At 40.4% G+C, this 71,433-nt stretch overlaps 5 protein-coding genes across 9 annotated transcripts in view; 2 read left to right on the top strand and 3 right to left on the bottom strand.

Annotated features, from left to right (window-relative positions):
• The window catches only part of rhoub (ras homolog family member Ub), a 6,235-nt gene extending 6,066 nt beyond the window's left edge, over nucleotides 1–169 (bottom strand). The window contains exon 1 of the mRNA XM_075473415.1: nucleotides 1–169. This exon is cut by the window's left edge and continues 282 nt beyond it. The gene's annotated coding sequence lies outside the window, so the exon portion shown is untranslated.
• A 3,290-nt stretch (nucleotides 170–3,459) lies between these two features.
• Nucleotides 3,460–19,082, bottom strand: rtn2a (reticulon 2a). 4 transcript variants are annotated; one of them, XM_075473410.1, is made up of 10 exons: nucleotides 19,003–19,082; nucleotides 18,119–18,172; nucleotides 17,156–17,731; nucleotides 16,065–16,268; nucleotides 10,361–10,568; nucleotides 9,235–9,373; nucleotides 7,071–7,140; nucleotides 6,925–6,971; nucleotides 6,778–6,836; nucleotides 3,460–4,242 (listed from the first exon to the last, which is right to left on the bottom strand). In XM_075473410.1, exons 1-10 carry the CDS (start codon nucleotides 19,031–19,033, stop codon nucleotides 4,167–4,169), a joined length of 1,464 nt encoding a protein of 487 aa, XP_075329525.1. In that variant the 5' UTR covers nucleotides 19,034–19,082; the 3' UTR covers nucleotides 3,460–4,166. The 4 variants fall into 4 exon arrangements, with proteins under 4 accessions (XP_075329525.1, XP_075329526.1, XP_075329528.1 ...); XM_075473411.1 differs by having other exon boundaries at nucleotides 16,065–16,265; XM_075473413.1 differs by lacking the exon at nucleotides 16,065–16,268 and having other exon boundaries at nucleotides 19,003–19,079.
• Nucleotides 19,083–21,650: 2,568 nt separating this feature from the next.
• Nucleotides 21,651–26,921, top strand: ppm1na (protein phosphatase, Mg2+/Mn2+ dependent, 1Na (putative)). 2 transcript variants are annotated; one of them, XM_075474396.1, is made up of 7 exons: nucleotides 21,651–21,772; nucleotides 21,886–22,401; nucleotides 23,137–23,708; nucleotides 25,708–25,825; nucleotides 25,933–26,047; nucleotides 26,144–26,207; nucleotides 26,753–26,921. In XM_075474396.1, exons 2-7 carry the CDS (start codon nucleotides 21,996–21,998, stop codon nucleotides 26,783–26,785), a joined length of 1,308 nt encoding a protein of 435 aa, XP_075330511.1. In that variant the 5' UTR covers nucleotides 21,651–21,772; nucleotides 21,886–21,995; the 3' UTR covers nucleotides 26,786–26,921. The 2 variants fall into 2 exon arrangements, with proteins under 2 accessions (XP_075330511.1, XP_075330510.1); XM_075474395.1 differs by having other exon boundaries at nucleotides 21,651–22,401.
• A 5,457-nt stretch (nucleotides 26,922–32,378) lies between these two features.
• LOC142388832 (amino acid transporter heavy chain SLC3A2) lies at nucleotides 32,379–35,913 on the top strand. The gene is made up of 9 exons (XM_075474394.1): nucleotides 32,379–32,754; nucleotides 33,659–33,823; nucleotides 33,896–33,996; nucleotides 34,075–34,152; nucleotides 34,246–34,298; nucleotides 34,392–34,587; nucleotides 35,099–35,206; nucleotides 35,286–35,348; nucleotides 35,498–35,913. The coding sequence occupies exons 1-9, from the start codon at nucleotides 32,379–32,381 to the stop codon at nucleotides 35,873–35,875; spliced, it is 1,518 nt and encodes a 505-aa protein (XP_075330509.1). The 3' UTR covers nucleotides 35,876–35,913.
• A 1,204-nt stretch (nucleotides 35,914–37,117) lies between these two features.
• Nucleotides 37,118–65,295, bottom strand: ptgir (prostaglandin I2 receptor). The gene is made up of 3 exons (XM_075473409.1): nucleotides 64,753–65,295; nucleotides 63,532–64,579; nucleotides 37,118–40,113 (listed from the first exon to the last, which is right to left on the bottom strand). The coding sequence occupies exons 2-3, from the start codon at nucleotides 64,363–64,365 to the stop codon at nucleotides 39,874–39,876; spliced, it is 1,074 nt and encodes a 357-aa protein (XP_075329524.1). The 5' UTR covers nucleotides 64,366–64,579; nucleotides 64,753–65,295; the 3' UTR covers nucleotides 37,118–39,873.
• Nucleotides 65,296–71,433: the final 6,138 nt, after the last annotated feature.

Raw genomic sequence — 71,433 nt, 5'->3', positions numbered from 1 at the left:
ATGTCTGTCTATATGACAAGTTTGCCAAACGCTTGTGATCGCTAGTGCGTAAAACCTCTCCTATCTTCCAGCGCGCTGTCAAATCCAATGCTGCAGATTACCATCCCCGGAGCAGTTTGAAACAGCAGTTTTTCAACGCGAGGGCGGGTCAAAGGCGCTTTATGTTCCGATTCATTTGACTAATCCCACCCACTACACCCACCGGCAGCGGAGGGCTGAACAGGCAGGGTGAAGTCTATCAGTCTGAATCAAAACTACTCCTTAATATCTACAACCTATCACATAGTTGATACAGTTGAACAGTTGATAGCAACAGTTTTCTTAATCTTCCTCATCAATTTATTCCATTCATCTCTATCTTTTATTCTAACCTGTTAAAATGACTACACAATGACCGCATGTCTGTCAGGTCTGTAGCCTATGTTTGTTCTGGTGCAGACAAGTCTAGACGTGTTCTCACCGCTATGAGGAAGACAACCTTGATGTCCATTTTCAACATGACTTGTAAAGTTCTGAAATTTCATACTCACTCAGACCTCCTGACCCAATTTAAACTGCTGCAGCAGAATTGAGCTGGGAAGGAACAGCGAAGGGCCGCAAACTGTGGTTGGAGGAGAATGCACAGCACAAGACCAGAGGATTGGCCCTTCAAAGAATAATGACTTATCACAGATAGATGAAGAAAAAATGACTGCCCCTCTAGGTGGATGAATTTGTGCAGTAGCTCAGGTCATCACCTGTCTATGCTTTAATCTTTCAGACAGACGGGACATTTGGAGGCAATAAACGAATGTCTTTACTTTTGTCGCCACCTTGTGGCTGCAAAAGCTCAAAGAAACCGACACGCATGGAGACTCAGGGTCATAAACTTGACATGCAAATACATCTTCTGGATCATCTTCAAATCACGTGCCATGTGTTTAAGATAAAAGCACTTAACATGCAGGCTCTGGCAGCAATTTTGGTTTTAGGCAATTACATTTGTCTGACTGTTGTTTGAATGTTGCGATTAATTACAAAAGCACAAGATAAAATAAATTGTGTAAGAAGCCAGCTCCATAGCTTTTTCCTTGGAAAAAGTAGTCCAGTTGCCCTTATTCAAGCTCTTATGACTGTTACATTTACCTCAGTAAAAGGTCTGAGTACTTCTTTCAGCACAGCGTAAAAGCCATTAGTTCAGGCTTGCCTACCTTTTCCTACCTTTGCTGACTCCTCTGCGACCCATCTTCACTTCAGCTTCATGAATTTGTCCTGGCAGTCTAGTCTCACGTTGAAATCTGTATATCTGAAAAAGTCACACCTTAAGCTTGTCTCATTGTTTCACCATGTTTATTTTCCAAGGATAAAACCCTACTTGTTTGAAAGAATACAAAATAATTAGTGCACAACTATAAGTCATATCACCACTGATTTCAAATAAACTAAAAGTCACTGTCATGTTTGGATTTAAAACCCTGTTTCCAACGAGTTTGGACGCTATGTAGAATCGAAATAAAAACAGAATAAATTATTTACAGATGATCTAAATGCTATATTTAAATAACAGAAAGACTGGAGATGAAATATTGAAACAGAAATAAAATGACTGCTGCTCAGAAAAATAAATGCTGAATGCTTGAATTTGATACCAGCAACACATCTTTTTGTATAAAATTGCAGGAAGCCTGAAAATCACTGTGAGTGAATATAGATCATTGTTACATCTATAAATTGTGAGTTACAAGTTAAAAAAAAAGATCCCTAAATGTTGCTGCCTTCATATGAACTGAGCTCAGTTGAGAGGCACTGAAGAAAAGTGTAAAACCTCCTGATGTTTGAAAAATCTCTATACCACACTAAAGAGAAGATGGACCATCTGACTTGTTATCATGATTCAGCTCAAAAGATTGCATGAGGGAGCAGTGGCACACATGGCAGGACACCTAAACATCCCGTCGTCTAGACTGAGTCAGACGGCTGTAAAGGCATCAGTGGTAAAAATAAATGCAGGTTTTGGAGCAACATGTGCGGCAACTCAGACAACATTTTCAATAGGACACTGCCAAACAACATTCTAGACGGATTACGACAGCATGGATCCATTCTAAGTTATTTCAGGAGTTCAACTGGCTCCAAGCCTGTCACCAGTTAAACGATGTTGGCCTAATCTGTGACATGAAACACACAACAAAGAAGGGCCCGGAACCTAAAACACTAGAATTTCTCATGTTCAACATGTCATGTGTTGCCTTTCAAATATTTCCAATTAAATGTAGGTTTTAAATTATTTGCAAATCACCTTGTTCTGATTTCATTGACATTTTACATAGCGTTCAAACTATTTTCAAGATAGGGTTGTACTTTGTCCCCACAGAAAATATGAATACCCCAAAATCCGGTAGTCTAGACTGAGTGACACAGTTTGAGTAATCGGCATCAGTTTAGTTTAAATAGAACTTGACAAGATAGATGCAAGGTAATATAGGCTAGTCCACGTTGATGCATAAGCTCACTGTTGTCTAAATGCTCTGAAGTTCATAAAATGGAAGATATTCAACGTGTCTATTTGGGGTTAGTACTGAACATGTTTATTTGTGTTAGTGCTGAAAACAAATACAGGAAGGCAGAGGGAGGTGTGTGTGTGTGTGTGTGTGTGTGTGTGTGTGTGTGTGTGTGTGTGTGTGTGTGTGTGTGTGTGCAACTATTCAAGGTCCATCACTAAAAGGCAGCACATGATGTCTGACTCTAACATGCCATCATGTCTGGGATTCATGGATCATATCCTTTAACACATCAATGCTTCTTTGCTCGACAAGTTGTGCAACAATAAGGCAAAGGAACAAATTCTTGGTGCAACCTTTAAAGCATCAGCGAAAAGGGAAATGTGGATTTAAACTGCTGTGTATCCTGAATAATTCTGTTATTCCTAAAACTGATCTACTTACAATTCTGTTTAAGATACCTTGTACATATGTATTTGACACAAGCACTGTACACATACAAAACCCCATTCTCCAGAAGGTGATGGTCAAGTAAACATGGGAAGTAGTTTGTTCAAGGATGAAGAGCTGCTTTGCGTGGTTATAAGTATAAGATTTAGATCATGCACTAGAACCTGCAGTTAGAAAGGCACCTGCTGAATCTCGCTTCCACTTTGCTTCGCACATTTCTGCCTAGACTGAAGACAAGAAAAGTTCAAGCGCAGGGACGATCTATTAGCTCTTTTTCATCTATCTCCCCAACCTCTGTCAATGATGAACTTCTGGTCACGTGATTTCTTTCCACCTATATTACACTGCAGTGACTGAACTTATTGCAGAGCTCATTTATATTTCTAACTATGTCTTTACTCCATTTCTGCCTGAAAATGATGGGAAGCAGCACTCATGGGCAGAAACGTGAAGAAACGTGAAGTGAAGAAACAAAACTTAAATGAGTGATATTGTGAATGGGGTGAAAAGAAACAGAACGTTTGGAAAATAAAGAAAAAATGTGACTTTAATTGTTTGTGGGCAACATTTCAGCAAGCTCTATATCAGGGAATACGCACACACACACACACAAACACACACACACACACACACACACACACGCGCACACACACTTGCTTGCACACAATGAAACAGACATGAGAATGAATATGCATTCAGAAATGTACATGTGCTCACACATGCATTTGTAATTGCCAGTTTTATGCTGCCATGATTAATATAGACCCCTTTTTCTCTCCTCACATAGAAATCACCCTCACGTCTGACTTCACTTTTTTCAGATGGGTCACTGTCAGTGAGAGAATTTCCCACTTATGTCTTGGTACCTCATTTGGACTACAGCTCCAACTAAGACACATCATGAGTCTTTTTTTTACATATTAAAAACATTATTTCCAAAGATGATGTCTCTCTCTGACATCAGCGGTAAGAGTTTCAACCTGGATTCATACATGTTGATTTCATCTTGAAGAATTATCTCAACCCCATCCTCTAACCCCAATAACTTAGATATAGTTAGAGTAAACAGTACCACACGTAGTCCTCATCATCACTCTTCTAAAGTAGCCTCCCTTCCCTTTCCCCAGTCTTTGGAGCTCTGTCCTCTAGAGCTCTGAGCACAGACTGCTGAGTAAGACATCTGAGTGACAGTCTGTAACTCCGCTAGCTTCTTTTAAAGTCAGTGTCCAAAAGTGATTACTGGGTTTTTGGTTTGGCACCACCAGGAGTTGGATCGGGAGGAGGGCCGCCACCCTGGGGGAGTCTTCGCAGACTACAGGAGAAAAAACAGAGGTGCGGTAAGTAAATCTGCAGGCCAACAACTTAACAATACTAAAGGTCGGCACCGGCACCAACATCTCAGTGCTGATCTCTCATGAACATGTATGTGATACCCTGTAGTAAAAACAAGTATATCATCTGTCTGAAACATGCAGGACAAATGTTCTGTATCTATGTCGTAGCTGCAGAAAAGGTAGGGTGGGAAATCTTAATGGAGAGTTCCCACATAACTCCAAGAGTTCTAGTCCAGTTAATAACATGTAATAACACTATTTCAACTAATTAAATAACCTAATTTACTGTGTCCTTAGAGTGATTTATTAGGGAGTTAAACTAGACACAAACACCCTAAGCCCATAACCCTAACCCTATTGCAGGGGTTTTCAAATCTGAACAGGTAAACCTACTCTCAGATTAAGTTTGTTCAAAAGACACCACACTCACTCCATCTTTTCACTTAGTTTTGCTAAATTCTTGGACGCCTTTATATACAGAAGCCAAGATCAGCCTTGCCTGAAATGATGTATTTTTAATGCCGTTATCCAAGATCATAAATAGATTATTCTGTTATCTTGAGATAACAAAGCTGGTTTTTAAGTGATAATTCATATTGTCTTGGTAAATGCACACAGAAAGTGGCGTCTGTGACATAAGTAACAGTTTGACTTGTTGTTTCTGCTTCAGCTGAAATAAATAACTCACGATCTCAAGAAATGAAAAAGAATATGATCATGTTCTTTAATCCCACACATACACACTAAGCAAGTAAGCCAGGATGAACCACTTTTTGCCGTTTGAATGATCCAGAATAGACCAAAAGATAAATGGTCCGACCTGAGCTATTCATCATTTATTGACTTTGTAAAACACAGTCAAATTACCCCAGAACTCATGTACCTGAGCTCTTCAACCAAAGCACAAACATTCAAGTTATTCTTTCGAAAGCTATTGTACTATTACCTCAACTCAAATCACTGAGCTGCTTCTGAAACTGTCTGTTTAGGCAGGCCCGCCTCACACTCACAAAACCTCTATTCAGTTGCTACTTTTTAATTCGCTGATTTTATTGGATTACTTTGGATACTGTATCTTTTATCTGGTTCTTGCCACACCCTTTCAGGAAATTGAGAGATTTTGTGACTGTCCATACCATATTGGTGAGATTGGATGGTAGTTGCAAAGTGGATTAACTACTTTGGGTAACACTTGTATCAACTTATTTTAGCAACCTGGAAGGTTGTTCCTAATTATTTGTTCATTAATGTGCAAAATAGTCAAATAATTCTAACAAAAAAAGAGCTCAGAAATATCTGGTTGTTGAATATGTAAAAGGTTTACGGGGCAAGTTTGTCTACATAAACAAAATAAAAAATCTAGTGTTTAATGATCCTTTTCTACTTAATTTCATCAAAAGACATGAAACTGCTGAGTTCAGATTTCTGTTACATTCACCTCCAACAGCACCTCTCAGGGCAAATGGCAATAATTCTGGGCTTTCAGGGCATCAAGAAGATATCCTGATAGTAGATATCCGCACCAGGACTTCCTGCTCTGTGTGCCAGCCATTATTTGAAATCAGATGAGTTCAATAAGTCAATAAAAGCTGAACTGTTTTCAGAGTACAAACAGTGGTTTTGAAATGATATTTAGGCCAATGATGAGAATTTGCCCTGATGAGAATTATTTGATTACCCATTAAAACATTTCTCATCTCTGAACACTTTGTCAGACATGAATCAGTCAACATCATGTTGTGCTTCAGCGTGACTCACTTTGGAATTGCTGCCAATGATTCCAGTTTGTACAGTGATTCTATGAATGAAAGAACTGACGCAATGACTTGCCACTTTTAAATGATGGAAGTAATTGCTTCATGTTATTGCATCTCTCTACCTCTGAATGGTATTCTTGTAATTCAATTACTTTTGTGAAACGGTATGGTTGATTGTATGTATCGATTCATTTTGTGGAAATTCCATAAACACAACAAGCACCTGAGCCTGAATGAGATGTTATACTTGTTCATCAAGTCCTTCTGAGCTTTGAAAAATGCACATCAGTCTTAAACAGGAACTTGGACATTGTGGCAACTACACATGTAGCACACAACTGGGCATGTCATACAAATGTGAGCAGACCTTCAGAGCCAATCACAATTCATTAAACACTGACTTTGGCAGATGAGTGCCTTAGACTAGATAGTGGCCCTTGAGAACGAAGCCTCAAAGGACAGTGTCATGAAATATTTACCTAAAAATGAACTACCACTTTATTTGAAGTCAGCATCTGAAGATCCTCTATTTGGAAGGGTAGATGATCACTTCACCTTGATACCTGATGGTTAGCGAGACAACCTGCCCTTCCCCGTTGCACACAAACGTACGGGTAGGACCAAGTGGTGGGGCAAAGGGAGGAATATAGTGGTGGGCTTTGGTGTCTTGCATGAACCGTCTCAATAAAAAAAAAAAAACAGCAGCGTTTGCTGTGCACAAGGCAGCACTCTGCCAGAAGATGGCGCCATACTCACATTTCTTTGACATTGTCGATATTGGCCTGGATTTTTGCAAAGACGCTGTCAACCTCTTCCTGTAATATCAGAGTTTTGACAAAAAAAATAAGTCTGTGGTTGTGAAAATCAACGACTAGTTAATGTGCATATGTAAAGATTTCTTACCTGACGTCGCTGATAGAAAAGTGGCACAGAAAAGACAGCAATCACACCTGGAGAGGACAAAAGATGGAGAGAACGAGGAGTTGATGGGCGAAACAAAATGCATATTAATCAATTCCATATTTCCAGTAATGGTGTCTGTTTCTTACTAATGATGATCAGAGTAAGGCCATTGCACAGTTCTCCCAGGTAAGTCACAAGGTACATCAGAAACAGGAACTAAGACCAAGAAAAACAGAAACAGATGCAGTGAGTTGAATCAACTTCCATCAAAGATGTGTGTATATATCAAGAAAACCCTCCAGGAACGCTCCATGCAAGTGTTTTAAATTGAATTCTTTTTGAAATGAAGGTTTTCCTCATTTGTGTGATGTTCTGTATCTAGTGGATAACTTGATATGATCCACATTGACATAATTTCCTCTGGTTGAAGAGCAGAAGCTACAAATACAAAACTCCCAATATGGATCAGGGTGTTTCAGCTTCTCAGTGTCTCAGTCACTGGAAATGGGATCCAGTTGCCCTGTTATGGGACACCCCTGATCGCATGGAAAGAAACTTCAGCTTATCCCAGAGGTCTCTGCACATGGATTCCTGTGAGTCATTTCACATACCGGCCAGGTCAGAGCTGAGACCAGGAGGTCACGTGATTAGGGGGCTCAGTCAGCTCACACCCATTTACACTGACTGTAAATGTGCTAATTCTGTTCGCTGTTAATTACTGAAGTGCTAGATTTATAAGAAGAAAGAGATGAATAAAACGATGATACTGATATGAATACACACGCAAAGATGCTTCCATGTTTCTGAGGTCTAGTTATTGCATCGTTAAAGGCACATATCGGCGGCTGTAGCTCCGGAGGAAGAGCAGTCGTCTGCTTATTAGAAAGTTGATAGCTCTACTCCCTGCTCCCCTGGACCACATGTCACTGTGTCCTCGGGCAAGACACTGAATCCCACGTTGTCTCAGATTGGTCCATCGGTGTGTGAATGTGTATGATAGAGGGAAAAAAGCCCTGTGTGGCCTGTAACGTTGTATAGACTAAGACCTGTTGTATGAGTGTGTATGTGAATGTGAATGAATGTGGCTTGTAGTGTGCTTTGAGTGGTCAACTAGACTAGAAAAGCACTATATGTGTACAGTCTATTTATCATTTAGCATATCCTAATTTAGAGCCAAACAGGAAGTCCAAGTCTCCAAGCACAATTACTTCAACTTTACATTTAAATTAATTTCGGATATAGTATTTGGTCAATATTTTTTATTCATTTTGGTGTGCCTATTGATGTTTTCTGATGAAACTTAAAGTAACACTAGAGAATTTTACAGTACCCATCTACAGTAGCAGGATGTTTCACCACTGTCATCAAAACAAATCTTCACGTGAGCTCCGCATATTTACAGCCATACTGATGAATTTGTTGTCATGACGAAGAGGCAAAAAATAGGCCAACAAAAGGCCATCAACATGTCAAGCAATCATAAAGCAAAACAGGTTGTAGTGGGGCCTGGAAACCAAAGTTATGAACTGTGGTATCTCAGCATCCGGAGGTTCTAAGGCAGTTTAAAGACAGCACCATTCAAAATGTTGTACTCCACATAAACTGAGAAAACAATGACTGTAACAACATCCTGAGAGAACCATTAAGGTAGTGAATATACAAATACCTAATCATGATTAGACCTTTCAATAAAATCAATTGCCCTGCTATGAAACACTGGTCAAGGATCTTGCTTTGTCATTGTGTCATGATAGGTTAATAAAAAGAGGAAAGACAATAAAGTTTGATCCAGAAACCAGGAAACACTGCTGGCAGAGCAAGGTGTGCATATTTCATCAGTAATTATGTGATGCTGGAAGATTTATCTAATGTTTTGACGGCACTTGCATATGCAGGGAGTGAAAGAATAAAAAAGATAAGGAGAGCACATCCTTTTTATCTTGTAAGTATCAATTCAGTTCAATTTGAAAGAAAAAGATTGCTTTCCAAATGATTAACAAACATAGGCCATTGGGACTGACGGCTGCTGTCTTTGTTATTGCGTGAGCTGGCATGATGAAAGTTGGGGTTGGCACGGCAATGCTGTCATCTCCAATGAGGGATGATGGAGCAAAATGAAAAAAAAATGCAGATATGGACTGATGTCTATGTTAATGAGGGGAAAAGGTTCTGGAAAAGGCAACGCAAATCTCTGCAGACAGGTCATTAAGATAGTTACTAAGAGACTGAATAGCCTGCACAAACACACACACACACACACACACACACACAAGTCAAGTAGGACTAACTACATTTGCAAGCTTAGCTCACCTTGAGTGATTCAAAAAGGCTTCCAACAAAAAAGAGCCTCTTCAGAGTGTCAACAGCAGATAGAGTCATAACAATGGCTTTCTGCATGTAGATGTCAGCCTGTTCTCCACTGAAACTGATATCAAGGTCCATGTACCACCTGAAGAGAAAGGAACAATCAAAAAGAGGGCAAAACATGCTGAAAAGGTAACAACTGACCAAAACGGGTCTAACTTATATTTCTCTGTATTCTTGCCTTGGTTATATCTCCTCACGTGTTAAATCCCATCAAATACTGCTTCATACCAAATAAGGATTTACATTCTTTGAATGCAATCCTTCAAGCCTGAATATGAAACTCCTCTAACATCACCTGAGAATTATGGAGGACTGACACTCATAATCTGAGATCAATATAAAAATATATGATAGACTTAATAGATAAATCAATATGCCAATACATGATACTAAAATAAACCCAAAAAATAATGTATGCAGTGATTCCTGTACAGAATGTGAAATACACTGATATTTCGGGTTTAAATTTCAACTATATTCAGTGATAAATATAGAGATAAAAGGATATAAAGGCAACAAAAAATAAATGGCAAAGTAAATAAATAGGGGTATTAATGCAAAAAATTTAATAAATGTAGTTGTAAATTCAAGCAGATTTACTTTCCACTTCATACATTGTTTGCATATATTTTTGCTTTATTTAGTTAAGATTTATTGGAATGTTTTTTTAGAAAGTCATTTATATATTCTAGTGCTTATTTAAGATTGAAGATAGCAGTTTCAGTCCTTCAAAGTGAGTGTCCAGTGTTCATTAAGCTCCACCTTTTTGATTAACTGGAGTAATCACCAGGCTTTTCTAACTGATTAAAAAGTTAACATTTTGTTAATTGAGTACTCAAATTTCCTATTTATCAAAGATATGAGATGAACAAAAGTGAATAATTTACATTAAAAGTTTATTCCTAAAGACAGAAATCTGCCTCAACAAAAAGAAAACGGGGATGAAAATGCTTTTGCTCTCAAAAGTTTGTGCTTGACCACAATTCAAACTTATTTCAGAAAAACTCAAACCAGGAAGAAAAAACAAGGAGCAGTGTCATGTTTTCTTTCATAAAATGCAGCCTCTTACTTGAAGGGATGTTTTCCATCACCCCAGTTGAGGATGTAGAGGAACTGATAATAGATGCGCACTGAGATGGTGAAGCACATAACAGCCAGGGAGACTGTGGACACCACAGCGATGACGCTGAGCTGGAACAGGGAGAGTAATCCCACCACCAAACCTGTGAGCACCATGCCGGTTCGCTCCATGTCCTTCCAGTAGATCAGATCCATCACTGAAAAACAAGGCAAGCGGGTAAAGGAGTCAGGGGTAAAAGAAAAGAAAGAATGAACAGAATGAACAGAACAGGGAGAGATGTGTGGCTGCTGACAGTAAAGCTGATCAGACATTTCATTGTAGATAACTGAAATTTAGTGTGAAATGATAATAATCATTTACAGTCTTACACCTATTCAGAAGCTTTCAACCAAGCGGGAGATAGATTGTATACTGACTAGGCCATTTATATACTGCAGTTACAGAGTCTGTCGCCAGATTTTCCAAGCCCAATACCGATGTAAGATTCAGGATTGTGAATTACTGCAGCAACATCACATAAACTCCTCAGCTACTTTATTGTGAGAGTGGCAGGAAGATACAGCGGCTGTGACACTGGGACAGGATGGAGAAGATAGAACAGGGAGCTGGAACTTTTGAGGCTAAAAGGAATTTCCAGCCTCAAGCATGAGAGAACACACGGTGGCGACGGTGCAGAGACACGTCAGGCTCCGGCCTCAGCTAAATTTAGCCCTCAGATGAGAGTGGGAAGCAAGCAGTCGAGGAGAATTTAAATGCAGCCTTTTTACAGCACCTGCTGTCAGACGTCAGGCCGTCCGCAGCCATTTCTCCACACCCTGTTGGTTTCCTTCACTGTCACCCGGCAACAGCTGCCGTGGAGACTGAGACCTAGAATCCAATTTATTAAAGGTGGACAGCGTTGACATATGCCTTAACTCTTTGTACAGTGTATAAACATGAATGAGTGCGTTGGATTTAAACGAGTGCTGAATTAAAACTGAAGCACATAACTCAACATAAAAACAATGTTGCATTGTGTTGCATCGTTTTGCATCGTGTTGCACGGAGTGTGCTGTATTAGGACTGCACCGTCAGACAGACGTGGCTCTTTGCGCTTGTCGTTCAGTGAAATGCTAAGCCTCAGCATAAGAATACAAGGAAGCCTCTTTGAACAGAGTGTACTGACAGCAGGTGGGTTATTTATAAACATCACGGCACACAATTAATACCCATGATATCCCTGGAACACACCTGTCCGGTACATTTGTTGTGGGTGTGCGAGCATTCTGAGACAGCCTTACTCGGCACGTGGACACTCAGTAGGTGACTTGAGATAGAAATGCAAGAGCAGCAGTAATTGTAGTGCATGAAGCGCTTCATCTGGGGATGATACCGCTCACTTATATACAGTACAGCTACAGAGCCTGAAAGCAGGAGGCAGCAGTTGTGCAGAAATCAGTACCTTTTAACCCATTTAGGTCTGATGGAACGCGTGCAAGTTTTCTGAGCATAATGCAACGGGATTGTTGTAAAATTCTTGAGACACGCAAGCAGTTTAAAAAAAAAAAAAAAAAGATTAAGTGTAATGTCACTGATTCATAATAAAAGATGATGGTTTAACCTCTCAAATGTTTTTTTTTTTTTTTTATGTTTCCAGTTTCTTCAGAAGCTGATAAGTTTTATTGGACAGTGTGCGATTTTCCAGAAAACCATACTACAGCTACAGGAGGCATTTTTTTTAAACAAAGCCTTGTGTATGAATGGCAAGATTCATTGGTCAGCATATCTTTTCTAGGTCGTTTAAGTGCTCTCTCCTGGGTGCAGTGACTTCTGAAGGAATTGTACATTGGTATTTGTACAAATTTGGGGGCGTCGCTTTTTAGGTTTTTACTTTTCCCTTTGTTCTGTGTTTTTTTGTATGTACAATGTCTGTAAGGTTAGAAAGCCCAAAGTTCATGGTAAACTGAGTTCTTTGATGAAAAGAAGACACTGTTCTGAACTGCCTCTAACACCTCGTTTGTAGCCAGAGTTTTTCATTACTTAACCTGTCAACATCTTCATGTAGACGTTCATGTGATACCTGCCAGTTGGCTAGTTTTCTGAGCGGCTGCCTCAATACTGACTTTCTCAGTATGGCCGATCAGTTGACGAATCAGAAAGGACTGAGTCTTTTGGGACTGGGGCCTTAAAGAGACAGGAGCAAAAACTAAGCTTTTTATACACAAGCCCTTTAAACTTGCGAAAAATGTAACATTAATGGCTTCAAAAATGTGTTTCAGTGACTCATCACTTTGTCTGTCATTGTTCCTGAACCTTGACTCAGACATGCCAGTAAAAGAGGCACGGTGCTCATGGGATATTTGTGATTCAAGCGAGATTCAACAGTTCATCCTTCACAGTTTTCTGACAAAAACATAATAACGATAACGAATAACATAATAACATAATAACGAAACATCATAACGATTCATACCTGTGTGCTAGGCCCACAGTGGTTGTGTGAAACAGCGGTGGTAGATGGAAACGGCTGAAAATGTCAGTTATCTAAATACTTAAGCTTGTTTAACAGTCGGTGTTAAACTCATCATTACAAAAAACTGTAAGTTCTTCAGTGGTTACAGTTTCCCCATAAAAGCATGTTGTTTTGCCATAAAAATGCATGTCAAGCTGTAAAATATGAAGCACCGCATTAAACAGAACAGCACTGGATGAGAGCAGTTGAAAACGTTCCTATCTGGTCAGATAGAGAGCAGAAGCTGCAGCTACAGTTAAAACTGTTTTCTCTTGTTCATTTTATCTCAGATGCTGAGAAAAGACTGTAGTTACTGTAGATACAATCACGGCAAAGAAAGAGTTTGAACAGTGCTGTTATTTACCCATCTAATATTGAGAGCTGTCGGATTCCCTCTAAACAGTCGATCAAATGTCGGATTAACCCACCGCTGCTCTGTGTGTCCGTTAATGTGTCTGCAGCAGTTCACACTTGTGCTATGTTGAAAGTAAGAATATGTTGCAAGGTCTAAAGTAATCTCAGTATGCTGCAAAAAAGCAGCATCATTCATTCATGACGACGACATGTCTCAGCTGCCACAAGATTAATGGAAAAGCAGTGCATGAGTAAAAGGGTCCTAAAATTAGAATTATAAACTTGTCCATGAGCATATTATTAGCTCTTTAAAACAAACAGAATAGCAAGTTTTTCAGGGAGCTACAGAGGTGGTTTGTACCAGGCCCGCTATTTCCTCCTGTTTCCAGTATGCCTTCTAAACTATGAAGATAAATTAAACTTATGAGGACTGGTATTGATCCCTGGATCTTACCCTCAGTAAAAAAATACATCTAATCCTACTTTTTTCTTCTTTCCAGCCTTACATGAGCTGTCACACACTGTATGGATCATAAACTGGTATTCTATGGTAACAAGCTGCACTTTCAATTAATTTCAATAACACTTCTTTGTTGCTGTTGCATCTATCCAAGCGAGCAGTAATTTGGATCTAATGACTACTTATATGCATTTGAAGTTCGCTGCAAATGAACTGCTGGGGTGAGGCAGTGTAAAGATCAAAGAGGCAGGATTTCAGTGTACTAATCCTTTTTCTTTTATGATCAAGCAATTGACTAAGAATCCACTCTGTGAACCAATAAGAACATGAACAATGTGGCTGATTTCAGCTTTACGTCAGCCCACATTAAACCAGTTAATTCTAAGCTAAACACAGATTTCACTTCACTCAGGCGACGTCAGCTCGATCACAAAGAAACCCAAGATACTTGTACAGCCTGAAACGTCTCTGCGCGTAGCAGCTGTTCAGCCTAAAGCGGAAATACTTCAATCTAAGAGAACCCAGCTGGCAAATTATTACACACCATAGCTACCATCTGCCAACAGCAAAGTTTAGACTCATTTGAATGGCAGGTGCTCATTCTAATGAAGGCTACTGATAGAGGGACTACCCAGTCACTTCTGAGCAGCTTATCAGTCTGAAGTCAAACAAACCTGCAGCTGGTCAAAGCTGCCATTTCCAGAGACTCGGCTTGTATATTGATCAGAGAAAGGCAAGAGAAAAGACTGCTCGGTCCCCCCCCCCCCACAGTCCCCTGACACACTGGCCTTTACTCCACTAAACCAAAGTGACTAAACGTAAGAGTTTGCTACTTAAGATGACAACAAATCACGATCAGGTCAAACTCAAATCTCCTGCTTTGCTCTTTTTGTTTTGAATTGAATTGAACACAACTATCACTTAAACATGGTGAGTCAGCACCTGCACTTCTACTACATTGGAGCATTATTATCCAGTTTTAGGTTGAATCCAAAAGGTCTCACCTTTATTGGTCATTTCAGTCGACGCTCCAGTGTCTCCCCTCACACCCTCGGTACCTCTCTGCGTCCCTGCTGTGCTCCCTTAGCCCCTCTGAGCTGTTTTTGGCCACCCACTGCTTGCTCAGCAGTCCAAAAGCCTGACAGCCCAAAATAATCTTGTTTACAGCACCGCCCACCACTCTTAAAGATTGTCTGAGCCTCAAACATGAAGAGAAGATTTACAAATATGCCACTTTATTTTCAAACTCGATTATCATTTCACGTAAGTTAAAAAATCACATCAGAATTTTCCATTAGGATCAGATCAGGATTTGTGTTCATATTCAAGAGTCATTCAACCCTTGAAACAGAAGAGCCAGACTTGATTTTCTATCACGTCACAAAGCAAAATCCCAGTCAGTCTATACATGTTTTCATAGTACTTGAAAATTCTGCTGACCAAAAAGCTTAATTCTGACTTCCAAAATGCTTTTGATTGCACTGTTCATGCATTTGAGCTGTGCAAAAATCGGAGGTAGTGGCAGTGATTCAGGGTTCTGAAAGCAGCTTAATAAAGGATTGTCACCAGAGTGACTTAATCTGTCAGTTGAGAAGAAATACTGTGCAGTTAAGTGCAAAAACACATGTATTTTGGTTACAAAAATGATCAACTTAATGGAACTAAAAGGAGTTTTTTTTCTAATATAATCCACCTGCCAAAATATGTGTTCTTGTTTATAGGCTGTGTAGGGAAAAAAAGGAATTTTTTTTTCCAACCACAGAAAAATATGTGAGTTATTTATTCAGGACACCCTAAACTCTGTCATCAGCCTGACCACACATTCATCAACAGGGGTTTACAGCCCTCCTTCATCCACTAAAATAAGACCCAGCTCCATTCTGACTTTTGCAACCCGTCCACTTAAAGTGCCATCACGCTGGAAGACAGAATCTTATCTTTCGTGCTGCCTTTATTTCTTCCTCCCTCACTCTTACAGTGCCAACAAACAGAAACTTCCCCCACACACACACATCTCTCTTTCTGTGTGTTTCAAACAGGGGTACACACGACTATCAGCTCTGATGTTGTCTAAAAAGTCTGCCAAAGCCAGGAATGTTTTCTCCCAAATTAGCCGATCTTTTCATAAATCCCAACACAGAGAGAGAGTTACTATGGAGACATAATGAGCAACGAGGACGTCTGGTCGTCTATCTTTGTCTGCCTGCTCTTGAAGGTACACGTTGAGCGTGAAATCTGATATTATCTTTGATTGGAGTATTGATTTGTGAGCTGAGTGAAAGGATCTCTCTGAGCAAGAAGACAAAGACGAAGAGATAGTGGGAGGAAAATGGACAATAGCCAAAGAAATAAACTAATTTAAAGATAAAGAGGTAATAATCTTGTACCTGCTATGTAGGTGCATACTGTTGGGTCCTCTGTTAGGTTAAGTGCTGAAAACCAGTGATCGCTGACCCGCTGTTCCTGAGAGTTAAGGCCAATGACAGCGGGTGACGAGCACGGTGGGCCTCTGGGTGATGTGAGCAGCTTGACTGAAATGGTTTCCCTGGTGATGGGAGACTCAGGCTCAGGGGTTGGTGAAGCAGCTGCTGCTGGTAACCAGAAGATGATGTCACTATAGTGATGACGTCCCTATTAAATCACATCTACAAGACTGCAAACTAAATAAAAAAGGTGCATTACTTTTAAAAATACTGCTCTCTGTAAATGTTGATTTGGTCCCAGGGATTACTTCAAGCCAGAAGTACAGAATCATGTAGCATGTTTTAGATTTATGGTCTGTTTAGCCAGGTGTGACATCAGCTACATTATCAAGAATATATGACCATTTTGGTAAAAATATAGAATACAATTCTTCTCGGCCCTTTTTCAAATAATTCCCCGACTTTTGCATTCACGCATCACTAAAGTCATTATTTGTGCTTCTGTGCCAATTTGAACAACATACGGCTTAGGAAAAACATCATTATATGGCAGGCTTTATGATTAGCTCTTGGCCTTAAAGGTTTGATAAAATGATTGCAGTGCCTGAAATGGAGGGCTAAAGGATTCCTGTCAGACCTGAGGTAAACTACTCGTTATGCTCATTTAGAGACACTCCTCATCAGTGCAACAACCAATTAAACTGCATAAAACTCGAACTTTGTCAAATTAAGACAATCCAGCTATGCAATTTCATCAGTACATTTTAGAGAATTTTGGAAAGAAAACCATGTTTTAGTAGGTTGATTGCCAAAATTGATGACAGCCATGTTAGCAGAATGATTTAGTAAATTGAATGTCTGATGTTGAATTAAGGAAATAATTGTAAATTACCCACTGTAAATAAAATTGAAAGTAATTTTCAAGTGGTGTAAAACTTAATATGGTTGAGAATCTATCAAAAGTGAACAAAGTAAATCATCATTTTTTCCCAGACACTAGTTCTTTTAGTCTTTCAATATGTTACATCACTGTGTGTATATCTCCTATTTCTCACCCTGAATCATCTGTGAAGGGCTCTGTTGCTGGGCTGTCTGGGTTGGAGAAGGAGGTTGGACAGTGTGGCTCGTGCTCTCCCCTCTTTGGACTCCTGTGTCTCCCCCTCGACTTCCTGGGTCCAGGTTTTGGGTAGAGGGCTGAATTGTGATAGTCTGAGTTTGCTCCCCGACCCTTCGTCCAACAGGGCTCGCTGTCCTCGCTTCGACCCTCTCCTGCTCTCTCCTCTCTAATGCTTCCTCTTCTTCCTCTTGATTGAGGAAAGCTTGCGGGTCCCAGTCAACATCAGGGGAGTCCAACAGTGTTTCCAGGGTGTCTGTTCGGATCAAGGGAGTGCGACTTCCCCGAGGGCCCCTGCGTCGCTCACGATGGTGCCTTGAAGCTCCAACCGCCTCGGCCTCTGCGATTGCGATATAAGAGAAAGTCAGCTCAAAGGAGTTCTGACGGGGGGTCCCCCAGATGGAGGGGGATGAAGCCAGTCCCTCATCATCATCCGGATCTCCATCTCCCGCCTCCTCATCGTCAGACCACTCTCTGGCCGTTTGAAGGTCATACATCTCTGACTCTTCATTACCGCCTGGATAGAGATAGAGACAAAACAATACAGGCAGTCACCACAATACAAAGAGAAAAAGAAAAAAATTAAGACAAAAAAAAGGCCAGGAGCAATTCACAACATTTAGCAGTTCAGTGCTGCACAGAGAGCAAGTTTGCGTTTGATAAATAGATGAACAGATGAAAGCATCCAGGTTTTCTCACTGAGAGAAAAGTGTGCTGAAAAAGGTGAAGATGGAAGAAAAAAAAAAGGAAAAGCCGCTCTACTTCCAAAAATATAAAGGCACCTCTATTCTTACTTACGTGGACCTTCGTCCCTAGTTTTACAGCAGCCACATGACAGCTGTGTTTAGCTGAACTCACTAAATATCTTAGTGGATGGATGGAAAGAGTGTTGAATGCTTCTTACCATCGGTGCACGGAGGCGTTGAGTCTGGAGTGGATGCCACAGAGCCATATTCCTCTGTAAGAAAACAGTTTTACATAAATCTACATGAAAACATTAAAAGATTAATCACATTATTCGAAAGAGTCTTCCCCATAAACATTCAGTACAGGTGTACAATTGATAAGCAACAACGCTCCAGTCCTGATAAACACTGTTCATGTTGAGATCTATGAATTCACTGTATTTCACATCAAATATACTGATAAGACCAAGAAATATTAATGTCTGTACATTCTAACATGACAGTGAACATGCTGTAAAACTATGTGTTCGTCACTTTTAGGCTGCACACTGTAGGTCATTCCATTGTGAGTCGTTTTTGGCAGCAGTAATCAGCCTTATCTACATTAGATAGCCAACATGACATTAGCTTAAAAATCAACCAGGTAGTGCATATTCTGTTCTGCACAAGTGTGAATGCGAGCAAACACTCAACCCTTGCCTATCTGTAGATTAGATTAACTGAACAGTGACAAAAAGATCAAATAAAACACAAATATGACAGCACAATAGAAGCTTTCAGGGAAAAACAACTTGCAATCCTGACTTGCCTGCCTGCAAAGGCTCCGAGTACGCAGCCAAACACACTGTTGCCAGTCAAAGCAATATAACAACAATGGGGAAAGCCTGCTACTGTGCTGCAGCCCTCCATCCATCCAGCCATGTGTTTAATAAAGGTAGGAGCAGGAGAGAGGAAGAGGGGGAGAGCTAACACACACGATGCTCACAGCAGTTAGCAAGAAAAGATGCTGAGCTGGAATATATATTACAACGGCACAGTGAGATAAACACATGCAGACCTGCAGGCTACAAGCACAGATGGAAACAAAACACAAAAAACTCACGGCAGTGGGAGAATCCTAAAACCTGGCCCATAATCCATCAAGGCATTGCTGGGCCCATCCAGTCTGGAAGCCCCCCCCACCCCTCCCTCCTCAGCTGCCGGCACTCACGTCCTGTGTATTCACTCTTCCTCCTCTTCCTCCTCCTCCTCCCTGTTTTTTTGGTTGTCTGTTGAGCGGCTTCCTCCTTCTCCTGCCTCTGTCACTCAGCAGCCCCGCCCTGCCTCACTCCACCATCGTCCCCTCTGCTCCCTCCCCCCGTCATCTCCTCTTGCATCGCTGCAGCGGTAGGAGCGTGCACTACAGCAAAGGGAGAGATGCACAAGTGTCTGTGTGAGCCTGTTCTCATCCTCCATTCAAAGCCAATCACGTGGCCTCAACTCAGGGTCTTATAGGAGCAGGATGGAAGATGGGAGTGATAATGTAAATCATGAGAATCTACAGTTTAAAAGGAACTGGCAGAAATGTCAGTTAAATATAAAACAAAACAGAAAGCATGGTTTTGTTCACAGTGTAAGTTATTCCTTCTCCAGTCTCTCATACATTACTATTGATATAGTCTATACACAAAAAACGCAGCCAAAATGAACTACAAACGCTGCATTAATATAAAGGGTCTGACTGTCTAACAGTCACAAGTAGGGGGCAGCGGCGTGTAGTTATAAAGCGGATCCTGCAAGTGTCAAAAACTAAAGAAAAAACATGTGTTTGGCCTCTTCTGTCTCACTCCACATTGCCAAATTCACCAAAGTGCATCAGATGATGTTTGTACGCTCATACTCATATCTACATCCATCTTGTAAAATGTTTTAAAAACTGATGAAAATCACAGCACGTTGTATTTTTAGTGCCTGGATGACAGAAAATGAACTCTGACAATTCATTCACAATGAGGCCCATGTACTGATTTGAATCACTTGCTAATTTATGTTACTTCTATGGTGAAAACATCATTTCAAACAGCACGTGTTGCATCTGACAGAATGTATGTGAGTCTGCATACCATAACAATATACAGGCAACTAATCAATTTGATAAAATACACAATCTTAAATCATAGATCCACTCTTGCTTTAATGAGCTTATCGATCAATGCATTCAGACAGACAGCACAGGTGATGAACAATGATGGCTGCTGTTCTAAAGCTTCGACAGAAGCGATCAATAATGCACATTAATCCATTACATGGTGTCATTTTTTGGACACAACTCCTCATTGTGCATGTCCCTGCTGCGAGACAGTTGCTACCAATCAGCTGGATCGATTCAGCAATTCTATACTGACGTTAAAAAAACCCCTATATATTGAATCATGTTTCAACAACAGAGTCACATGACGGTCACCGCCTGTGTGACCTGTTCGCTATGTGCATGCGCAGTCAAAGTAAACAAACACAAGTACCATGGTGGACTGTCGGCAGAGACCAGCAAGAGTTGATTATAGGTTTAGTCCTATTTACAGCTGGATAAGAACAGTGTCACATATAGTCCTTAACACCATTCAATCAGGTCAGTAACTACAAATACACAAAAGTTAATAAGATTCAGACTCAAAACTGGCATGCTTTGATGACATGGGGTCAGCAGTCGCGCATAGAACAGGTTAGTGGCGATATACATTACACAAATGCAGTTTTCAATCTGAACGTGCAGGGCACCAAATGGCTTTTTCATTCTATAATCGTCGAACAAAATTTAGATTTATAATTTTGCTTTTTTGAAGTATTATTAGAAAATCGATATCCAGGTTTACAAAATCAACTGTCTCCAACCTGTGACAAAACATCCTCACTTCAAGGTCAACCTAGGTGGGGCCAAATGGTTTAAGTGAGGCACGAGACACATGTCCTACTTTGCAACCCTTTGTCTTTATATATATTTTTTTCTATAAGCCTATAAGTAAGTTTTTGGGCTGGAAGATTTATGCCACTGAAACCCGTCAAAAGTATTTTCTAACACTATTAATTGAAATGTGCATATTTCATACTCCCCTTGTTCACTTATGACAATAGTACCTTCTTCAAGTCAAGATCAGTAATATGTAATATGAAGTATGATATGTAGTAGCCACAGATACCAATGGCTATGTAGACATGATGATCAAATGTTCATTTTTTTGTGGGACTCCTTTTAAAGGCTGTGTTTAAAAGTTTATTCTTAACTTTTAAAACACTTCCTGAAAATGAGCACATGCTCAAGTGTCAGAGCAGTAATCCAACTTTGTGAAGAGGTTGTAGGTTTAACATGGTTGGAAAACTCAGGGTCCATTGTATCAAACATATTGCATAGATAACTATGTTTCAAAGTCCTATTCTTGTTCCAGAGAAGCAAAGGCAGTGTTGCAGTAGCAACTTGATGACTGCGATTATACACTAAATATAGCAAAATGCTGAATCAATTAATAAAAAATATATAATGAATCGTGCAGATAATCCCCATACAGACGTGCAAGACACAGAAGGGGATTCCTATACATTGCGCACAATGTTCGGCTCATAATCCATACATACGTCAAGACGCAGGTTATTTGCGCTGGCTTATTGGCCCGGGGATTATCCAGCAGTGTTAAAACAGGGAGGAGAGTGGGTGGAGCAAAGAAGAGGGATAAATCAACACAAACAGATTAGCTACTGCAAAAGTGGGACTAACAGAGCAGGAGGGAAAGAAGAGAAGGAGGAAGACAAGAAAACACAACCAGCAGAGAGAGAAGCACCCTGAAGTTTCAATATAAAGTTATAAAAAGAGGATCGTGGATGATGGGTTTACAAGTCGGGTAAAAGAAGAACAAGTTGCCCTGATCTCTTCTGATACAAAATCATTGTATTTCACTAAACAGCATCTTACTTGTTGCTTTTTTTTTTTTTTTACCTGCTTGGGCTGGCACAGCTGTTGCCCTGGACCTGTTGAGGAAAACACACGGCCGGAGGAGAGGCACTAGAAGGAAAAGGGCTGTTGCCAGGTCCAGCAGGAAGCTTGAGCATAGGCTCCGTGGAGTGATGAGGACGGCCAGGCGTGCGAGCAATGTGGAGGTGCCCTCCTTCCTCCGCCAGCTGGTAAAAGAAACCGAGAAGATGGTAACATTCTTTTTCAAAGGGGGATCCAGGGAGGGAGGGTTCGGAGAGGAGGACAATTTGGATGAGGACGACTCGCTGCCAAGCCCTTACCTGGAGCGTCCCATCTTGGAGAAGCACGTGTCAGAAGGGGGATCCAATTCAGGGTTGAACTATGCTGTGGCAAGCATGCAGGGCTGGAGGGCTCAGATGGAAGACGCCCACACGTGCATGCCTCAGATGAGTGGAAACCTGGAAGACTGGTCGTACTTTGCTGTTTTTGATGGACATGCAGGCGTCACAGTGGCACAGTATTGCTCCAGAAACCTGTTGGATCATATCCTGGCAACAGGTACACGACAATTATGTCACGACTATATAATTCTTAGTGTAGTTAAATATATCTAAAAACGTATTATCTTGATTATTTGGAAGAAATGAACAGGTCTCAGATCAATATAAAACTAATCTCAAATGTGCTTACTTATCTAACAAGAAAATGTAATATAACATCACGCAAGGTAGAACTAATTTGGGGTGTCAAATATTGTAACACAGTTACATCAAAAGATGTACAGTATGTCTAGTTCCAGAAAAATATGTCGCACTTGTAAAATGTGGTGTTACAGTAAATATCTATGACAAATGTGCATAAACAAACACTTTGAATAGGAGGGAATGGACTTGAATAATACATATAGATTATCAAGGACAAGCAAAGAGAAAGCGATACAGTGTTAAGGGTGAGATTATGTAATGTGACACGTGCCCCACATAAGCATACAGTGGATGATTCATAGAGTTTTGGACACAGTGACATTCTGAAAACCTCTGAAAGAGACATCTTTCAGAGTATTTCTTGATTCAATATGGCCAGTCAATCTGCTATGTTTCTCTTACTGTAGCAACAAGAAGGAGATCATTTGTTTTAGTTGCAATCTAACTTTTAATTATCTGAATTTGCAGCTTAATTGCTATTAAATGATCAACAGTTATTGGCATTCCACAAGTACATACAATACAATACAAGATGTAAGATGTAAAAGGGTACAAATCTATATTCAAGTCAAAAATTTCTCTTAAACAGGTGGGGTCAATGTGAACGAGGACCCTGAGCAGGTGAAGGAGGGGATCCGTGAAGGCTTCCTTGACATTGATCGTCACATGCACAAAATGACTCGTCAAGACAACTGGGACAGAAGCGGCACCACTGCGGCAGCTGTGATGATTTCCCCACGCCACGTTTACTTTATCAACTGTGGGGACTCGCGCACCCTGCTCAGCCATAATGGCAAAGTGGTCTTCTACACAGAGGACCACAAGCCATTTAACCCCAGAGAAAAAGAGAGGATCCAGAACGCTGGAGGCTCAGTGACCCTGCAGCGAATCAATGGCTCGCTGGCTGTTTCCAGAGCACTGGGAGACTTTGACTTCAAGGAAGTGGACTGGAGACCACAGACGGAGCAACTCGTGTCACCAGAGCCAGAGGTGTACGAGATAGAGAGGACACCTGAAGATGAGTTCCTGATTCTGGCATGTGATGGTGTTTGGGATGCCATTGGGAATGAGGAACTGTGCGCCTTTGTGCGCAGCCGTCTGCAGGTGTGCGACGACCTGAGAGAGATTTGTACCCAAGTCATTGACCTTTGCCTATATAAGGTGAGACGTCAGGCCACCACTCTAAATAAGAAAAATCAAAACAATTAAAGTGGAGTATACCGACACATGTTCGTCCTCGATCTTTGTGATTGGGTGGCTGAATAAAATCAAGCAGCAAGCGATTTGAATGAGCAAGATGAAAATTCTGGCATATATTGCAAATGTTTTATCAAGAAAACAGCCCCATGTTTTGGCAGTAACACACAGCATAAAGGCACCTACAAAAGGTTTAATTATTACCAACTTGTGTCATGGATATCATTTGTAATCTATATATTATACAATGAGCGTAAGGAGTGTTGAGCACAGTTTTAGACAAATAAACAAGAGAGCAAAGGCAAATCTGTCAGTGCTTTTACGTAAATCAGGAACTGTTTTATCAGAGAACAATGAGGGCATTCGAAGAGTGCACCCTCCACCAAAACCAATGCTTCATTTAGTTATTCTAAAGAAAATTATGCAAACCTGATTCAAAATGTAATATTTCTTTTTTTCCCTTTGCCCATGCCCCACATCTACTCAAAGTGTCATTAAGATCAGCTTGATAGTTTCATAATATTGCTCCTAAACAGGGAAACAGCAATGAAGAACACGTTAACAATAAGATTATAAATCTGACCACATTAAGTGTCTTATTGTGTAAGTGCCACAAACATATATCAGCCCATTTAAAAAAAAATAATGTTGTGTTGTTTAAAAATAATCCCCAGTGGCTGAATTTATAAGAAATCTGTGTTTTGGCAGCTTTAACGACAACACAGGGGGTAGAAACACCTTCCCATGTGACATTCATAAGAGATTGGTAACACAACAAAAAACAGTATCCCAAACCGCATGTAAAACTAAACATCATGAAAAGATTATTTTCTACCCATTCGAAGTGATTCATTGTGGTGGATGCAATTAAATATTTTGACAAAGACAAAGTTCCCGCATGCGCATCCTAGTGTGCCGCGTGTCAGTTGAACTCTATGCTGTCAACTGTGCATCATATTTTCCTCATAAACATCAACCACAAGCGCAGACTACAAATAGCAGCTCACAAAAACGTCCCAGGAAAATTTCTATTGAACTGAATGTATGATCACATGTGAATGTGCAGCAGTAGGATTTTGTTGTATAGATCAGCAGAACTTCTGACAGGGGTTGTTACAGTAAGGAAATTCATGAATGAGCAAACTTGCATTTAGAAGGGGACGAGGTGACGTTGTTAAGGTATTATCCTGCTATTTTTGTATAAGTAGATTCCTACTGCTGGGCTTCTTAAAACACTTTCAGTAACCGTCTCTCTCAACACTGACGAGCCCTTTACCTGCCCTATAAATAGCTGTATGAGCGTATCCCGGGACATTAGATCTGAGAAAGAAAATCTGGTTGGGATTATCACTGAGTGTGCATGTGTTGACGAGAGCTTGGAATTATGGCTCAACACACACCAGCTCAGGGGCTTTATCCTGACCGCCATGGGCTGCTATTTATTTCACTAACAAAGCCTTACAGGACCTGCTGTAAGACTGCATGTTCCACGGCACTCTGACCCTCACTACTTGCAGCTCTGTGGTTATGACACTGCAATGCATCTTCCCAGAGCCCATACGCGGAAGTAACTGCATGTTTAGAAATTATTAATAAGATTGTGATATAAATATTGCCTCAACTCAAATATTCTAAAGAATCAGGAGATGATAATCCACCTATTATACAAAATAAAAAAAATCGGAAAATCAACTTGACTGTCATAATTCACAACCGTCTAAAGGTTTTCTTTTAGCTTCTTTAAATTTTATTTTGGAAAATATATATATTTTTTTTTAAATTTACAAAATACCATTTGTCAAATGTATGCAGTTAATATAAGAACAGAAGAAGAAGAAGTGGAGCACATCTGCTTCACTGAAATGGAAATACTTGAGTAAAGAACCCCAAACTGTGCTTGAAATAAACCTACTGCATTTGTGTGCTCTCCATCACATTAAAAGCGCTCTGTCTCCCTCTGCAGGGCAGCTTGGATAACATCAGCATCATCATTGTCTGCTTCCCCGGCGCCCCCCAGGTGTCACAGGAGGCGCTGCAGCAAGAGGCGGAGCTGGAGCAGCAGATTGATTCAAAGGTGGAAGGTGACTACCTGCGCCAGAGTTCCTTCAGATTCACCCATTAGCACACCAACCTTCAGACAACCGCTATTCACATTTCACACCTATTGTTTGACTGTGTCCCTTCACAGAAATTGTTCAGATGATGAGGTCCAGAGAAGAGGACCCCGACCTTCTGTATGTGATCAAATTCCTGCAAGCGGAAGAGATTGCAGGGCTTCCACCCGGAGGAGGAATCACTAGCAAGTGAGTGATTTCATCTCATGAAAAACAATGATGTGAGCAAATTTTTGATGGAGCATAAATGTGCTTACTACTTTATTTCAAAATCTCTTATTGTAGGCGAGACTGCATCATCTCTGCGTATCAGAAACATGTCATGGCCCACAGGACTCAGGAGCCCATGGTGAGACAAATGAGTTATTAGAAAAACTGTCTGCTATTGATGTAGATATTCATCCTACATTCATCATTCTGTCGAGTCAAAAAGTAGATACAGTAGAGGGAAGCAGTGCTCTAAACTGCTGATAAATTTGTCTTATCTAAGGGCCAGTAGAGCTACACCAAAACATTCAAGCATTCAGCATTAATGGACAAAAAGGCAACTGTGATTTTCATAGATAGATAGATATCTAATGTAAGTCCTTAAAAAACTCTTAACATTAAAGCCTTAAAGTATCACATATCATCATTTTCTTTGATAGTTGATTTAAAAAAAAGATTGAGAAAAATCTAAGAAAACTGCAAAAAAAGAAAGCCCAATAAAGTAAAGATACCCTCATTGTGCTTTTGTTGAAGCCCCAGAAATATCTATTCATAAACTAATAGACTTTAAATATTTGAGGAGAAAGGCTTATCTATTAACTTCTTTGGATTTCCATGCGCTATCAGCCATAAAATAAAGTTACAGCAGTTTGCATGACACTAACTCCTTGTCCTGTGACTTTTCAGGACATTGAAGGATCAGAGGAGGACTCAAACTAAATCTGTGACCATGGAGACAGAAACAACACCAGCTTCACCATCTCCATGGAGACCAAGATGCTTGAACGAGAAGTTTTACATTTTAGATGGGCACCAGCTGTAACACATTCTCTTTGAGTATGAGCCACATATTTGCTTTCTGGTCAATTAAAGCGAAAGTTTACTTGAAAAACTGTGTTGCTCATTTGTAACGCTGGATATTTCCGAATGACGGTGACACGCAAAAGTTTGAACAGCTTTTGTTTCTGTGGAACGTTCATTGGGTAGAAGAAGAACACATCTCAATAAGGTGCTGAGTTAAAGGATAAACACTTTTTTTTAGCATTTTAAGCAACTTTAGTGTGTAATTGTTTTTGTTTTGGATTTCACAGGGAAATTACGGAAAGGAGGGCCATGCAGTTGTTTGAGCGTGAGGAGAAATTTCAGACCTCAAAAGACTGGCATCAAGGTGTCAGGCTCTGATTACTTTGTCAGTCAGTTCACGGTAGTGTTGCACCGATACCATTTTTTGGCCCCGATACCGATACCGATACCTGGCTGTGCAGTATCGGCCAATACCGATACCATACCGATACCACTCTGTTTGAAAAAAAAAAATAAATAAATAAATTAATATATATATATTAATTTTTCAAACAGAGTGGTATCGGTATGGTATATATATATATATATATATATATATTGCAGCTCTTCATATATATATATATATATGAAGAGCTGCATACTACTTGGATGTAAAATGTAAAATCTTTATTAGTTTACAAGTTCATAAAACACATGGGGTGGGGGGCTCCAATCTAATGGAGAGAGAGAAGGATTGGGAATGCAGGCTTCCTTGGTCGCGACACACACGACAGGCAAACCCTTAACACAGCACACGGAATGAAAACCCACTACAAGTCAGGCTAGCTTCACTAGCTTTAAGGCACGCTTTAAACACAGCACACAGAGTCAACACACCACAAAACACGCGGCTAACCTGCAGCATATGGCGCCCGTTTAACCACAGACCCGTCACTCCTCCCCACGCAACCCCACCAATCAATACCACATAACAATAGGCCGACCTATACATAAACACTAAAACACGAAGTTAAAAGGAGAGGAATACTTAACTCGCCCACTTGGCGAGACCCTCCCCCGGGGTCTGAGCTTGTAACACCGTCCAACTCCTCGGGGCTTTGCTGGACGGCGAAGACGGTAACTGGCTGTCGGCTGGTAGTGCGCTGTCACGACCGCACAGGGAGCGATGGCGGCCCAGCACTCTCTATCGTGGACCCTGTTTTGACTACAGGAAGCACCCAGCCTCCCCTCCTCACACTCGCGCTGCAAACTCCCCCTGGCTAGCTGTCTTCGTCGCCGGCAGCTCTAGATGACTGCGAACGACACCCTCCCCAGCTAACAGAGTGCCATGTCGCCAGACGTCTTGCTCCTCACACATAGAAAAAGCTGCCCCGGCATTGGTTAAGAGCGGCTATTGGCCCGCTCTCATTGGTCTGGAGCAGGCCAATAGCGATAGCTGCACAGTGATCACAACACAGTGTAGCGAGTGTCGGGAGAGAGAGGGCTACGTTCAAGTGTCATACAAGTATCGGAAATGGTATCGGTGCCCTACTTGTTGGTACTCGCCGATACCGATACCACCATTTTAGAGCCGATCAGGGCCCCGCCCGATACTGGTATCGGTATCGGTGCAACACTAGTTCACGGTCATGATTAGGAAAGACCAGTTTATACCTTTCAGCATCAAAGGTGCCTTTCCAGATGTGCAAGTTGTCAGTTCCATGGGTACTAATGCACCTTCATACCATCAGAGAAGCAGGCTTTTGACCTGAGTGCTGATATCAAGCAATAACAACAAGATGGGGCCCTCTCCTCTTCTGTCTTGAGGACGTGGCATCTATTATTTCTAAAACAAAAATTAAAAAATTCTATTCGTCTGACCACAGAGCAGTTTTCCACTTTGCCTCAGTCCGTTCGAAATGAGCTCAGGCCTTGTGTAAATGGCCGTGTTCCTAGATCATGTTAACATATTTTTTCTTCTTTTCATGCCACAGCTTTAACCTGCATTGGGCATGGAGAACTGGGCTCAGACAATGATTTCTGGAAGTTTTTCCTGAGCCTGTTTTTTGAAGTGCTTGCCTGAGTACCCGAAAATTCAATATCAAATTTGGCCATGTCCCCACAGAAAAGTCTCTAGATACCCAGAATATTTTGATTACATTGTGTACTACAGACCAAGGAATAGTCAAAGTTTAAATTTTACAATCGAGTGCATTTTTCTGAAACTGCTCCACGATTTTTAGACGTAGGTTTTTGCAGCTTATAGTCAGGGAACCAAAGTCTCAAAAGCTCAATAAAATGGGTTGAACCTGACATGGTCTGCCATACTTTTTATTTGTGTTTTTTATGTTCACTTTGACCCTAAGAAGCAATAATCAGAGGGTCTGCTCTGCCGGAAACATCGCGAAAAAAAATTGTGGCCATTTTAGTGTATGTACCCTTCATTTTTTGATAGAAAATGTTGGAAAATTGCAATTTTCCACAAATCCTCAGTGGGTTTGGTAAGCTGTCAATAAATGCATTCCAGATGCACAGAACACACGTGGAGACAACATCCAATTAAATTATAAATAGGGTAATTCTTCCCCTTCTAAGCGCTCCTTTTATTCCCAAAGCAAATCATCTGTAAACTTGAATGCAACCTTTTTTTAATCAGGCCTCAGACTGGCACTGTGTATGGTATTTGACAGAGAAGTGTTTAACAATATTTAAACATACAGTGCCTGGAGAGAGACACTGACAGATATCTACTTTCTACTAGAAGTGTCTGTCTCAGGTAGAACATTTACATTACTGTGATAGTGTATACAAACTATCCATATGGAAACAAATGATATGACACTCTTCAGCCTAAAGCAATCCGCTGAGTCAAACCTAAATAGGATTCCTCTTCAAAAAACAACATTGGTGTTGTTTCTACTCAGAGTCCTGTGAGAGAGCGCAGTATATCTCGGTGGATAATTAGTTTGCACGGCGTTGTCAAGGAACAAAGGATAGCAAGAACGTGTTGTAGCAACATAAATTTACACCATGAGTGAAGAAAGCCAGAGAGCAAGACACAAAAGGGATAAAGAAAGCAGGAGAAAGTTGGAGAGAGAGATAGAGGGGGTAGAGGGCAACACAGCAGCTTTCGAGGAATTAGCTCTCATACTTCATTAAATGTGTACCCTGTGGCATTTAAGCAGGGATGTGTGATGCGGTGCTTCAGAATGTGTGCAATGATGACCTCCTTCATTCTTGGAAGGAATCCTAATAGACAACATCTGTTCAGCCTCCTGAAACTCACTGTCAAAACATTGTTATCCGTTATAAGAAATTCTAAAATGCAGAGACTTACGCAGATCCTCCTACTTGTGAACGTTTTATAGTATTATGTTTGTTCCTTTCAAAGCTGCTTAGTTTGAATGGAACTGACCATTGGGTTGTGCCTGAAATACAATATCTGGTTACAATTTAGATCTCTAATTGTATTGTATGGCAATTCAATAAATTTATAGGTAAAAACTGAAAACTATAGGAGATAAAAAAATGTTTTAAAAGATTTGCTGAGTTTCAATAAGATATGGAAAATGTAAGCAGAGCGGAAGTCAAAGCCAAAAGTAGCTCATTTTGGACTCCAGGGAGATCTCTTATACAGTCATGGGTTCCTCAGAATGTTTTGCAGTGGTGTGATGACACTCGGCATGTCTGTATTAACTGACTGAGCAGTTCTTCTATTGGATAGCACATCCTTGCAACCTCCGCACTCCTGAGTCAGATCACTCAAATATTCAACACAACGTGCTGCTCAACTTGTGTAGAACATTAAACAGACAGCAAGGCAAGGTGGAAAAGACGAGAAGGACGTCAGGTGAACAGAAAATGTGAGTAACGACTAAATCTGCGTTTTTTGTTCAGATAAAAAACTGGCGGCTGGTGCAGTAAAACAGTCAAATGTTCCGTTAGAACCTGTACTGGTCAGCTGGAGCCTTTGCTTTCTGTTTTCAGCCTAAAAAAACCACTCAAAGGCCTCTATGCTACCCACCGCTGCCTTGTAACGCTCGTAAACATCAACATTTCATAGGAACTAACAGAAATGTTGATGTATTTTGTCATACTTACTGAATATATGTTTTGCTTGACCAAAAGAGTGGCAGGCTACAGTACAAGAAGCGTCAACAAAATAAGGAATCAGAAAAACAGAAGTGATCAGAAGGAAATGACTAGATAAAAATTCTTTATTCTGCTTTTTAGACGACATTTTTTTGAGAGATGTCGCTGCCATCAAATTCAAGCTAAGCTTAAATCTTCTGAGCAATAATAAAAGGTCTGGTATGTTTTCTATCTGCTTTTGTGAGTTGAATTTTGTTTTGTGAGATTTGAAAATCATTCTGTTTTTATTAACATTTCACACAGCGTTCCAGCTTTTTTTGAAAGCCGGGTTGTAAAATAAAAGATACGTGGACTTAACAAGAAATTTCAAAGTGCCTCCAAACATAATAATAATAAAACACTCCAGACGCAAACACAATGTCTATGCAGAGAAACCATACATACGCCTTTTTCTCCAAGTAAAAGAGTAGAGACAGAGACAGACTGTGTAGCAAGAACGATCTCGGAGCCATTTAAGTCCGGTGTGGTGAAGTGAAAATGTAAAAGTATTTACACATTGATTAACTAGCATAAGATGATGCTTTAGGTTTCATTGGTCCGTTCTTCTTGAGCTGTGTGAGGAACTGGGAGTTCTGCAGCCCCTGGTGCTGATGCTACACCTCATGTTTGTTATCTGATCATTTGTTGTTGTTTTTTAGCATTCAGCAGTTTTTATTCTGTCCGTGATTCCCGTTTGTGAACTCAACAAACTGAAAAGATCTCCTCTTTTTCTGCCTCACTCTGCTCCTGTGTCTCAGTTTTCTGAGTTTTTCTGCAAAATTGTGTTAATTCTTTGGAACTGTTTAAAATTGACAAGTCTATTTACTTGTGATGCGATAATATTTTTATTTGCAAATTAATATTTACAGGAGTGTTGAACTTGTGAGCCATTTGTGGCTTAAGATGAAATGCAGAGATGGTCTTTGTCTATACGGTGTAACTAGTTTTGTAACTTTGGCCTACTCTAAATCCCCATTTTCATTTCATAACCAGCAGAAATGTGGATTTTGACCATTTGCTGCAAGTGAAATCAGTCAAGCCACCTGTAAACATGACAGTCATTCAATCAATGCATATATGAGGATGTAAGTGATGTAATAGGATAGCCTTGAAATAGTTTAAATGTGAGAGAAACCCTTCTTTGAAAGCTCGCAATCCCTTCTGATCAGTTTAGTTAAGGAACTGCGCTCTGTGGAGAGACGTCAGAATCAGTCTGTGTGTCACCTGACCTGCAGCATGGAAAAAGCGGTTCATTTAACTGATGAAAGCACCTGTGTGAAACAGGTAGGAAGTCATGATAAGTCGGCAGGCTTAGAAACAAAGCGAGCAGGAGACAGACAGCAACCGTTGGCCTACTCCTGCTTGACTGTTGGCTTCACTGTGTCACCAACCTGCAGAGATGCCTCTGAACGCAGGAGAGAGTGGGTACGGCGGCGTGCCAGAAGGTGGGCTGGCCGCTGGTGTGGGAAACTCCGAGACGGCACCGCTCCTCATACCAGAACCAGACCCGGAACCGGTTTATCAGTGGCAGCCCCTGAGCAAGGGGGAGGTGGAGACCGCGGCGGGAGGTCCAGGATGGAGGAGAGCGCGCTGTTACCTGGTGGTGTTGTTCTGGATTGCGTGGGTGTCCATGCTCGCCATTTCAGTCGCCATCGTCGTGATGAGCCCTCGGCCAGTTGGGACGTCGCTCAAATGGTGGCAGAGCACTGTGTACTACCGGCTGCAGCCCGACTTGTCCACGGAGGCGCAGGCCGAGGGGTCACAGGGCGTCAACGGTAAGTGCGAGTGGAAAATGATGCACAACACGCGTTAATTATGGAGGGTTTGCGTAAGAGCGATTTACATGCAGCTATATGTCAAAAACAGAACACCCTTCAGTTTTATTTGACTATCTGCCTTCTGGTGGTCAGAACGTGTTCACACTGTAATACACATCTTTGTGCGCTTTGGCACTCAAACTAATGTCATACAACAGTTCTGCAGTCTGCCTCCATGAAGTTTGTAAGTTTAGCATTTTTTTTCAGAAGTTTTAGTCACTTTACGACGCTGCTAGTGTTATAGATTATACTGATATTAAATTAAATGGTTGTCTGCTCCATACGCATTACTGTGCAAAAGTCTAGCCACCCCTCATTTCTTTATGATTTGTCTCCAAGGAGCCAGACTACCTTGTAATATTGTAAAAGATTTCAAAGTTTTTCAACATTTTTTCTTTTTCTTTTTCTCACTCAATTTCAGTTCAAGTTTTTGTTTAAGCCTCTCGATACTGACATCTGAATAAGTTTTTTAAAAAAGAAAAAGGACACCTAATTCAAGGGATAAATCAACAGACAACCTTTTTGAAGCAAGCCTCTAAACTTAGGCGCAGGTACACTTGTTTATTGCAATGTGCTTGAATGATGGAACCAAGTAATGACCTTTTGATTGAGAGTCTATCTAAGGCCAAAAGTTTCATAATTTACATAAATGAGTTGCGCTTGGCCGTCTACAAGTGGAATGTTACTTGCACCATGCAGTGCATGTAAAAGGCTGCTGCCACATGATTGCAACAAAGTTGGACAGAAGATAAAGTTATCCTCTAAAATATGAACGACGCATTGAGACACGTAGTTGGATTGAAGAGCAAGCAGAACACGGTGAGCTTGTGAATATCTGAAGTAACACAGTTTTTCTCTGAAGGGGTGTGTGAACGCCTTCCCTATCTCAGGTCTTTGGGTATCGGGGCTCTAATCCTGGAAGGTGTCTTTACTAAGAGAATATCTTCCTCCAACCTCACTGAGGCCGCTGAAAACATGGAAAAACTGTCTCAGATCCAACATCTGCTCATAGAGAGTAGCAAAGCAGGTGTGCAGAACTTTTTTTCCACACAGTCTGTATGTGGATTGGTCCTGCATTAATGATGATGATTATTTTCAGATCTCAGAGTGGTGTTAGACTTCTGCAACGTGGATCCGTTGACACTTCAAGATGTAGCAGATAACCTGGACAAGCTGTCAAACCGCTCGGCAGCTGCACAGGTGAAGCCTACTCTCTGCTAAAGCAGCTTGTAGCTCTGGATCTCTTAAACATTACTTGTGTCTGGCTTTTTCCTACAGCATGCTTTAAGGTTCTGGTTGGAGCAAGGTGTAGCAGGTTTTGTCATATGTGACACAGATGCAGCATATTCGGAAAAGGTAAGTAACACCGATTCATTTCCTAAAAGATTTGGCTCCAAACAATGTGTCCCTAAGATGAACTTTTCCAAACTATCGTATTAAAATTGTCAGACTCTGCTGGAGTGGAGAGGTGTCCTTGAGGAATTCAGCTCTCAGGAGGAAAGGTGCAGTGTTTTGTTTTTTATTTTGTTTTTTTTTCCTAATAAAATAAATTTGTAAGGCTGCCTTGAAAATGTGCATCTGTTTGACCCCTTCAGGATTGTGGTGGTAAAACAGACCAGAGATGTTCTGCATCCACTGAACGGATCTGGCCAGAACAACGTCACGCTGGTGAATGTGGTCATGAGGTCCATTTTGCCATACTCGGATCACCTTCTGTCGGCTCAGGAAGTGGCTGATGCTATAGAGACACAGTTGCAAACATGGGAGGAAGATGTATGGTCAAGCTGGACTGTAAGACACATGTTTGTATTGAAGTTATTTCGTGTGTGGTGTCATTTTTTTTTAAGGTAAAGATGGTGTGTAGATGCTTTCTAAAATGGAGGGCAAGGTTTAATATGCTTTTGACCAAAGATTCAAACTGGCTAAATGTAAGATTTATCTTTATTGATTTAAAAATTATCTATCTATATATATATATATATATACTTTATTTTGCACTAGTGTTTCTGCATAAAATCTAAATGTTTTATCAGATGTCTGCATGTTGTCTTGGTTTTTTTTTCTTAATTGCCACCATGTCTTGGTAAATTTTTTCCCAAACTTTTCTGACATGTAGGCATACTAAGCTCCTCAGTTCTTATAGAAGATACAGAATCTACATGAATATAACAGAAACGGGAGTTTACAAAGATGAGCATTTTTGCTCGGTTATCACTACTGCCTTTACCGGTTGTATCTGCATCTGTTGAACTGCCATTTGAACATCATTTCACAGCCCCTGGGGGTTTGTTGTTTCCTTTAGGTTGGAGGTGAGGCACCTCAGGATTTGAAGAAGTTACTCCTGATGTTGATGATGACTCTGCCAGGATCCCCTGCTTTGGAGTACAATGCAGAGACCGGCCAAACTCAGGTAAAGCCTTGTCTGAGACTTTTGACTCATTAATCATTTATAGGCTGATGTCAGATAAATTTCCCCCCAACCAATACAGAGTGAGTCTCAGGGAGGAGGATTATCACACAGAGAGACGGATGAGCCATCAGACGCCAACAGAGTGAGTAATGATGTCAGCTGTTCGTCTAAAAATCCTCGGTCCTGTCCTCTGACTTATTTTACCAAATGATACTAATGCTAGTCATGTAAAGCTGTTGGATGATTTTGAACATGTTTAACTTTCATGTGTCTCCACAATTCCACCCTCAGAAGACTAAAAAGAGAGCGACTGCTCTCTTTACCACCCTAAGCCACTCAAAAGCCAGAGAAGAAGCCCTCCTGTACGGCAGTTTCACCTTCCTCTCCTTCAACACCTCTTCAAACTTTTCTTCCTCCTCCAACTCCACTTCTCCCCCTATCCTGGCCTTCCTGCGCTCTTGGGGATGTGTAGAGTTTCTCGTGCTGCTCAACATTGGGCCCGAGCCTCACTCCCTGGATCCTGCTTGGGCCCCGAGCCTGCCTGAAACGGGAGTGTTTGTGGCCAGCACTGGGATGAACCACTTGGGCTCGACGTCTCTGTACACGCTTAAACTGCAGCCTAACGAGGCCATCGCAATCAAACTGTTTAAGGCAGGAAGCTACTCGTAGAGCTGTTGACATTTAGGGTGCTGGCATGCGAGCTTTTCTTTCACAGACTAATATCTGAAAACTTTTTTTTTTTTTTTTTTTAAGGTTTGATATGTGGTGAAAATAAAATGATTCTGTGGCATCATTGCTGTCTAAATGTTGTTTCCTTTTCAACCTTGTTTAACAGTGTTTTTAACTGACAGTTGTGAATTTTAAGATAAAAATCAAGGTACTTGATTAACTACATTAAGAGATTAAGGGTTTTGGTGAAAACGACACACTATATGTTGGATGATGACAGTTTAAAATCTGACAAAGATTAAAACGTAAAGCAGCTTAATCGACTGATTTAGAAAGTTTATCTCGTCTATACTTTCTAAAAAGAAATTCCTTTAAAAGGTCTCATATTTTATGGATGAATCCAACCCCTTCAATGCTGTTCGTCACTCTCACCTCAGCTGCTCACAAAACAGACCACTGAGTCACATAATTACTCTCGGATGTGGACTGTTCTTGATTCAAAACCCTGGGGTAATATTGAGTAATGCAAGTCCAGGAAACAGATGAGGGTTTGTGGTGATTTATAGCAGAATCTTCTCTTGACATTTTGTTACTGGAAAGTAGAACAACACATTTAGTTATGGAGGATAACATTAGTTGCCCACACGGTGGTGCTGCAGGGCCGATCACAGCTCTGCCGCGCTTCTCTGCAAAACTTTTGCACAAGACTTAAACATGTAACTACATTATATCAATCTAGTAATAAAGTACAGCTAATATTTCTTTTTTTATATACACACCTAAAACAGCCTGTCGCATAAATATTTGAGTGTTTTTAGCTCTGTGGCACTGAATAATGAAGTTCAGATCCACCAGCCTGTTCTTGATCTGTCATGATTTCTGATTTGCTACAAACACAAAATGTTGAGCATTTAAAAACTATTTCTGACAGCACGCATATGTCTGTTCTCCATGTTGGTGAACATGAAAATACAAATTCTGGGGGTTGAATGTTGTCAGACTCTCCTCCTGTAAAATGATATGTAAATACAACAGATACTCTAGTTTGGCTGTTACATTAGACACATGTATCATAATGTATCATAACATATGTATCATGTTAAAAAACTAGGACTCGCGTCTCTTGTGAGATAAAATGTCACATAACTTGGCAAACTGTAAGTAAGTGCACAAACATAAGTTGCGAGGCATTTTTTTTTCTTTTATGATTTTATTTCACATGAACAAAAATCTGTATCACAGAAGGAAACACGTTGTCCAAAATTGTTTTCATTCATTTTAATACATTTACAGTTGAAATACATTCATTCACAATGTATACTCGGAGAGGAAAATGTGCAGGTAGGAACGTGTTTGACTGGGTCATGCATGACTGCGCATAAGCAAAAAGTAACTGCCTAAAGCAGCCATAAATCATCTAACGCTGCCTGTTATTCTTACATCGTTGCAATCTGGTGCAGAAACCAACACAAAGCACCACAATCAGAAGAGCTCAAAACGTAACGCACAGTGTAAAAGGATTAACACTCAAAGTAATGTCGCGACAGAGTCTACAAAGGACACATTCTCACGGCACATGTTGCAGCAGCAGACATCTTTAAAAGCACATGGCTCTTAAACATTCGCAACAAATATAGGAAGATTTGAAATCTGTGAGAGGACGAGGGGGAATCTCGTCTCTGTGCAATAATGAGACAAAGGGTTGTCAGTGTTAGCCTAATTTGAAAATAAGAGGCCTTTTAACTTAAATGTGACACATAAAATAGTTCAAAGTCAGATGAACTGATGGGATTTTTTCACTGAAGATTATTTTAATTTATTTTTTACTTTAGACCCAGGGGGAAAAAAAAAAATAAATCACAAAAGAAAGTCATCTGAGGGCAAAGGAAGGAAACTAAAATCTCCCTCTGAGCAAACATGTGGTGATTCACATTTAGCCCTTTAACTTGAGCCCAAATGAATGGACTACTTTTAATTAGCTTTGTTCATTTTTTCAAGTCCCTCCTTCTTATTACTTGAGCACAACGACTATAAAGACAAGATTTGATTATACATCAAAACAAAATAGTACATTTTCACATTTTTCTGACTTTTCTCAATGTGCTGCAAACGGAAAAACGGGTGATGAAATGTTTATGTCTGTCAGTTGGGTTTTGGGTTTCTAAAAAGAATGACCAGCGCTTTGAGTAAGGAAATGTGGAAGCCCAACACATAAGTCTACAAAGTCTACTTGAAATTGGTTTGACTTAATAAGAAATGTTCAATTGTTTTCACCCAGGTTCACCATCTATGTCCATCATAAAATATCAACCAATATTGAATTTATAGAATATTGAAATTCATTAAATCCTCTGTAGACATAGCCGCTCACCATAAGATAAACAGAACTGTGCAATTCCTTGACTTTTCTTAGTCATTTGGTTTAAGAGCTAATCTGCACCAGCATCATCATTTTACAGTCTTTAATGTTCAAAACCAGTTTTTTTTTCCTATTGTAAATGCATTCTCGTACCATTCTGCCTGAATTTCTCCATTTCAGCTCCTACTTTTTGTTTTAACCAAAAATGGTGGGCTGCAAGCAAAGATGCTCATTATTTGTTTAAAGCTTTCCAAGCTAGCATATGTCATGCAAATATTTTACATGATGATATAGACAAGTACTAGAATAAAAAGCTGGACTGCAAATGAGGTGCTTCAGGCAACCTAAGGGCAGTGTACTCACCAGGCGACGTAAGTCCTTTTCACACATCAATTGTGGCTTATTGCTGCAAAAAAGGCGTACTTGTTAACCCGCCGCTGTTCCTCTTTGTTAATTCACACATGCAAGACTGAAATAGCTCAGCCCAGCATCTCTGTGTGCTTACACACTGTCAGCGGGCAAAGCAAAACCAGCTAAACTGATGACAGCATCACAGCTGGCTCCTCATTTGCCAAGTCAGAGGCCAATCAGCTACTGATCAACTTTGACCCCCCCCATACTGCCTCTGTGCTTTCACGTAATGCCGAAAGAGTGTGATAAAAGCAAGGTGCCTCAGTCTCAGTTCCAGCTTGAAAGCAATGCAAGAAAACACTTAGTTTTAGTGGAGACAAAAGTTTTGAAACTCGCAGACTTTTCACATCTGCAAACAAAGCTACAAGATTAAGATCAGATTTATCGTCATGCATATACACACTAAATTTGTTTCTGCTTTTAACCCATCACACACTCATAGAGACAGATGCCAACCTGGAGCAGTGGGCAGCCATTCACAGCACCCGGGGAGCATGGGGGTACAGTGCCTTGCTCAAGGGCACCTCGGCCGTGACAGCCTCCAGCTGTCAGTTTCACCAATCTTTTTAAGTGTTGAGAGTGGGAATTGAACCGCCACTGGATGACCGACTCTAACCACTGTGCCACAGCCGCTACAAACACACTGTGGAAGAAAATTCCCAAAATGTACTATGTCCACCGTACGTTAAATAGTTAGTCAGATATCACCACGAGGTGAAATAGATCTTAATGTTGAGTGTGATCTACATCTCATATCATATCATGGATGCTCTCAGGTAAATACTGATTGAGGGAAAAAAAGAAGAGTATACATTCATGCATGTTTTATGCCCATATAGCTTTATCCAAACACATATTTGTATTTTACAGTATATAATCCGTCAACTTGATATGGTTGAATGCATTCCTTTGTGCCAAGTCACAGTGCTTTGTTTCATGACACAACTGCTCTCTTAAAGTTGAAACAAGGTCCATGTGTCAGTGGAAAATCAACACCAAGTGCAAATGTTCCAACATTTCCTTTGTGGCAGATACTTTGTGTCTGTGCCCACAAATTGTGAGTATAGGAGTCTCATACTCTCATACTGAAATGTTAGAGAGATTTCAGAGTTTTGCTCCAGTGTTTCAGACCGGGCAGTCTTGCCCTCTCTAGTCCTTCATCTTTCACATCCAAGGGTTTCTGTGGGTTCTAAACTGTAATTCATGTTGACCTGTGAAACTGTCACTTCTAGGAGCTTCGCTCTATGGCGTTATCAAGGGGTAAAGATAAGGCGCAGTGGGCTTTCGTCTTCACAGCTCCTTTGCTGAAGCAGCAACTCAGCAGAGAGCACAGGTGGCGAAACACAGACTTTCGGCAGATGATAAAGACCCAGGGATCCGCAATGGGATTGAGAGCGTAGAAGCGGAAGGCCGTCAAGTTCTCCTTGTCACCACAAAATGGATGAATGGCATTAATAAAGCCTGCAATCTGAAGAAAAGAGAAGGTTATGGTTAGAGGCAGTCCCTGCTGTTCACATATTCAAATTCAATCATCTAAAAGACATAAATCAAGTCCTTTGTAAACATTCTCAGCAACTCTGGTGTTTTATGGACATTAACTGGCTGCTCCCAAGTACAAAAGTTTATAGAAATTGTTCAGAATTAGAATAATAAAAACATCAGGATGGAGGTAAATCACACAAAGATGCCAACACACTGTCAATGTCTGACAGGAGAGATGTTATCTGTCAGACATTGACCATGAAGGCAGATGCTGAAGGACTTGCATGAGACTGTTGCTTATGACCAAATTAAGAACAAGTTTCATGACAGCAACATCATTTTTGTGGCATGTGTATTTAACATGCTCTACATGTCGCCTTAACCAAAGTATTTCCAGCAGTAGGAACACGCCTCACACTGACAACCTCCCATTGCGTGAAACATCCATGAAAGGGGAATGTCTGATTCTGTGCACACAGAGAAAACGGTTCTGGATCAGTCCGAGGATGTAGAGTGTTGTAGTTTTCTATCCCGACACAAGCAAGACTAAAAGGAGAAGGGTTGTCAGTCACTCACATTGCTGCTACATTTTGGAAGAACAGTGCTTTACCTTAAATGCTTCCTATTCAAAATCTTGCTTTACTTGTGACTTGCACCCAAGAAGAATGCAGCAGGTTTGTCTCTATGAATTGCTCTCCTCTCATAATCAGTCCTCAGCCCTTACAGCTCCTCAGAAATAGTTCCAATAATATTTTGTTCAAACATTTCTTCTGTAAACGATCATTTTGTGTTCACAGAAGTGTTGTTCAGACACCAACTTTGACTCATTTGCTTATTGATGCTCACTGATGATCTTCTCTGGGGAACATTAAGGCTTTTTAAAAAAATAAAAAAATAAATGACAGTGGCCAATAAATCTGAATACTGCATAAGATCATGCATTCTGTGAGCTGGATGGAGCCACATCAAACCCACGTTTCAAGCTTCTGTAACAGCAAATGCAACAGAGTTGTCGGCACTTTGGTGTTAAAACTAGATGACAACACAACTGTATGTTCAGTATCAGTGTCAGTTGAGACTGTAGTTTACCTTGTTAAGATGGACCACAGCCCATCTGTCAGCATCCGTCTCCAATAAAACATGAACAGCGTGATCACACTTCCAAGTTTAATAACCATCAGGTGTCCTTAACACGGACTTATGCAACGGTACATGGCAAAATCACAACGGATTCTTGCATTGACCTTTAAGGCGTGACAGACTGCAGACAGGTAGCCCAGACAGCAGCAGCTGGCTGCTTACTCATCCTGGGCAGAGAGAGGAGTAGCAGCTGGCTCGGGAAGCTTCTTTGTCACCTCACTCCTCTTCTCTATCAACAATTCTCCATTTCCTCCATGAAATATCCAACAAACAATAGCCTAATTAATGACTTGTGCTGATTGAGTGTCTTTGTACATTGTGTAAATGTTTCCCTGTTGCTAGGGCCTGGCCTGAAAACTAATAAGCTAGAGACAATGTGCGAGGGGCCAGAGGGAGCAAGTCCAGAGCCAGGACAAATTAAACTACCGGTGGGATGAGACACAGACCTTCCTATGACCTCTGGACTCTCATGAACTAGCCAAACCTCGCGCAAAAGCAGTCGTTCACATATTGATACAGAGATCAGAAGAGGGTGACAATAAGCAGGCCCCAAAAATCAGAAATTATGTGGTGAATTAATCTACTGACATGTTTAGCTCAGAGGCGCAACAGAATCATATCTCCATCAAGGAGGATGTGGTTGAAACAGTTTGCCTGTCTGTTGTAAAGGTTACACAAAAAGGAAAAGGATGGACTGGAAAAAAAAAAAGTTTCGAAAGGTCGGGGATTGCCAGACAAAAAAAAAAAAACTTTAAAAGACAGGTGTATCTGTAGATTACAGACTTAAGTTAGCCCTGGGGGAGGTCTGACATGTGTGAGACAAATGCAGTTTCAACAGAGAGGGAAAAGAAACAAGTGTCGAGATGTTGTTGACTTTTTAGGAAGTTAGCATACTATTTGAGTTTGTGGGAATTTTCTAAAATTGCACAATTTGTTGGACTTCTGGGAATCTCAAAATATTTTTTAGATTTAACTATTTATGGGTGACATTTGGTACACACATGGTAGAAACAAACGCACATCAGTGTCCTCAGCTTCTTTTCACAAGATAACATGTTTTTCCTGTAAACTTGTAGATTGCAACAGGGAATCATAAAAAAAAAAAACTTTCACAATTTGAGCTGATGGCACTTTTGTCAGGTTGTTGCCTCAGTTACTCCATTCAGAAATATAGCTGGCATCACATTAATACGTCCACCAATTGGTTTGTGAGTTAAGTTCTTCCTTTTAGCCCTTTTTTCTAGTTTCAATATGTTAACTTAATCAGGTTAGAAGTTAAATGTCTGAGTTAGTAAGTTTGACTTTAGGGATGTTTGAACTGGTTGCAAGGAAACTTTCTTTGGCACTCTCCAATGGTAAACAGTCACTGTTGTGAAGTAATAGTAACATAACGTTAAGAAAGACAGTTTGAGGATGTAAAGTTATACATCTTTTGATGATTCTTTAAGTTGAGTTTGTTATTTTATTTTTGTTCCTCTTTTTTTTAAGGTCTACATAAGAAAGGAGCTATCTTCCTTTTGAATGCTCTCAATTAGCGGAAAAATGAATAATAGCACGTTAACCTTAACTGGTAAGCTGGTTGCACTGACTGCAAAACAGTAACAGCATTCAATCTTAACCTCTATGTACGGAGTAATTTTTGTGGCACAGCCTGTTTTAATTCAGTAATTTGTAGAGTACAAGTAGACTTTCTTAAAAAGGCGCCAGAGCAGCCCTCTCCAGTTTTACATTAGCAAAGCACAAGAAAAAGTGCATCGAATAGATGTTTTAAAGAGCCCGCAAATGCATGTGAAAAATGCACTCAAGAGTTAACAGTGAGAAATACTTTAACGATCTCGACGTTTAACCAAGACACAGGCCTCACCCCGGTGTCAATATGTTATTTAAAAGTTATTATCCACCTCATTCATCATACAGCGTTGCCAGAAACATTTCAAACAGACATTTACCCTCATACGCTCTGCCATCATCCTCACCATCGCTGTCTCATTTCACATTACCACCCTCACTGGAGCGTCTGCTCCTGCATGCCACCCTGCCTCTTATGGTACTCTCAGCGGACCTGAAGCCCTGCAGAGAGGCAAACAAATCACAAACTGTCCTCTCCAAGCACTCCAGGCTGTAGGGCCAAAACTGATGACATGTCAGGCTCTCCTTAAACAGGACCATATTAATTCATCAGTGTGTACTCAACGAGCAGAGTCATGCAGGTGCAGAAAGCTTTGATAGTTCATACTATGTGTATGCATTTAGATATACAATAAAACTCCAGCGCTCACACTGCATGCTGTGCATTCATCTATCAGCATCTAAAGGGCTCTGCTAGTGCTGAATCAAAGAGAAATGAATTGTTTTCATCATGAAGATAATGCACTTCTTGCCCAAAAGGCTTCTTCAGCTGTAAATGAGACAAAATATATTTGTAAATTAAATAGAAATCACTTTAGGGCCCTGGCTATGAATCGGTATCCTCATCAATGTGTATGTTCCTTAAGCTTAATTGATTTATCAACAAACTGTTTAACCATCTTAGTTCACCACTTTTTTCCCTAGTACTTCAGCATCCTGAAGTGTGAGTGAGTTCATCCACCTGGACCCAGTTTGTCTGATGTAAATGACTCCATCCTGTCCGACACACGTAAGATGCTATTTGAGGCTGACGACTTCTGCATCTTTCAGGAAACAGACCGCATAATGGATGTCTACACCCTACAACCCATTACTTTCCATCTCGTGGTGCTGGTAGACTCTTCCTAACTCTCTCTTCCTAATCGTATTTCAGTCTGTGGTCATTACACAGGGATGAGAGGCAGTGTGTGGTGATTACTGGCCTTTTGGAGAAGACGGCTTACAGCCAGTAAGGATGGAGATGAAACCTTCATTCATAAGAGTAGAAGAAACATTACATCAGTTTCATGCAAGTTTGTTAAAGATCAAATCAATGTCTGTGTGCGTGTCTATTTTTCCACTTATAGATATAAAAAAATTAAAAAGAATATTAAGACAATTTACAATCATCACCATAAACTTTATGAATTATATTAATTTAAACATCCAGCGGAACAGGATAGCATAAACATTGAATAATAATCCTGTTTATGTCCAAATGTTTGTGTCACCTGTTAGTTGGTAACTGTCCAACATTCCAGGAGTCAGGTGATGTACAGATTCTTTCAACAGAAAACAGCAGCTCATGTCTGCAAATAAAGCTGAAGGTGTTGGTCATGAAACCCAAACAATGAGCTGAGGAGGGAGGAAATCTGGTGGTTATGTCGTGTGTTTTTATTGCTACCGGTGACATCTTTACAGTCCGCATACAATATAGTCATCTGATCTGTTGTTTACACAGCCTAATTTCCAAGACAGTTGGTACCTGTCAAGTCGAACGCAGATGGTTACCACTTACGAAACTGCAAGTTAAAACCGAACGATGCAAAGAATAGAAGCACAACAAAAATGAGGCCAAGTGGAAAAAGGTCCTGTGGTCTAATTAGTCAAAATCTGAACTTCTGTTTGGAAATAAATTCCAAACCACATTCTGCACATATGACATTTAAAAAAAAACAAAAAAACATGTTGCTAGGGTTAGTCGGTGGCATAGTGGGTTGTGCAGGCACCCCATGTACAGAGGCTATAGTCCTTGCTGCAGTTGGCCCCGGTTTGAGTCTTGCATTGGACGGCCTATGCTGCATGTCATTCCCCCTCTCTCTGCCACCTGTTTCCTGTCTATCTTCAACTGTCCTCTCCAATAAAGGTGCAAAAAGCCCAAAAAAAAAATAATAATAATTAAAAAAAGAAAACGTGTTGCTAGTGGTGTTACAGATAAGACAGATAGTCATGTAAGTGAGGTGACGTACAGCATAGTGAAAAAGTTTTTGTCACTTTATATAGCTATCTGTCATGTAGCTTCCTTCCTTCCTTTGGACTTCACATCTGCACCTTTGCCATATCTTTATAATCTAATATCACTGCCCATCCTTTATTTCTTGTAACCAAACCAGAAGCTACATATATAGTATATGCCTCTCTTAATGTCAGTTGATGATGTTGACCTAATGTTGAAGCTGAGTTCCTGAATGCAAAGGTTGTGCTGATTGTGAGTCGTGCAATGCAGAGGTACTATAAATTGCAAATATATTGCAAAGGTTAGCAGCATGTGCCAAAACATAGAGGGAATTTTTCTTTGCCAAGTTACCAAGGAGGTGGTTTCTGAGAAAACTTGCATTGAGGAAGAACAAATTCACTGTTTACTGGAAAGAGAAAATGATCAAAGAAGGATATCCCTGTGGGGATTGTTTAATTTACACTTGTCACATTATATGAATATTTGTACTGTTTCAGGAACACAGGCTGGTTTAAAGTGACAGCAAATGTTTATCTTCAGACAAAGTTTCATGTGGGGAATTACACCGTCGGAAAGTCCATTAGCGAGTTTCCTCTTTTAAGATCGCTGCAGTGAGTTTCCTTATGCTATTAGACCTTTTCCCAGCACTTTGCCAAATGGATTAGAGAGGGGAGAAAAAAACTAAATAGTCAGCAGAATCACTGTCACTCGGTTTAATCAATAAGTGACCACACTATAAAAATAAACGTGAATGTGAAAAATAGGACGCCATAAAACACGTGCTTTTTTGTGTGAATGTGTAATTATTGCATTTTTGTTGAGAAGCTGTGGGAGTTGCTTTAAGAACTGATGAAACTGTTCTAAACTAAATGAAACTGTTGACAGAAAGAAAAACAAAAAACGGAAGATGAACACCAAATATGAAGTGGAAGAAAGCATGGAAACTCAACTTTCGAGGCGGAGGATGTCGGATATGACGTGGGCTGAAATGTGCCAATGCGTGGCGAAAAAAAAAAAGTTGAGTCATGTTGCAATATCTGTGGCAACAGCACGGCTGCAGTTCCTCCATCGCTGGTGTTTGGTGGGGAATTGTTAACATGAAACATGCACTTTGAAATCACTTTGAATTATATTCTTAAAGATGTTTGTTAGAAGACGGCATTTGAGGAAAAATAACATAATTGATCATGACGACAGAAAACGACAACTTGAGCTTAAGCATGATTACTGTTGACAGATATATGTTTGAATATTGTTCGTTTTAAGCTGTTTGTGACACATTCTCCCAGACAGCCACCGGAAAATGCTATTTCCACAGCTGAACATTCTAAACTGCCTCTTTTTATTTTCATTGGCAAAGACAGCTTCCACTTGAAATAATTGTGCTGCACATGGCTCCTATTTTTGTAGGTTTATCTATCATTCCTATCACTTGTGACAACAATTTGTGAGTTATGGGGATGTGATAACATTTGTGCCCACTTTGTTCATTGGTCAAGATGTTTATCTTGGCCAGGGGTCAGGCAATCAGATACGCTGGAAATAAATACTTTCATTTCTATACTCTACTAGTCCAGCGTATAGTCGGTTAAACTCCAACCGCTACACAGCTCTGCAAAATGTGACGTATATATCTATCAGTGAAACAAAGTTTTTAAACTCTGTGAATCAGGGAGAATATATCATAGTATATACCCAAATAAAAACAGCTGCCAGGACAAGGTCAAAGATTTATCTATGTTTGGGTTGTGTGAGTGACAGAATGCTGAGCTCAATGTGTGGCTCTCAGCAACATTGCACAAGTTGTCACTTGTGTCCGGTTCTCCTGTCGCTTTTGGTTGCTTTTGCTATTTTGCTATACTAAACAAAGATTATTGAGATCCTTGAATGACACCACATCCCCATATTTTTGATGAAGACAGAAGAATGTTGTAATCGAAAGAGCCAATGAGCTACTCCTTAAAAGCATAAAATGCTTAACAACATTTGTTATCGAGGCTCGACCACAAGCTTTCAACACCTGAGACTCGTGAAGCCGGAGTTACAGTTGACGCGTCGCACACGGCGGTGGCGGACCGTGACGTCAAAATGACGTTTCAGGCATGGCGCTTGCCTTGAAAAGACGGCGCAGTGCGTTGTCGTGCACCAGTCGATTTTTGTAACTTGGCTGTGCCGAGAACGACGAACCGGATGGACCAATTTGAGACCAGGCTCAAGGCTCTAGCATGGTTGCCGTGTCTCTTAGCACGAGCGGTGTTGATGACGTCACGATTTCGTGCCGGTAATATATAGTGGCGCAAGTCGATGCGGCAGTAGTTGCAATTTTCTCCGTCACAGAGGTGTCGCTGCTACGTTAAGGTTACCGCTACTCTACAACGAAGAAAGTCGAGAAGAAAACAATGCCGCTGTCAAGAGCAGGAATACTGTCATTAATGATACTCCTGTAGTATTCAAATCATTTTAATTTTTTAATTCAGTTAAAAGAGGTGAAGGTCTGAAGCCCCCGGCATCACCACTTCGATTCTCTGCCCTCCTCTTTGTCTTCACGTATCTGTCCCGTAGCTTCTTCCACACATTCTTACAGAACTCTCCCTCTTTCCCCAAAGTTCTGCCAATCTCTGTCCACCAGTTTTGGGAGTTTACGTGGTCTCTGTGCTGTTTCACTACAGTTTCGTACAGGTGCCTGTACAAACGTACCTCCTGACTGAGCCTGGTCTCAAATTGGTCCATCCGGTTCGTCATTCTCGGCACAGCCTAGTTACAAAAATCGACTGGTGCACGACAACGCGCTGCGCCGTCTTTTCAAGGCAAGCGTCAGGACTGAAACGTCATTCTGACGTCACGGTCCGCCACCGCCGCGACACTGCAGCAGTATCATTAATGACAGTATTCCTGCTCTTGACAGAGGCATTGTTTTCTTCTTGACTTTCTTCGTTGTAGAGTAGCGGTAACCTTAACGTAGCAGCGCCACCTCTGTGACGGAGAAAATTGCAACTACTGCCGCATCGACTTGCGCCACTATATATTACCGGCATGAAATCGTGACGTCATCAACACCGCTCGTGCTAGCAGATGCGGCAACCATGCTACAGCCTTAAGGCGCAGCAATAGCATGCCACAAAGCATCCAGGGACAGATGCACTGCAGCTACCACTCATTAACTTCCAGGGTCACATTTTGCCCCAGTCGTTCACAGAAATGAATTTGAAGTAAATTCAGCTTACAGAAGTATTACCCACTTCTGTTTCAGTGGTGAATTCATCAAGTTTTTCAATAGTAGCATGAAGCGTAGTGTGAGTAGTGTGAGACAGTTAAGTTAAGTCTGGCACTTTTATATCAGTTTTTCTTGCTGTTCTCTGTATGTGCTGCTGTTCAGAGTCACCGCTCTGTTGTCTTTTACGTCTGCTCTGCTCACATCACACCAGATGCTTTTATAATGCAAGATACATGTCATTCTGAGCTACCAACGTGTGAGTGACTGATGCATTGAAGATTATTTAAAGACATCATGGTCCACCGAGAACATTCTGATTTACACACAGCAGCCGCAGAAAACACTGGACCTTTTCCCATCTTTCAGTCGGAGAGACAACAATTCTAACCTAACCACCATACATAGGGTCCAGGTGCATCGACTTGGTCATTTGGATTAGCAAAATGATCATAATTGGGATGAATTATATATTCAAAAATATTCTAGATCATTTTCTTTCAAATTTAAGGAAAGATAAGTGAGTGCATATTATAAGATGTGTCTAATGTGCTGCTGTTACAGTCAAATAAATAATTACATTGTTTTTGTGAACTGCAGGCCTTCAGTTTTGGCCTTACAGTATGGCGGCAGCAGCAAGAATACTATGCAGGGTTTGAATAAATGCAGGAGCTTGGTTTGCCTTTTAGTAACACCAGCCTCTGTGCTGCAGATGTTAATGTTACTATGGGGATTCTAACTTATTTATTTCCACTCACAGCATTGTTATACATCATTAATTTCTGCTCTATTATTTTAATGTGAATTAAGAACAACCACAAAGTAGTTCACTTTGTGATAAGTATTTGTCAGAGTGGAGTTCTTCTTCTGGGACCAGAGATCTGTGAGCCAACTGTTGGACAGGCATCAGCTGTGGATCAGCAGCAAAGAGCAACCGAGGCAAACAATGGCTAATAACTCAAATGGAAGCCTGCATGAGGGCATACATCAGCACAGACAGAATGATTGGTAACTTGCCTGTTTATTTTAAGCTAACGGCCAGCTGGCTGTAGCCTCAGATATCGCACGCACACAAAAGTGGCATTAATCTATTCGTCAACAATTGGTAAGACAGCCAAAAAAGCAAAATGTAAACGCCCAAGTGTTTTGGAGAAGTGTGGCCCATTTTGAGTCTATTTTCTTAGGGCCATTTTCTTCTCCTAATCCACAGACAAACTATCCAATTTTAAATTTTTTGATGTTGATTTTCTTCCCCATCATTACAAAAGTATCTCTCATGGCTATAAGCGCATGCTTTTTTTTTTTTTTTTTAAATCAAATGGCCTGTTAGCCCTTAATAAATATTCCCTCTGCAGAGTTCCAAATACTGTAAGTGGCAGATGTCTAAAAATATAAAGCTAGTGAAAATGATGGATCACTTGGAATGTATTTTTAGGACGGTGCAAGTCTCTGGGAGCAGAGGAGAGTGACAAAAAAATTCTTCCCATCATTTATAGTAAACATCGCTGAGTGTTCAATGGTCCTGAAAATCCCAAGCCACAAAATCTGCTCTGCTGCCTGGTTGCAATTATCTTGTTAAATTTGTTGATTCCCTAGTTGTCTGCATGCTGCTCTAACTCTTTGAAGGAATAAGTCCTTTCATTTGCTGAGGATAAACATTTTGGAAAGATCACAAACGGGACATTAGGATGTCTCTTGCCAAAAAAAGTACAATGATAAATTTGTTGAAATATATATATATTTTTGACAGAAAAGTGAACACCCAACCAAGCCATGACACAGAGCGACCACTCATCTAATCTGTTTTTTTACTGCTGTGAGTCATAACTGATGCCAGCTGAACTTTATAAGAAAAGAGGGATAGAATATTCATTACTGGAGTGAAAACATTCTTCTTTTAATTATCTCATGCTGTATGTTGGTGAATTATTGTTGTTTATGATGACTTTCTCATCTTTTGAACAGATTGGGTTTTGTTTTGGGGATTGAAGAAACAAACGTGACAGAATAATCTTTATCAAGCCAAGAGGTCTTACAGCATGGTAGCGGCAAGATTAGTACGCAGGGTTTGGACAATGGCGCCCAACATATGTAGAAGCTTGGTTTGCCTTTTCGTAACACCAGCCTCTGCATGTGTTGTAGAACACGCATTTATGTCAAGTATTCTTAACAATTACAAAGTTTTCTAGTTGGACAAACAAAGAGTCTTCCTTATCATAGTTTTATTGAACCAGTGTGTTAACCGCTTCCCTTTTTATGTGTTCCTCCACAGATAATGAACACATTCTGCCTTATGGTTTGTTTGATGAGAGGGTGTTGTATTGCTCTCTACTGCCTCAGGCAACTTTTATTAGCTCATATATCTCCCAGCACGGCTGCTAAGATGTGTCATATTGTTCTTTTTGTACTTTAATTTCCAGGAAGATGTGATTATCAAGTTAGCACTGAGGAGGGTTGGAACAGCTTGATCCAGCTTGGATTCCAGTTCAAAGGGCGAAAATGAATCTGTCATTTTAACCTGTCCTGTTTTTTTAGTATTTTTTTATAGGCATCTCATTCGCCTACGGCTTCAGATCTCAGAAGTTACACAGAGACCAAAAACGGAGATAAAAGAGAAGTGACTATTGGACTTAAATTGACTGGATGGACAAAAATGAAAACTGACATTGATTTGCAACTTTGCTAAAGCAAATTTGACTTCACTTCTTTGTCACGTCATATTTAAATATTCTTATCTACTTCATTGTTGGATCCATCATTTAAGAATACCTGCTTCAACTTGTACAGGGGCACAAGGGGCTGGAACCTGTCTGAGGTAAGAATAGGTGCTTTCAGACTAAACAGCTCTCAAGGATCTCTGATGGCAACGAGGACTGGGAAGCTCCCTGCAGGATATCGTTTTTGTGGAATTTTACTCATGTTGCACTTGGACTGTCGATAGAAACGCTGAAGTGAAGCAGAAAAGAACTGATTGATAAGTCAAACCTGAGTTAAAGGGGAACTCCGGGGCATTTGAAGCGCATTTCCATTGCTAGAGGTTGTCAAATACTGATAGTAGGACACAGACAGGTGCAAATCTGCGCTCCCTGTGTGGAGATAGCGCTATTCGCTCAGCCTGTCATGCGAGGCTAATACGTGGTGGCTAAGGGGCAACTGCTAACCCTTCCACGTAAAACAACAACTTGCACATAGCAGAAACGTCACACCACTTTATAAACCATCCGACAATAAAGTCACAAGCCTTACCATCAAAACCATATGCATGGTTCTCACAATACTGGCATGGGGACGTTACAAAACAACTTTATAAACAGCATGTAACTCACCGGTTAGTTGTACGCTCGCGCATGTGAAAGCCCAAAAGAGTCGATGGACGAAAATTCCCATATACAAAACAATTATATTCTCTAGAAAAACTGCGTTCAAGTATTTAAAACATTACAACAATATTACTGGGCATGTATTGTTGTAATGTTTTAAATACTTGAACGCAGTTTTTCTAGAGAAAATAATTGTTTTGTATATGTGATTATCGTCCATCGACTCTTTTGGGCTTTCACATGCGCGAGCCCAACCAGCCGGTGAGTTACATGCTGTTTATAAAGTTGTTTTGTAACGTCCCCATGCCAGTAATGTGAGAACCATGCATATGGTTTTGATGGTAAGGCTTGTGACTTTATTGTCGGATGGTTTATAAAGTGGTGTGACGTTTCTGCTATGTGCAAGTTGTTGTTTTACGTGGAAGGGTTAGCAGTTGCCCCTTAGCCACCACGTATTAGCCTCGCATGACACGCTGTGCGAACAGCGCGATCTCCACACAGGGAGCGCAGATTTGCACCTCTCTGTGTCCTACTATCAGTATTTGACAACCTCTAGCAATGGAAACGCGCTTCAAATGCCCCGGAGTTCCCCTTTAACCCTGAGCCTCGCTGTCATTCCATTTGTATTTTTTTTTTTTTTACAGGCTAATGTCAAGAGCTGTCATGTATATTAGCAAAGTTTTACCAAAGTTAACATGTTTTCTCATGCTGGTGGGTCGCCACAGGCTGTTCCCCTCATGCTGGGAAAGTAACTTCAAAGTAGGAGCTATAAATTCATTTAAATTAAAACATTCCTGTAGTGCAGCCATAAAAAACAGACTTCATTCAATAGTTACCAAAAAATGTTGCACCATTTATCACAAAGCTACCATCCATAGAAATACGACAGTGCACACTTACACATTCTGAACCATGATATGATGTACGTCTTTGGACTGTGAGAGGAAACTGGTGGACCTGGAAAAAGCCTTTCAAATACTAAAAACTCCTTTTCTAAACTACGTTTCGCTCATCCTGAATATAGCTCCCAAATAATTACGTAAACTTAAGTGTGGTGTAATTCATGAAATGTTAATGTTACAATCAATTATTAATCAAATAAAAGGATTCTGGTTTCAGCATTCATCCACATACCATTTTGTACTCTTCTAATTTTTTTCATTTGACCTTTTTGACAGTTTAAAATGACTCGACAAAAGGGTCCCAGCCCTATAATTGAGAAACTCTACACTTGGGTGTGGAGCACAGCGCACGCAATACTGTGTGAACAGTGAAGCAGCTGATGGATAGAAAAATAACTATTGGCACACATGTTAGGAAACCAAAAGACAAATATGGAGAGCATTACATGATGTGATAGTGAGGTCAGTAAATGGCAGGAGGAAGATTTGCTGACATCTTTCTTGCAGCAGTTGTGACTAAGTGAACTAAGTCCTGATAACGCCTATTACAAATCATATATATACAAAGCACTAATGACACCAGCGTCGTTTTCCCACAAGCATTGTGCAGACCTGAACATTTTCAGAGATTTTCCAGTAGGACATATGTAGAGGATGTAAATGTCCATAGAATTTGCCCCCAATACTGGTAAAAACCTGTTTAAAGGCCTAAGTGAACGTTATCACAAGCACCCAATAGAGTCAGAAATTGGTATTAACCTCTCGTAATAAATGGAAACGTTACAGGCTACAACTAATAAACTGATGAAATCAATAATTATGGTGGAAGACTTTAAAAATAAGATAAGAATATGAACAAGCAAAGAAAGGAACATTTTAAAATACTTTGAGTTTCAAGGAATTCAAATTGTAATATGTTTAGCTTAAAGTAAAGTGAAGTAAAGTAAAATTAAATTTGTATAGCACCTTTCAAGATAAATATCACAAAGTGCTTCACAATAAAACGCTAGAACAAAAAACATAAAAAGAAAAGTTAACCAAAAGCGGGTTTAAAGAGAAAAGTCTCTAGCTGCTTTTTAAAAGAGATCACAAAGTCCACAGATCTCAGGCTCAGCGGGAGAGAGTAGCTGAGTCTGGGGGCCACAGTTGCAAAAGTTCTGTCTCCATTAGTTTGTATTAAACTTGTATGATGTGCAGCCAGCAGGCCCTGATCCCTTGACTTCAGGGACCTGCTGGGACGTTTTGATGTAAAAGTCCTCTGATGTACGCTGGCGCTTCTCCGTGCAGAGCTCCAAAAGTCAAAACCAGTATCTTAAAGTGGACTCTGAAGTTGAAGGGGAGCCAGTGCAGCTGAATTCGCAACGGTGTGACATGTGAGTACTTAGAGGACTTAGCTAGAAGCCTTGCAGCAGCGTTCTGAACAGCCTGCAGTTGTTCCGAGAAGCTTTTGCTTTAACGAAGAATTACAATCATCCAGGCGTGATGAAATAAATGCATGAAAATCAATTTCCAGCTCAGAGCGTGACACAATTTACCTCTTGAGTTAGCTCAAGTTACCTCTTGAATTTCATGCTAATAAGATTATCTCTGAGGTAAAGTCGTGCATTATGTCTTGCTACAGTGGCCAGTAGACAGTGCCCCTGGCCACCACCTGTATTGCCAATAGGAAAGACTGGCACTGTTTGCTCTGGCTTTCTTGCAGACATGTTCCAGCTAACTCGGTAGTAAAAATCTGTACTCTGTAGAGACAGTATGTCAATGTTGTTCATCTTCTGGAGCATTCAGATACAGCTTCATACTTTCCACTGTTGACCTATATGCTGCTCTACTCGCTCATCACTCATATGTTTGTGTGCTTTGTTGATATAAACAAAAAATAAATGAATAATTCATAGACCATCCTTGTAATGCTGTAATCAACACCAAACAAAACTAAACTACAGTATATGGTATCCTGAACAGCTGTTAACAATGAGCCACTTCCTCACTATAGAGCATGAGCATCAGAGCAAATGAGTCTCGAGGAAGCTATTGATTGGCTTGCTGATCGATATCCCGAAAAAGAAAGACAGACTCAAACCTAATTCCATTTGCCAAAATCAATATCTTTTTCTCATTTAGTTAATGCAATATACCATTAGGTGTGGGCTATAAAACTATCAGAGAGATTGATTATTTGCTTATAACTGAAAGGATGCAGCATCAGATAAACATGATCAGATTTGTCCAAGTCATCCAGACCTGACACATCTTCTCCTTTTCTCATGTTTTCTACACAGCTTAATGATAGTGTGGTTTGAAAAACGTAATGTTTTTTTTTTTTTTTTATTGCATAGACAATTTAATTCACAGTAACCACAACCATCAGTAGCAAACGCTACTTCTGGTTCACTGACAATCATTTTCAGAAATTACCGCACAATTACGGAGCCTGAGATTTAAATGTCTACTCTAGAGTCAAGTGGAAAAGTTACATTTGACAGTATTTTTCTAAATGTGGTAAGCAGTCTGCCTGGAAGCAAATGGAGATCGGTAAAAGGACAGAGAATAAAATGCATTATATACAGGAAATGACTATCTCCAAAAAGGGCTACGTTTACTGTTTTATGTCTGGATGTCTTCTCTTACTGAGAACTATCAGCAGGGGCCTGAATGATGAAATGAGGTTAGTGGCTTAGTGAAGTCACTTTGGGTTCAACCCTGGGTTTCCAGGGTTTCAAAGGTTCACTCCTTTAAGGGCATGTAACCGTGGCAACCTATTCTGAAACCCCTAACCTGCAACACAGGCAAAAGTCCCAACTTCCAGCCAGTCAATTCTCTTGGAAAATGAATAAATGCAAAAGACATCAGTGCATGAACAGTTAGTCTTTTCTCTCCTCCATTTCTCTCAAATTGTAATCGCCGTCTCCCCCTGAAAATCACTTACGTGAGATCTCAGCAGAGGGAATAATTACAGCATGTATTCTGAGACTAGTTACACTAAACTCTTTCCTGTTGACTTGTAAAGATTTGTAACTAGCGTCGATTCCTTTCTTACATTAAAATCATCACTGAACTATGAGCATATTGTGTAATAATATGACCAATTTGGATCAAATCATGTGTCTACATTCATATTCACATCCTACATACCAAGTTTTTTAACTCATGATTATCATGATACTGCTTAGCACAATCTTGACTGTTAGCACAGGCACCAGGAGGCCTTAGCTCTGTGAACTATCTAAGCATCTTTCAGCTCATTGTTATGGTTGTCTGGCCTATCACTAATATCACAGCCTGATCACAGCAGATGGTTATTTCTCAGCAAAAAAAAAAAGAAGAAAAAAACCAAAAGACTTGCTGTTTGTTTTGTTTATTTTATTAAGCGGTGTCATAGTGTTCTGGTTGGTAGACAGACTTTATCAAACAATACATTCTATGTTTAGCTTGCTTTAAATTATTTTCCTGACATCATTCACAAAAAACAACAAAAAAAACCTAAACAGAATAGTTGATAATAACTGCACAGTGTGTGGGTAGTAGTGACAGATACCTGCCTATATTACAAATAGAAATCAACTTAACATTTTTCAGACGGCCTTCCTGTGGTGGCTGTGCAAAGCTACTGGGTTACTGTGGTGACGTGGTGGTGGTGGTGGTGGTAGCATGGCAAACTGGTAAGGAGAGGGATCAATGTTACCCTAACAAGTTATGTCTGAACATTACGGTCCCTTTCAGCCAATAGATAATTCAAAATGTTACAAACCAGAACTATAAAGCTGTTTCAGCAAGAGATCCTTCAACCAGGAAGAGCGAATGTGGCTGCCAGAGACTTCAACTTCACATAAACATGCAGCTCCATAATCATTTGATGTGTAAACAAGCAACTGTGTTTATATATTTTTTTTTTTTTTGGCAGACAATAGAGTTGGATTTATTCAATCAAGCAAGCATGCAGGCTCAATTAAGCAAATAACGGCAATTTCGTGAATATTTTTACATTTGGATATCTAAAAATACATCATGAGACCACTGAATATGCTGCTGTGCTTTCAATTCCTGAGCAGCTCTCCAGCTCCATCTTTACACTTAAAAATTCTCTTCCCTACTGATTATCTCGTGCTCAGCACCCACATACTTCTAATACAAATGAAAAGGTTCAATGTCTTCACTTTATTCCCCTGATAATATGAACAACAACATCAACGAGCATGCGGCCTGGTGACAAGTGAAATAGGAGGACGCGTGCGCATGTACATGAACGCGTACACATGTATTCAGGATTAAGCATCCATCCACTAAGAAAGCAAACCTTCATTGTTCCTTTCACAAAGCAAGCTGCTGATTGCAGAGCATCATCTTTCGTTTGGAGGCCTGGGTCAGGGTTTAAATCCCAGCAGCACCTGGAGCACAAAAACTGTTTGCAACACAAAGCAGTCACAGTACGCGAGTCTTTCCATCTCTACACGTACCACTCCCATGTAGTCATTGGATACCTCATGCAAACTCATGCAAAGGTCATGGTATACTGCAGTGACTTGACAGAGGGTGGTTTCCATTGTGCTTGCTTGCCTGAGATCTAAAATGAGTTGTTCCTCCCCATTATTGAGGATGTTTCAATCCCTAGAATACATCGAGGTGGAGCTGAGAAGGAAGACACCCGGAGGACGCAGCGGCTTTGAGTGGACACCCATTCTATTTACCAGCTGATGGGATGGGACAGCAAAAACTGTTCACTGCTTTATGTTTCACGCAGTAGGAAATTACATCAGTGGTTCTAACTGTCTGAGTAAAGCATGCTGAATTAATTATCTCTAGCAGGGTGAGGTGATTGGTTTGTTTGGGTTTTTTCTGTCTGAATACTAATGGAAGAATCACTCAAACACTAAATCAGGGGTGATTGAAGTCTTGATGTGAATCTGGATCCTGATCAAGGAATTCTTTTTTTTTTTTTCCTCCATTCAGCCCTGGCCGAGGTATGCGGCCTTGGACTGCTCTTGTTCTGAAAACATTGTGTGCATGTTTGCTCTTTCATCAGAAAGTTTCTCCTCTTTGTTTCACGGCAAAATGAATCTTGGCTCCATCTGAGAAAATATACAACTACAGCCTAACATATAGTTGCATATAATAACCACCATGAGCCTGAAAGGAACAAACTGACCGCACTTGCGGTCTTTCAGAAAACATTTAAGGCTTCAGGTTTTATGCTGAATATACGGGTATATATCTCTGGCTCACGTGATCTTTTTTTAAATCAAATGCTTTTTGAGTAACCTTTTTTTGAAAATCAGCGACACTTTTTGACACTGATTCTGAGAATCTGGTTTAGTGTTAGTGTTTAGTGTTGGACTGTCAGTCAACTGTTCTGGTTTCTGAAGAACTCAGCTCAAAATGACTGGACGGTGGCGGGATGTCCCGCGGTATGTTTAACTCCATCAAACAAAATTTCCACATTCCCTTGCAAAAAAGCACACACATATACGTTCCCCTCTTGCAGGCGAGACAATGATTTCAGTCTCTTTCGCAGATTTGGGATGTCCCCTCTTCATCCACTCAGATTTGTTTGACTTGGATCCAGCTTGATGTGAGGAGTGTCTGTGAAGTGCTATAATCCTGACATTCTGCATATTTTCAAGCGTACTCAGTCTTGGGATATGACCGGGCCTGTCGAGGGACTCGAAAGCTTCTTGCTGTTTAGGAACCATTGTAATGACGATTTAGTTGTTGGTTTTCTGGTTGACAGGGAAACAAACACTCATGTGTATGAATATTGTGAAGCGGGATGTTATCTAGAATTTCTCTTCATCTGACGATGTCTAAGAGTTCAGGTACAGTTACGTTTTCTAAACTTTTGCTTTGTATGGTTTCAATTATCTTTTCTCTGTGTGGTTTTATCTGTTTTTTGGCCGGACAGCTCAGATTTACGGGATGCTGCCCGACTCCTGGAGGCCTGATGCCCTGTGACCATAAATGTGTCAAAGCGGCTTGCTGTTACTCATCTTCTTCCCAGAGCAATCATTCCTCTGGCCCAGTTTGCTCTGAGCTATTGAATTTGATTTGGTATTTCCTTTTTTTTTTTTGTATCCAAATAACAGAACATACTGTGCTCTAGTGATCCCCTGACTCTTTTTCTTCGTATTGCGTTTTCATCTGGTAGCCACAAAAGGAAAACAATTCAAATGTTTTGTCTCAAAGTCACTGATGCAGTTACTGTTCAATGTTTTGGGCATAGACATCAGATATGTGATTTGGACACAAAAAAAAGTAAATCTAGAGTGCCATATGAAGAACAGTGTTTCTGGTGGTCAAAGGAGGTTTGTATAACTGTTGTGCGTCTTCTCTCTGAACACAGGGATACACAATACGGTGTACGGGTCTTCCCGATTTCTTAAGGAAGACTCATGTCAAGTGAACATGAATGTAGATGACGGAACTTAATTCATTCAACATAATTGGCATGCATTTTCATTTAATTTAATTTTAATTCTTGAGAAAATAGATTTTAACAGCTTGTTCGTAGAAAAATCCACGTCATTCAAACCTCCAAACCCCTAGAGAACTAGTTTCCTCTTAACTTTACTTAATCATCACACATTAGGTAGCGTTTGTTTTTGGAACAGCACTGATAACGCACGTAATTCGCTAACACAAAACATTTGCATAGCGTGATTATAGCCGATGTGTTGTGTAATGCATCTTTTCACTGGCTACAGCACGCGAACAGTGCATGTGAGTCACTAGAAAAATAAGATGGTGCGCATTAGTTTTGGAGGTGTATTGTGTCTTCAGTTTTTGGACCCAGAACAACCCTGGGAAACTTTAAACTTTCCTGTCAGAGACCATGTACAGGATAAAGTTACTTAGCAACTGCATGTACAGGCAAAATAAATACAGATGCCAGAGCCAGTATACTGTTTTTCAGAAAAACTCAATGTGAATCTTTTCTACCTAAAAGAGATGTGCACTACTATCCATTTAAACCAATTCAGGGTTTACTGCTATACAAATACACACACACAGATTTATAAAAAACTTATTCTATTCTTACGGTCAGATCCAACGGTGTGCTTAAATTCCTTCGTAAAAGATGCTGAGCATAAATTGACATGTTTTGGCACGTTTTAAGAGTCCAATTTGTAACATGCACATTCAGTTCATAAATGTCAAATCAAAGAAGATTTATTCAACCTGGCTTGCCGTTTCGCCCATTATAACGTCAGCACCAATGAGGGTTTATTCATAAAGGAACCAAAAGCCAATTGGCAAGTCTTTTGGCCAAAAAGATCATGGGGAAGATGGAAAAGACTGAAGATGGGAAATGTATTATTTTGTTGACTAAAAAGCGAGTTGACAAGAGACGGCAAACAGCTTGATAATGTACCACCGCTGCTTTGACTGAGCTCGGGCACAAAGACAGAGCTGAGACCAATATCAAAAAAAGTTATTTGGACCCTGAATTACAAGGCAAAATAGGCTGTTAATTCCTCACATCTTTAAGTGACATTTCTTTTCATTATTCATAAAGCTCAAAACAAAAGTCACCACTCTTTTCTGCCCACGCTTCCGCAACTTTAGTAGCTCTTCGAAACCTGAAAGCTCCACTTGTGTGGAGTCAAGACTTTTCATAGAGGTAGCATCATTTCTACATCAAAGCAAGGGTTAGAAATAACTACTCTGATGTTGCTGTCTGCTTAAGTTAAAAAAAAAACACTATGAAAAGTCTGTTTTTATAAATGAGGCCCTTGATTTCTGTGGTACATACGCACCACCTATTGATTATAGTGAAAGTGTTGTGTTACAACCGTTATTCTGTAAATGGTACAGTGTAGCAGAAACCTCATTACAGCTGCTATTCCTATTCATAGCGGACAGTATTTATGGATCTTTGTTTCACTTCCTGACGTCCCACCTCTCACACACCAGTCGATATATGTCTGCTGACTAAGATACGGATATGTTTACCTACACAAATCGAAACCTTTTATGATTACGTCAAAGCACCACTGCTGCCGACGCTTAAAGTTGCTAAATAACCTTTAGAAAAAAAACACATCAACACATAAAACCGAAACAACAAACAACACAAGTTACTCCTGTGGGTTAATTTAGACCTAAAACTACTAATCTTGTAAATAGGCAGTGGAGCACTTTATCGATTAAGTCATTGACACCAACACATGTTCCCTGGGCAGCTTTTTGGTTCCCATGGTAACATTAAGGGAGAGTTTGGGGGACAAAGATGTGTAAGGACAAAGGGAGGTTTCCCTTTTTTTTTCCTTCTTTTTTTTTTTTAAACAGCATTTATCAGCAGAGCCCCAACTCCTGATAATTCATTTACAGTCATAAAAACATAAAAAAGCTCATATCTGCCATGTTTGTTTTCTTGGTTCACAGTATGTAAATGATATATATATATCTCTGTTATATAGCTATATATATCTCTGACAGTGTAACCCCTAATGTTGTTCACATTGTGTGTGTTCTTACTCCGAGAAGAAACTCTAATCAATGTCTTGCCACTGTAGATGGATTTTATAGCTGTTTTTTAAAAAATATGCAACTGTTTTCACAAATGCCTCCGACGATACATTTCAAAGCATGCGTCAACCGCTCGCATGAGAGCAAATCCTGACAGAGCAGGGCACGTGCCATGATGCATGAAAGAAATCACATTTTGTCACGGAACAGCGAAAGCAATAAAACTTGCGCTTTTTCCACGTGCGCTTTTATCTTTTTCAGCTTCTGTAATTGCACAGTTTGTACTGTGGTTTCAAACCACTGAGAGGCAATATGTGATCAGCTGTAGACTCTGGCAAGTCTGGGAAGCTTGTACGATTCATGCAACACATAATACACACATAAACATGCCCCCACATCAACCACAGCAAGAAATAATGCAACTTTTCTGAATAATTTTCCCTCATCTGATAATCTTTTACCACTTTCCTGACTGCAACACAACATGTGGACCTTTTGAAAATTGAAAAATGTTTCTCAACCACTGCAAACAACCACACCTCAGAAGTGCAGAGAAGCCATTTAGCAAATATGAGATTAAGAAACTTGATCTGTAAATCCAAACTCCAAATATTATTCATGACTTTTAGCCAAAGAGTACTGAAAATAATGAATGTTTTCTTATCCTAAGAAAAGAAAAAAAAGAGCTTTCCGTTGCATGCTTTCCTTCACCACCAACATCTATCAGAGTGTCGCCTCGGCTGATGGGTTCAAACTGCAGACAGATCCCATTCTTCAGGGAAGAAAACACTGTTCTCCAAGGTAAACTCAGTTACATAAAAGCACTTTGAGTTTGAGTCTATAAAGACCAACCAGAAACACATGGCAGAGGGTTTTGTTTGCTATGCCGTTACTGTGTGCAGCTTAAGCAAAAATTAATTATTAGATTTGGCTGGTATACCTCTGTGTGTGAGGGCAATAACTGGCAAGCAAAAATTAAATATAAGCAGCACATTATTTTCACTGCAATAAACAGTTGTTCTTTTGGTTTTGTTTTGTATTCTTTTTTTTTTTTGCAGACATCTGTTGTGCCGCCAGCCAAACCAAAAGAGGTTAATCATGAGCCCACATCTGTCTGGAACCATGTTAAGTTTGCTTATATGCACTCACATGCTTCGCCATGACTGTCTCAGATCATTTTGTATAACCACAAAGAAGTACATGAGCATACAAGCACACAAACCATCAAATAAACGCAACACATTAATTTTTCACAGCTCAGTAACATGATCTTAAATTATTCCAAACCACATAGTACAGGTTTTAGACTTGCAATTCTAGACTGATTACTAAACAGAGGACGTGCATAAGTTAATCTGACACCCAAAATAAATAAAGATTTAATTTTCCATTCACTTTACATGGGTCTCACATTTGCTCCTGCAAGTTTTCTAACCTTTGTTTTTAAACTGACATATGAACTTCCCACAGCACAGTTCAAGAGAAAAATAACATACATGAGACAACTGTGGTTTCCTGAAGTCTTAAATTAGTCAGTTGACAAAAAAAAGAACAAGACCTGTTCCTTCCCCGAGGGTACTCGCAACTGCAATTCAGGTCAAATACCACCGCATGCACAAGAGGTTACTTAACATTCAGAGGCTGTGCTGCCACAAACCGCCCAAACGCAGCCAATGAGTAGATGATGAGCAGAAACAACATGTACAAACACTTGTTACTGCTTCTTGTAAACTACTTGATCATCAGAGCTGTGAGGGGAAAAAAGGACTAACAAGTGGAAGTCAAATCAAGATCAGAAAAAATAATTCACATTCATCACGTCCTCCCAGATTACACGTTCCTGGACACCTGGCTAATGTTTAGGGTCACAGACTAGCTGGCATATGAACCATGCCAAAAAGATCTCTGCCCCTGGGGAAAGGCAGGACCAGACCAGTCCTCCAGGGCTGTCAGGTTAGGCACGTTCTAGACAATACACTATGCACACACACACACACACACACACACACGCACTGACTGCATGCCATGTGTTATGAAGGTTGCGCTCTAAGACACACCTATAAGTTCAGCCTGCAGAGAACAGCACCACTATTAAGAAGACTTAAATACACAAACAAGCACATACAGTGGTCGCCATGTCTGCCGAGCTTTTCGTTTACAAGTAATGATTACATAATAAGGGGAATGAATTAATTTATTCATCAGTATTCATATGTCCCCATGGGGTCAGGGGACTCTAATGATGAAATAAACCCGCTCCTGGTAACCAGGTTGCAAATACACATACCCTAAACCACTCTCTTGTTAGAAGATAACTAGAACTAAAATCAGAGTATAAAATTCTCTCTTGAGCTTGTTTTGATTTAACAGGGAGTACCTGGTTGATGTTTTAACCACTGAAAAAATTACACATCAGGGTGTCACTTCTTTCCGAGTGTAAAATGTAATGTACTCATAGGCAAGTGACATGTCATGATTCAGATCCTAAAAGTGAGATAAACTTAAATAAAACCAAATGTGAACTCACAGTCAGCGGCAGGGAGCAGACAACAAAGATGACAGTGATGAGTGCCAGCAGCACCAGGTGGTCGATCTCCTCTTCCCCCTGTCCAAACCAGGCCAGATTCAGCTTCCTCTTTCTCCCCGTGGACACCACCGAGCCACGGCGGATCATCTGGCTCCGGTGCATTTGGCACAGGCTGACAATCACCGAGCCATTGCACACAAACACAGCAAAGATCAGCAGTGCCGTGAGGGAGGAGTAGGACAGAGAGAAGGCCAGCACATAGCTGGCGTTGTCATCCCCTGTCGCATCCATGTCAATGAAGCACCATGTCCCAGGGCAGTATTGTCTGAATTTGCCATAACCAATGAACGGTAAGAGGCAAAAGGCCAGAGAAAAGAGGTATATAAAGAGAAGAGCTAATTTGGCAAACCTGCAGCGGATGTGCACAGAGTAAAAGTAAGGGTGGCTGATGGCCAGGCAGCGTTCCACAGCCATGGCGCAGAGAATGAGCGTGGATGTCAGGCCGAAGAAAATCATGGCAAAGCCAAAAAGCTTGCACAGTGTGTCACCACCTAGCTTCATCAGGGACATCTTATTAGCGTAGCAGATGAACACAGGCGGGCTGAGGAGGCATGTGCCCAGCAGGTCTGTGAGGGCCAGGCCAGTCACCAGGATGCAGAAGACAGAGGACCTGGAGTGCTGCTCCTTCTGGTGTACTCCAAGGATGAGGAGAGCCAGGAGGTTCCCCACCACCCCAGCCAAAAACATGATGATGCTTGTTGTTGGGTTGCCATCGCGCGCCACAATGCAGGTGGCATTATGACATGTGTCGTTTAGTAGTATGCTTCTGTTCATGTTTGTCTTTCTCAGAGAGAATGGGGGTGTCGCCGATCAGAGAAGAATCAATAAAGAATTTCCAGACAACAAAAGAAGATCATCTTCTGCGGAGACCATTGTTTGGAAACACACACAGCAGGGATGTATAGTCAGACCCATAATGCTGCGTTGGCTTAAAGCATGACTCAAAGATTGCATTTCCTCTCCTGTGCCCTGCAGCTATGAAATGGCTCTGTGGAATTACAACAAAAAAACAAATAAATAAAATAGAATAGAATAGAATAAAATAGAAAAATAAAATTATCATTACATAGTAGCACCATATTGACATTTTGCCACGAAGTACAAATGCCTCTTTGTTTTGAATTGCTCTTAATCATATGTTAATGACTAATAATCACTGACCTTTCACTGGATCAGCCAGAAGTCACCAACACTTGCTAAACAGCAGTTCCAGCTTCCTCTTCTGCTTGCTCTTCTCCTTTCTATTCCAGATCTCCGTTACTAGAAGATGCCATTTTTCAGAAGCGGAGTTTAAAACTACCGCTGCAGGTAATGTGTCGGCAGCCACATGCAGACTCCACGGACTGAGAACCAGACCGTCAAGGCGTCACATTTCTTTCTCAAACTTTCGGTCTCTCTGTGCACCTCCCATTCGGTTTCGGATCGATGCAGAAGTCCCACCCACTATTCTGGTGACTGAGAAAAGAAAAAGAGCGGAAGGAAAAATGTAAATAATTTAAATCTAAAAGAAGGGAAGCGGATTCTGCTGACAGAAGGTTAGGTCCCATTCGCTGAGGAGTAATTTCATCATCCTTTTTCTCTGTTTTTTTTTTTTACAGGATATCATACCCGTTTGTTTTTGTGAAAGACAAAAATAGCCTTAATATTTTACTATATCTAACCGAATGATCAGATTTGATCTTGTTTTGTAGTATACGTGAGATAAATCTCTTCGCTCAACACTGGTTTGTTTCCCATGTGAGCTCAAAGAAGAAAAAAAGCAGACGCAATTAGTCTTTTTGAGTGTTTTGTTTGGAAGCTGTCTTCTGTTTCAAAAGAAAGGTTTTTAAAAAGAAATATAAGCCAATTTGTCTTTTATGCAGCTTTCCCCTCATCCTGACTGAGAGGGGAAGCAATGCCATGGAAGCTGCTTTTTCCTCTCTTGTTTTTGATGCATTAGTTCAGTTCTCATTTCAGGAAAATTTCAGAAAAACACTTGTTTTTGGGCAGTCTTTTGTGAATCACCCACGGGAACTATGAGGCACGTCCTCCAGCTGAGAGTGAGACTATGTGTTTGCCATCTTTGATTCACATTTTCCAGCACTCTGTGGGCAGTATTGCATTTTTTCTTAGTGTTTTCTGATGAGAAATCTGCTGTGGGTTGTTCAGGTGCAGACATTGCGTAGCTTCTCTCGCAGCCTGTCAGAATTACAGCATCAAAGATATTGACAAAACCAAAAAAAAAAAAAAAAAAGTTCAGAGATAAAACACCAATCAGTCTCAACATTTAAACGGTTTATCTTGTTAAAGTGGCGACTGTCAAGGGTTGGGATGTGTTGGGTGACACAGGATGATGTTGATTTGCTGGAAGCGGGCTGGAATCGGGAGGAGAAAGGATGTGAGTTCGACAATAGGCAAAGCCGTGATGGTTCGAGAGTCAGAGCATCTTCAAAACAATACGCCCTGGTTGGTAGTAACTAAAGTGGTCAAAAGAATGAGCCGTGTATTGTAAAAAGTTAAGCTGGGCGCGTGTAACCTATCTAACAATGTGTTTTGTAACATGTAATCCTAACAATGTACAGAAATTCCAAGCCTATGTACTTTTAAGTCCTAGCCCTAACCATACGCGGTAGAGATGACATTTGTCTCTTTCAGTATGACAACCAACTCTGTCACAGTGTAAAAATGGTCAAGGAATGAGTTTAAGGCTGGGGCTTGGTCTGGACTCCAAAAATGACAGATCTGAGTATCCGCGGGTTGTGCTGGTTGAAGAAGCTCCCGCACCGAAACTTACAGCACTTAAATTACTAGGCCGCTTGCGTTTTAGTGCCTGATAGCACACAACACCTTCAGACGTGTTGATTGAACAGCATAATGTCATGATAAGACATTCCTGTGGTTTCCTTCTTGAACATTAACAATAAGATATATCACAAAAGAAACCGTCAGAAACAACGATTAGAATCAGCTGCACAGTGATTGTATAGCAATTCTCAGCTTCCACTCACTGTTTATCTCTTCACTCTTGCTTCCTCTTGCAGTTTTCGCAACTGACAGGACATAACGATAACAGCAAAGTGACAGTGTTCCCTTGTGGATGGACTAATAAAGATGACATTTCTTTTTTTGTTCACACTCTCTAAAGAAACCATTACTGCACAGTTGCACAGCTCATGGTAGGTGGCGGCTTGCTTGTACAGGCCACTGTGATATTGTTAAACAAATGCAGATACTCTATGTGTCTTCATCTCTCCTTGACAAACAAAGTTCTAATTTACTTTTAACTACCACAAGGCAGTCTCCGAAGAGGATGCCACACAGCGTGTTTACAGTGCCGTTGCCCATTAAACAAACCAAACAGGCAATTTCAAATAAACAGCAGATGTGGAAGCTCAAAACAAATACTGACACTTGTGCATATATTCCCCAAACCAGTGGACAAGTTTGTGAACATACCAAATGAGGCATCATGACACTTTGATAAATCTGCCTGGATCTTTCTATGATACACGGGCAGTTTGAAAAAGAACCTCTGAATCACTGTACATTCAAGACGGCGTGGGTGTTTGTCTGATGACCAAACATGCAGTTCAGCTGAACTGAAAACCCCAAAATAAAATAAAAACCTTAAGGATGAATAGACAAATGATGGACAAATAACTCGGTGGGTGGATGAGCAGCTGGTCTGATTAAAGATACAATATATGAAGTAATAAATGATTTATGTCAAATGATTATGTAGGTGTCTGAGTTGATGGATGGATGAATGTATGCATGGATGGATGGATAGATATCTGTATGTATGAATGAATTAGTGATTGATAGATCAACATTTATAGTACAAAATAGACGTATGGAAGATTCATGTTGAATGTGTAGACAAAAAGCTGATGGAGGATTGATGGAAAATATGAATAAGTGAATGGATGGACCATCAAACTGATGGGCACACTCGTGACAATAGAAAGTTGGATGAGGGAAAATGGATGGACAATCGACTGACTGACTAAAACATGGACAAAGGAAATCAATTTATTCAATAACTTCATGTTCTTGGTGATCTGGCCTTTTGAAATCAACTGAGAAACAAAACATTTGAATACTTAATAAAAACCAGGAAGTTTAACAAAAAAAAGAAGAAACCCTAACCTATTACTCATATGTTCTGACAAGGGTTGCCTTAGTCAGATTGAAACATACAAGGGAAGTGATCCAAACCCCAAAGCTTAACCACTTTAAAATATGACCCGAGTACATGACACACCAAAGGCTTTAATCAGAGCCTGAACAGTGTTCGATATTGTGATAACATAAAGAGAGATCCAAAAATGCTTTGATTTTTGTCAGATCTGCCTGTAGTCTGGAAAGGCAGAGGTGAAAAACCACCTGAGATGGATGTTGTTTGGACTGTATTTTGGCTTTTCTCTTTGCTTACTAGATACAGTAACCACCCATCATACAGTAGCTTTTAAGTGCATTCAAAAATTGACTGAACATGAGTGGAAGCTGGATACTCTTGGTCTGGTAAGTATCATTTCCTCTTTCATTTGAGTATCAGAATAAAAAAAATTATTAAAAAAAGGAGCTCCTATCCACTCACTGTGAAATCTGTCACTTAAATGTTCATTTAAAGGGTGTGAATATGAGCCATGAATGTCATTTGTGAGTGGAAAGGAATTTACTGACGTAAATGCATCAATTTCAGGAAGATATCTCACATCAGGAAAAACTTTATAACTCATAATTCAACCCGAGAGTGGTAGGGTTACAGCAATAGACAGTCTTTCGAAATATGTGGAGTTGAGGGAATGTCAGTGTTTTTGTCTCTCCCTGAGTGCAAATTGGAAGCAGAATTCACAGTGAAGCAGTGACACAGAGTTGAGTTTAGAGGTTACAATCTGCAGAGAAATTAAATAACCCTCCCACGTGCAATATGATTAAGAGCAGACTCACATTTGATGAATTACTGCTGTGTATGTGTGCTTGCCAAATTAAAAAAATGAGGCCAATGCAGTCCATTCCGTCAGAGGGCCGAGTCAATATGAGATGGGATGAGAGTGAGATTATAAATACGACACTTTCTGTGTTAGCATTTTGCACTTCTTCTGCTTGTTTTCCCCATCCAGTTGATTTCATGAACTGAAAAGTATCAAATGTGGAAATCGAGAAATGTTGAAAGACCAAATCATTTAATCAACTATTTTTTTTTCACGTCTTACATGTCATGAAGTCCTAGAGAGGCTTTTTGAGAGATTTCTGTGATTGTTTTGACATTCAGCAACGCGGAACAGATTTGAAGATTGATGGGGGTAAATGTTTAATGAGCCAGCACTGATATGGACTTTAAAGAGCTGAGCTGCAGATACTGACTTACCAAAAATAGATTGGGTTTATTTGTGTTTCTAACAGACACCGGTTCTGCTCATTGTATCTATTAGTGACGTTATTTCACATCTATGTAAAGGATAACCTAAAAAGTCACTGAATAAGTTTGTATTATTCATGCTCATGTTTGTGTTTAGCTTTGTTTATCTTTGTCCCGTAGTGTAACAACTCTGGACACTACGACCATCCCTTTCCAAGATTCAAATGTTTTGTATCTATCGAATACTTAAGGAAAGAAATTCACAACTGAGAAACAAGAGCAGAAGGACAATGTCGTTTTTTCTCGCTGTTGCTCGGTTTTTCTAATTCTGTGCTTCAAAGAGCGTTTTGCTTGTCATTGAGTGATTCACAGGTAATGGTAGATTGTATGGTGGTAAATTGAGTATTGAAAACATTACAAGCACCAACATCGTGGTTCAGTGGAAATTCACAGAGGGCTTTCCCAACCCTGTAGACAATACACAGGCATCTATAAAATGAAAATAATGAGCCAGACCTGCATCTGCTAACCCGGTTTGAGGTCGTTCAAAGCATAATGGAATTTTCTTCTCTGCTGACAGCAGTCATCATTTTTTCAAGAGCTGCACCGACTTTAGCGTTTGTCTAAACATCCCAAGACAGGCATAAAATTCTTTTACACAGTTAGCGCAAACCAAGCGAGACCAAATATGCCAAACAGAGTAAACACCACAGTAATGTGCAAACTTTGAGGATTTTTCTTTTTTCCCCACAAACACCAAAAAGATCGAGCATATTTTGGGGTGTTAAGCTCAACACTGTTGACTAAAACAACACATACCTTAGGAGCATGTAAAAGCAGGCAGGTTTGGAGGGCTTTTGAGGGCAGACTGTCTGAAAATGTTCACCATTTCCCTGTCTCACCAGGGAAATGCATGAAAAGAAAGCAAATAGAAGGTTATACTTTTTGGGAAAGAGATAATGGAGTTACTGAGATGCAGCCAGGATGAAGAAGTGTGGAACATGTTTTGCACATCTTGGGCTTTACTTCAACCAACAGGAAACTGGGCTTAGTGCAAGCCTCTGACAGGATTCCCACTTGGATCCAACTGGCAGTTAGTTCTTGCGGGGAGAAAAGATTTTAGGACCAAAACCTTTTTGTTGTTGAAAATGCCTGCAAAGTTATTTATGAACAGGAACTACAGTGATTATTTAACGATTGAGAAGCCCTGGGAGTGTTTGGCCATTTTGAGGTTTAAAGTAAAACCTTTAGCTTGTAAATGTAGTCAGACAACAGACAGAAGAATCTAAATTGTTTGAAGAATAATGAAGCCATTATAGAAATCCTAGACTGAGCTTGAGCAAATCAAGCAAAGAACTACCAGCGATGAAAGAGAAATTCAGACTGCTTCTGTTCAACTCCTAAACAGAAATACCACATTATGAACCCCATAGCTAAAGAGGTAGCTCCAAGCCTGATGTGAAATACCAACCCGAAGCTTCACAAAACAGTGCACTCCAGTTCCTCTTCTACATAAGGTTTCCTAAGCAGTTCGCACTCATGAGCACCTGAGATTAACCAGAGAATAAGATGCAGACATTGTTAGCAGTTGCCTGTCGCCGCAAGTGGAAATGCTCTGCAGTGGCTCCTGTGCACTGCACATAGGAGGCAAGATGCGAAGCAGTACGCTGCTAAAAATGCAGTCGTTTGTTTACAGCACATTGAGTGTGACAAATGAAGCACTCTACTAATCTATAATGATGACTGCTTTTGGGTTGACATCTACAGTACATTACAAGTGTCCAGTATGTAAGTGGAAAGCAACATACAGACACGTAGGTAAGAGTATGAAGCAGCAACTGTTATCTGCCAGTAGACTCTTTCTAAGTCGTCATATATGGGAGATTTTTTTTTGGAGAACTGGCTTTGTAAACTCATATAGTCTAGATTAGGAGTGTGCATGCATGGCAGTCCACGCACCAGAATATCTTAATGTATGTGTAATGTAAGATGTATGAGCATTTTAAGTGTTTGCAAGCTATGGAGACATGTCATGTCAATGTTTCTGAGCCAAACGATCTGGGGGTTACTCCAAACTTGAATCAAACAAATGCTTTATTTGAAAAGCTGTGGCCTTTTTTTTATGATAAAGATTATCTATACTTAACCTTACACACATGAACTACCTACCTGTCTATCAAGTAAATAAAAAAATGCTTAAATATAAATATATATATATTTATATACTAGTGGGTGTTACGGTCACAATACACACATCTCATTTTTAACTTGTGCATTGTGACCGTAACACCCACTGGCCAAGAGTAAAATGACATGAAGCCTATTAAGCCTGAATCCTCATGGATGATTTCAGTCGATTTTATCTGCTTTGTGACTCGTGACCTTTCGACGACCTTTCTGAAGCACCGCCTCCTTGTTCTGACTTAGCTGTGTGCATTTATGCATATTCATATCACGATGACTGACATTCTGACCACTTGCAGATCTCAGTCGTCTTA

This window comes from Odontesthes bonariensis, chromosome 9, assembly GCF_027942865.1.
Source record: "Odontesthes bonariensis isolate fOdoBon6 chromosome 9, fOdoBon6.hap1, whole genome shotgun sequence".
NCBI classification, from domain to species: Eukaryota; Metazoa; Chordata; class Actinopteri; order Atheriniformes; family Atherinopsidae; genus Odontesthes; species Odontesthes bonariensis.
This window is presented reverse-complemented; position numbering and strand designations above follow the sequence as displayed.

Bases quoted from the DNA above. Each gene is read 5' to 3' on its own strand.
- rtn2a (XM_075473410.1), bottom strand. From the start codon at position 19,033: ATGGGCCAGGTTTTAGGATTCTCCCACTGCC. The intron at 10,569-16,064 runs GTACAAGATTAT...CTTGTTTTTCAG, and splicing joins AGTATGCACCTACATAGCAG to TGATGGATCTGATCTACTGG. The intron at 6,972-7,070 runs GTAAGAAACAGA...TGTCCTCTCCAG, and splicing joins CCTTACTCTGATCATCATTA to GTGTGATTGCTGTCTTTTCT.
- ppm1na (XM_075474396.1), top strand. From the start codon at position 21,996: ATGAGGACGGCCAGGCGTGCGAGCAATGTGGAGGTGCCCTCCTTCCTC. The intron at 22,402-23,136 runs GTACACGACAAT...TCTCTTAAACAG, and splicing joins GGATCATATCCTGGCAACAG to GTGGGGTCAATGTGAACGAG. The intron at 23,709-25,707 runs GTGAGACGTCAG...CTCCCTCTGCAG, and splicing joins TTGACCTTTGCCTATATAAG to GGCAGCTTGGATAACATCAG.
- LOC142388832 (XM_075474394.1), top strand. From the start codon at position 32,379: ATGCCTCTGAACGCAGGAGAGAGTGGGTACGGCGGCGTGCCAGAAGGT. The intron at 34,153-34,245 runs GTAAGTAACACC...TAAAATTGTCAG, and splicing joins ATGCAGCATATTCGGAAAAG to ACTCTGCTGGAGTGGAGAGG. The intron at 34,588-35,098 runs GTAAGACACATG...TGTTTCCTTTAG, and splicing joins ATGTATGGTCAAGCTGGACT to GTTGGAGGTGAGGCACCTCA.
- ptgir (XM_075473409.1), bottom strand. From the start codon at position 64,365: ATGAACAGAAGCATACTACTAAACGACACATGTCATAATGCCACCTGC. The intron at 40,114-63,531 runs GTGAGTTCACAT...TCTTTTCTTCAG, and splicing joins TCTGCTCCCTGCCGCTGACT to ATTGCAGGCTTTATTAATGC.